The 65,612-nt window shown below is 39.1% G+C and overlaps 2 protein-coding genes across 3 annotated transcripts; one reads left to right on the forward strand and one right to left on the reverse strand.

Moving 5' to 3' along the window:
- The first annotated feature begins 43,170 nt into the window (after positions 1-43,170).
- On the forward strand, positions 43,171-48,672 carry LOC107795571 (uncharacterized). 2 transcript variants are annotated; one of them, XM_016618239.2, is made up of 14 exons: positions 43,195-43,594; positions 43,705-43,823; positions 43,963-44,003; positions 44,444-44,560; positions 44,658-44,888; positions 44,991-45,073; positions 45,157-45,257; positions 46,087-46,210; positions 46,311-46,465; positions 46,843-46,979; positions 47,062-47,232; positions 47,336-47,560; positions 47,777-48,010; positions 48,237-48,672. In XM_016618239.2, exons 3-14 carry the CDS (start codon positions 44,001-44,003, stop codon positions 48,348-48,350), a joined length of 1,695 nt encoding a protein of 564 aa, XP_016473725.1. In that variant the 5' UTR covers positions 43,195-43,594; positions 43,705-43,823; positions 43,963-44,000; the 3' UTR covers positions 48,351-48,672. The 2 variants fall into 2 exon arrangements, with proteins under 2 accessions (XP_016473724.1, XP_016473725.1); XM_016618238.2 differs by having other exon boundaries at positions 43,171-43,594; positions 43,705-44,003.
- A 2,274-nt stretch (positions 48,673-50,946) lies between these two features.
- Positions 50,947-51,552, reverse strand: LOC142182296 (uncharacterized). Its single transcript, XM_075256513.1, has one exon. The coding sequence runs from the start codon at positions 51,550-51,552 to the stop codon at positions 50,947-50,949; it is 606 nt and encodes a 201-aa protein (XP_075112614.1).
- Positions 51,553-65,612: the final 14,060 nt, after the last annotated feature.

The raw sequence follows: 65,612 nt of genomic DNA on the forward strand, positions 1-65,612 counted from the left end.
ATGCCTGGGCCAAATCATCCCATGTATACCATCGGCCGGGGTCTTGCCTCGTGTACCATTCTAGTGCTGACCCGCTCAAGCTTTGCCCGAAATATGCTATCAACAACTCATCTTTTCCCCCGGCCCCTCTCATTTTACTACAGAAACCACACAGATGGGCTACTGGGTCACCGTGCCCCTCATATAAGTCAAACTTCGGCATTTTAAACCCCGCAGGCAACTGTACATCAGGAAAAGGGCACAAATCTTTGTATGCGACACTAACTTGGTTTCCTAAACCATGCATGTTCCTGAAGGATTGCTCCAGGCTTTTGACTTTACGAATCACCTCCTCTTGTTCTGCATTCTTAACCGGTTTCTCAACTTCTCCCGGGATTTCAAAATGGGGAGAGGAGGTATATGGCTCAGGCGCTTTGAAAGTGGGTTCGGGAGGGTAATATTGGGTGTCGTGAGCTTGGAATAGCAGCTCACTGGATGATCTATGTAGTGGAGCTGGGGGAGGTGCCACAAAGACGGGAACCATGGGTGGTGGAGGGTTTTGTTTGGAGGGTGGAGCTGGGGGAGCGTATGATGTGGTACCATAACCTTGGGCCTGATAAGGGAAAGCTGAAGATGTGTGGGAAGTGGTAGGCTCCTGAGCTTGAGCCAAGGGTGGGATGTAAGATGGGTTGGCAGGATATAGTGGTGCTGGGTGTCCCTGCGACCATGCCTGATGCATTTCAGCCATTTGTGCTTTTAATTTCCTCATCTCTTCTTTCATAGCACCCACATCTGTTACCTCAACCTCATTCGAAGGGTTCTACGATGCTGATTTCCGAATCCTGCCCTGTCATTTTTACTTGATCTTTCGACCGGGTGTTGTAGGAATGAGTTGCCAAAATTGCCAATCAATTAACCACCTGCCTGGTATCACACATTTAGACAACCACTTTGTTAGCGATTAGGTCTTAACAGATTTAACAACCACGCGTTGGCATGAATGCACTTATACAGTTATTCCTTTCTATTATGTGTTTGCCCGATTGCATGCGTCATCCCGGCATTTCATTCCTTGTTTCATTTTTCTTCTCCTCGCCTTATCCCTCTCTTGTGCTTTTTCTTTTCTCTCTCTTGTTTTTCCGCTCTTTTCTTTCTTTCTATTTTTCTTGGTTTTCCTTATATTTTCCTTTTCATTCTTTTTGTTTTCTTTTCGGTTATGGTCGAATCTTATGGAGATTGCCTACGTATCGTGACCCCGCACGAATCAAACCAAGCGTAGTTCATGAAGATAAATGTAAAAATAAGGTTGGAAATAAAATGCTCAACTTTCATTATTAAACAGACTCTTACAAACTCGGCATCTTTTGTTTTGGAAAGAAACTAACAAACGCAATCTGAAAGCAAACAAAAACTCTAAGCTTACAAACATACTCAATCCAGAAAGATAACGGACGTACAAAAGACTGACTCAAAATGGTAGACACTCACAGACACGGACTATGCATATTCTAGTGCTTCAAACTTAGGTATCTGCGGGGCGTCGTTCGGCCTCGCCGCGGGTCTGGGATCCAAATCCCTTTCAAGCTGCTCTAACTTATTCATGGTTCGCTTCACATAGATCATCACTGCTGAGATAAAAGTAGTACAGGTCATGTCTTCACAAACCCGGCATCTCCTGACAATAGCATGAGCAATGCCTCTAATCCTGTCTTTTGTTTGCTTCTTTTCTATGAGCAAGCGTCTTATCTGATCGCTGCACGTCTTTAAAGCTCGGGAGTCTTGCAAGTGCTAGTCTTGCAGCTGTTGCACTTCTGCCTTCATTTGGGCTAACAAGTTGTAACAATGTCCGCTTCCAGTTTCGAAGTCTCTAGCCTGCCTAACCGCTCTACCTTCAAGGGCAACTACTTTTCTCTTTAAATTGGCAACAATTTTCTCATGGTCCCTTTTCAACTGATTCAAGTATTGGCGACGCTCTTCGGTTCTTGTCGCCCACTGTGCTTTAAGTTCTGCCATGACATTTTCAGCTTTTCCTAGCTCATCCCGCCATTCTCTGACTTCGCTTTCCAATCTTTTTACCAATTGTTCATCGGATCGGCTCCTCGGTTGCTTATCGATGGTTATCTTCAACTGTCGGACTTGGGCCTTAAGAGCGTCATTTTCTCTGGCTAGTCTATTCTTTTCACCTTAATCCTCGGCAACCTGTACACTGTTCTAGAATTTCAGACTCTCGACTTGTTGCTTTAATTTACCAATCTCAACTCGATAGCTTTCTTCCTTTGCTAACCAATCCCACTGCTCTTGGGACGACTTGGCGAAATCTTCGAGATGAGGTCTTTTAGCCGGTTTCCCATATGCCACGTCACCTCTGAACCATTCGTGATACCCTGGAGCAATTTCCCCTCTGACCCTATCAGACACACAAGTGTTTTCCATCAGATATTGACACTCACTCCAAATTTGACGAACCTCTTCCTCGGGGAATCGACCGTCAGGACTAATTTCGACCACTTGGGTAATTAAATCTTCATCTCTCGGTATTACTTGATATCTACCGAGTTGCCTCAGAACCCGATACGGTGCATAAGGTTGTATTCTTTTGAGTCCCATTAACAAAAAATGCGGTCAGGCCGCTGGCATATATATGACTTCCTCGACAGACAACCATCCAAGCACCCACTGTATCTGGCTAGCCTCGAGGTTCCGAAATAATAATGCCCAAGCCGTGACTCCTTCAGGTAGACCATCCCCTTTGATTCTCGTACAAAATTCCCCTATACAAGTTTTCTCAGCCGAGCCATAGCTCAAAAACTGAGAGCGCGGGCACAAATGTTCAATCATCCACATTTGTAACAATAAGTTACATCCCTCAAAAAATTTGCCCCTAGCTTTGCACGCAGTGAGAGCTCTGAAGATATCAGCCACAATCATAGGTGCTAAAGTGCTTTTCCCCATGGTTTGCAAAGTATTGACGACGCCTGCTACTTTCAAATTAATATTACCATCTTTCCTTGGGAATATTACGAGACCCAAAAAAGCTACCATAAATGCCACTCGCCTGTGTTCCTCCCATTTTTGTCGGCTATTTCTGCTGCAAAGCTTAAAGTCTGGATTATTGAACCCGCCCACATGGCCATATCTATCATACACGAAGCGGAAACTGCAGAAACCCTTTGCAAAATCTGAGTGATGAACTGTCTGGGGGTACTTTCAAGGAATCCAGGAATCGATGTATGGTAATGGCCCTAGGAGCAATCAAGTATTTGAATCTCAATGGAGCTTGGTCACTTCCAATGTACCCCGCTATTTCCTCTATTGTTGGGGTGAATTCAAAGTCTGAAAAATGAAACACATTATGTGCTGAATCCCAATGGGCGACCAATGCCCTGATGATATCCCCCGAGGCTGAATGTCTAATAAATCCGGAAGGTCTTTCAAATATTTTCTCACTTCGTCTTGCCCTTCTTTGCCCAAATCATTCCACCACAATTGCAGCTCAAAAGGGATTTTGGTCATTATTGAAAAAGGCTCATTTATTGTCGTGCTCATCCTGCACATTTATTAAAGCGTTTAAGCAAAAGAAAACTTTTATTTAACTCCAAAAACTACTATCTATATTATCGACTCAAAATTAACCCTATATTTCAAATGAAGAACTCAATTCTTAATTCTAATATTTTTAGATAAAAGACCCGATATTGCGACACGGCCTTCCTGCGCCTCAGGGGCGAAAATTTTAAGGTTGTGAGGGTCAAAAATCAAAATACGACCAAAGGTGGTTGTTTATGCAAAGTCAGCCCTCCGGTGCCCCGTTTGGGAATATTTGGCTATTTATGACATAACAACATCACCTGACTTATTTATGACTCTTTTTTATCGTTTTTCAAATTATGAAACTCAATATTGCAAACACGGCCTTTCAACGTCTCGGGGACGAAGATTTTTAAGGTTGTGTGGGTCAAATGGACCAAATCTTAAATATGACCCAAAAGTGGCTGTTTATGCAAAGTCAGCCTTCCGGCGTCCCCTTCGGGAACATTCGGCTATGTCTTGATAAAATAGCGTCACCCGACTTCTTAGAAATTTGACATATATATTTTGCTATTTTTTTTTAAAAAAAAAGGGGAAGTTGGACATCACCCGACTTATTTATGACAAAATTAAAAATCTTGACATGTTTTTTTTTTGTTTTTTTTTATTTGTTTTTGGCTTTTTTAGCAAAAGGGGGGGTTGGACCCGATGAGGGTTGCCTACGTATCTCACATCCGGTGAGAATCAAACCCGCGTAGTTCGGGCAAATTAACCGAACTATTTTAAAACATGACTCTTTTCCATTTTTATTTTTTCCGGGCAAGACAATCTATTTTCCTTTTCTATTTTTGAAAAAGACAAAATAATGATTTTTTTTCATTTTCAACAAACAATAAAACAATCTATTTTTCCAAAAAAAATAAAAGACTCTTTTTTTCTATATTTTTTAGTAAGACAAAATAAAATATTTTCCTCTTTTTTTTTTCAAAATTTCGGCAGAGTTTCGCCAGTAATTGGTCATTGGTTTTTTCTAAAATAATCAATTAACTCCCTAACTGATATATTCTTTTTCCCTTTTTTTCCTTCAATTTTCCAACATTCCCGAGATTCAAAAACCGGTCAACATGCAAGTTCGAAACAAATATATGTACAGAGCAAGTAGGATGCATCAGAATGGTCTTTTCATTTCAGGTTGCTAGTCCTAGACGGACCCAACCCCTGTGTTGAGTCCCCTAAGTCAAATGCAACGTGATGCAAATAAGCGTTCCTACTAGGGATCCGGCATGAAGTCACGTTATTCTATATTCAAAACCTGGGTCAGTGTACTAGACTGTGTACCCGAGCGGACAACTCGAGTCGAGGAGGGGGCAACTTACCGGGAACCAAAAGGCCATCCGGCTTCGTAACTTGTCCGACCTCTTTCTTATTTAAGGGTATAACACTAACAGAATAGGGAGTCTCAACCAGTAAGCACATCCCCGGAGGTGAAGAGAGAAGGGTTCGGCACAGTTTATATATACAGTCAAATAATATCAAAGCGGTAAAAGCAGGATTTAGCACATTAGGCTCAAACATGTAAAAATAAGATAAAGCCAAATATAACAATTTATCTAAGCTCGAATCTCTAACCCCGAACCAGTGGTTTTGGGTTACCATAAATAGTCTCCAGCAGAGTCGCCAGAGCTGTCACACCTCCTTTTTCCGCCCCGCGAGGGTACAAGGAGTTTTTTCCAATTAAAGGACAGTCGAAACGGGATTTGTTTATTTATTTCAGAGTCGCCACTTGGGAGATTTAGGGTGTCCCAAGTCACCAATTTTAATCCCGAATCGAGGAAAAGAATGACTCTGTATTACAGTCCGCGAACCAGAAATCTGGATAAGGAATTCTGTTAACCCGGGAGAAGGTGTTAGGCATTCCCGAGTTCCGTGGTTCTAGCACGGTCGCTCAACTGTTATATTTGGCTTAACTATCTGATATAATACGTATTATAAACTTATGTGCAAATTTAACTTTTAAAAACCGCTTTTATCATTATTTATTTTATACAAAATTGCAACGTCGTGAAAACGCATCTCGAGCCACGCCACAACCAGTGCACGCGTGATTTGTTGATGCATTTTGACTTCGTCAAGATCGTGATTTGGGTTACATAAATGTACACCCGTATTCAAGAAAATAACCTTATTAAATATGCGCCAAAATACTACGCGTTATGATATTATTAGGTAAGACCGTGAATTTTACTAAATCGCCCATCTTGAAATCTAGGTATTTTCTTATATAAAAAAAATAAATAAATAAGATGGGAGGACTGCAATTTTTTGTATTATTTATATTTATTTATTTGTTAGCGAGATCCTCCCTTATTTTATGAATACCCTTTAATGACTACATCTTTATTATTACTAAGTTTGTCCATAATTATGAAGTCAATCTCTACATACTTAAAAATAACATATTAATTACTAATTCAAAACAAATATTAATGGAAAGTAATATTACTAAAATGATAATTACGAACAACATGGAATTGCCCAAAAAGTAAAAAAAAAACTAATTATCCCATAGTTGGATTAAAACATATTGTTAGTATGACTTAAGCTTATTGAAATTAATTATTTACAAATACTGAAAATTAAAAAAAACTTGATTACTAAACCATATTTCTAAAAGTTAAACAATTTAAACTTAACTAACTTTGTTTTAATTCACATCATGTCCTAATACTTGATTTGCAAACTAATTCATGTTTTAACTGAAATTAACTACATGATTCCGATTAACTTAATGTTGACAAAAACCTTATGAATAAGGAATTAATCAATTTTTGCCAAACTGATTCAATAACGCCATTTTTTACGTTATTTCTTCTATTTTGATTATTAAACAGTTTTAATTAGTAATCCGTCTTGAATATATTTCCTAAAAATCCGGTTAAGGCGTTATTTAATATATCGCTATAACATGTCTAATTATGCCAAATGACAGTGATTGACAGAATAATAATACATGAATAATCAAAATACAATACAAAAAAAAATTAAAACTAAATTAAAAATTTAACATTCCGTACTTCATTTCAGCTTACAAAATGCCAAAATTATAGTTGTGTACCTGGTATTGCCAATATAAGAAGAAGAAAGTCAGCCACGCAGTAATAACAATACAGCACATCAACAAAAGTCCAATAGCAGTAACAACCCAGGAACAGAGTTTGCAAACCGGCGGAGTATTAATCTCAAAACAAAAGCTTCAAGCTTTGATGAAAAACAATTAATTCTGATTTCAAACAATGAAAGAAAGCAAAAGATTTTTTTTTAGTTTTTTTTTTGAAAGTTTAAATATTTTTTCGGAATTTTCTCTCTCTTAAATGTTCAGCCTTTTTTTCTCTCTCTCTTATTTTCTTTCTGTTCAGATTCGTTCTTTCTCTTCTGTATCCTCCCCTATCTGTATTCAAGACTTCTATATATATATCTCATCCCATAAATCTTTTAATCAATTAAAATTAACCCATTTTCTCCTACCAAACCCATTTTCTTCCCACTCATCCCTATTACATTAAATAAATATATCAACCCCACCCCATTATATTTTGTCCCTCATGCTTTCACTAAGCAAATACAAGATTCCTCCCCACTAAATTTTATCTTGTCCCCCCTTTATATTAAACAACTATATCACAACCCACCCCATTTCATTTTGTCCCCCATGCTTCACATAAAAAAATTACAAAATGTACAATTCCTAAACTACCCCTCCGACCTTACTGAAATTACCAAACTACCCCTGAATGTACTGCAAATTACCAAACTACCCATCAGCTATAACACATCAATTAATCACACTCAACCAAAATATAGCCAATATGAACAATTTTTATATAAATTCAAACAACAATATGAACACGGATGAACATCATAACAACAATATCACATGAACACAAATTGAACAACAAATAACAACTAAAATTTGTTTGAACAATATTTTTAGCAACAACAAACCTATTTTCGGATTCAACAACAACAACAATCAAACAAGCATATTTAGATTTCTAAATTCAATAATATTGAACTTAAAATTAACTCTAACAACATTACAACAAACAATTCCTATATTAAACTTTAAACAAGATTATGAGACAATTTCAAGAAATAATCATAAATGGTAAACAAGAAATCAAGCTATACAAATTTCGGATTCAAGATCAAACAAACAAAGTATGAACATGAATGAAATCTATATTAAACAACAAGCATGACGGATTCAAACGATTAAATCAATATATTTCCTTTAACACAACTAAATTTTTTTTAGACAAATAACAAGATCAACGAAGAAACAATTATGAACTTAAGCTTGAACTTAACAATATTAACAATTTCTAACAATACATAAACACATGAAACAAATTGAAGAAACAGTTAATTAAATTTCAATTTGAATCTAACAAACATCAAACTAACAAATTCTTACCTAAACAATAAAACAAACATGAAATAAACATGAAAAGCCACTAATTAACTTTCCATTTGAAATCTGAAAATTAATTAAATCAAAATACATGAACAAAACCAAAAATCAAATATCTATCGATTTTAGATTCGAGAAATATCAAAACGAATTACGGACAAAATAAAATTCAAAAACTACTAACCGGACTGAAACGACGAACGACTAACCAACGACGAACTCGAATTTAAGAAGTTGACTGAAGCAACGTCGAAGCAGTAGCAATGGAGGTTCGACGCAGCATCAATGGAGGAAAAGGAGAAACAGTGGCGACAAAGCCGACGGGGAGGTCGACGGACAGCTGCTCGACATTGAGGCAATGCAATGGTAGCCATGTCTACGCCGAAGCTGGAGCAACGACATCCATTTGGAGCATCCATGGCTGCTCGTCGCAGCTGGACACGGACAGCAGTAGCGACGTGTCAGAGCAGTGGTCGACGAACTGTTCATCGACATGGTGGAGCTGGGTGTTTGGACGGGATTGTGGTCGTTTGGTCGACTGGTTCTGTTGGAATCGTGAAGACGCAGCAACGTGGGGGGGACTGGACGAGGCAGCAGGCGGCGCTGGGACGACGAAAACATGAAACAGAAGGCAGCGCAGAGCAGTTGCGTGAGCAACAATGGCGACTGGCCATGGCGAGGGTGAGCATCTTGGAAATAAGACGACGATGGTCGTTTGGACGAAGAAGATGAAGCAGCAGCACCAATTGAAGAAGCAGTCGACGCAGCGTTGGCAACCATGGATGTCAAGCAAGTTTTGAGCTTGACGAAGGAGATGAAGACGCAGCTGGGTCATCCATGATCGGAGAAGGTAAAGCTTGAACAACTGTTCTATTTGGACGTGCGGTTGAGGGCAGCCATGGGAGGTCTTCATTTTGGTGATGGAGAAGAAGAAGAGAGGGTGGGGGCGGGCAGATAGTTTTAAGGGTTTTTTGTGTTGTTTTTCTCTTTTTTGTTTTGTTTTGTTTTTGTTTTGTAAAAAATAAAAAAAAAATGAAAATGAAGAGGGGGAGTTGGGTTGTTGGTACTGGACTGGGTCGACCCAGTTCGAAATGGACTGGGTCGTTTGGGAAGATTGGGCCATTTTTTGGGCCTGTGGCTTGAAATCGAAAAAGAGACTCAATTCCGACTTTCTTTATATTTTCGCTCTCTTTTCTTCTTTTTATTTCTCTAAAACTAAATTATAAAAATACTTAAATTATTATTAAGAACTAAATTAAGTTATAAAAGTGCAAATTAACTCCCAATAACAATTAACGCACAATTAAGTAATAATTAAGCATAAAATTATATATTTGGACATTAAATGCTAAAAATGCAAACAATGCCTATTTTTGTAAATTTTTATTTTTTTGTAAACAAACTTAATTACTAACAAATTGTAGAATTAAATCCTACATGCAAAATGCGACATATTTTTGTATTTTTTATTAACTTAGCAAATAAACATGCACAGACAAATACAAATAATTATTCAAAATATAACAAAATATCACAAAATTGCACACCAAGGAAAATTATTTTATTTTTGAATTTTTTGGGAGTAATTCTCATATTGGGCAAAAATCACGTGCTTACACAACCCGCCCCCGAGGCGACATGCAGATGTCGTGTCCCGACATACTACACCCCTCCGAAACGAAAGAGGTATGCCTCCACTACTATCTACTCATAATTTTTGTGTTTCCCCTTCAGAGATAGTGTACGCACTGGAAAAACTGGGCACGAAGGTGCAGTGGCTGCAAAGGATGAAATCGGATCCAAGCACCAGGAGGTCAAATGTCCTGTGTGAATTCCACCAAGAAAGAGGACACAAGACCGAAGATTGCATTGGTCTGCAACAAGAAGTAGTGAGGATGTTAAACTAGGGGTACCTGAAAGAACTGCTAAGCGATAAAGGACGGGCCAACTTCGCTCGAGGGCATGACTGACCTCAAGGACCTCCAAAGCCACCATCACCAGCTCGTACCATACAAATCATCATTGGCGGCGGCGGCGACATGGCAATCAACCATGTGAAGTTCACTACCATGCATAAACTCAAACAGATAGTCGCCCACGAACGGTATGACGACCACGAAGACAGTATCATCTTCGATAAGTCAGATACTGACGGTTTGTCTTTCCCTCACTATGATGCTTTGGTTATAACTTTACACATCGCAGATACCGATGTAAAAAGAATAATGGTGGATGACAGAAGCACCGTATGTATTGTTCACCCACGAGTTCTCATGCAAATGAGGCTCGAGGATAAAATAATACTGCGTTGCATAACACTAACAAGTTTTAATAATGCAGTAGAACGGACATCTGGATATATAGTTCTACCCATCCTGGTAGGAGGGGTTACTCTAGAGACGACATTCCACGTCATGAACCAGGAAACGGCCTACAACGCCATCATAGGGCGACCATAGATACACGTCATGCGAGCCGTCCCTTCCAGCTTCTATCAAGTAATTAAGTTTCCATCTCATGGGGGATATTTAGCATCCGAGGCGAGCCGCGTACTGCTAAAGAATGCTACCAGATCACCCAAGATTTCACACACTAAACAACTAAAAGGGGCAAGTGCATAAGCATAGCAATCAGCCATGTCGGGAACCAAACCCGACGTACAAGTAGAGGCCATCAAAGACCCGGACATCATAGAAGCATGCAAGGAAACCATAGAAGATCTCGACCCCATCCAATTGGATAACATCGATAGCACCAAAGAGGCTTATGTTGGACACAACCTCTTGGATCCAGGTGAGTATCGTGAGTTTTTAACCAACAATGCCGATTTGTTTGCTTTTTCCTACTTAGATATGCCAGGGATCCCGAGTGATACACCACACACAAGATGAATGTCGATCCACTTTATCCGCCGGTATGGCAAATGAGGAGAAAGTCCAATGCCGCAATCAATAAGGCGGTCAGCGAGGAGGTTGATAAATTACTCGCCAACGGTTCCATCAGAGAATCAAAATACCCCCCAATGGGTCGCCAATGTAGTCACGGTCAAAAAGAAGAACGGGAAATGGCGAATGTGTGTTGACTTTACCAATTTAAACAAAGCATGCCCGAAGGACTCTTTTCCGTTACCCCACATCGACCAACTTATCGATGCAACAACGGGGCACGAATTGTTGAGCTTCTTGGACACCTACTACGGTTATAACCAAATTCTAATGGCCTAAGAAGATCAAGAAAAGACCACTTTCATCACTCATCGAGGAATGTACTGCTATAAGGTGATGTCGTTCGGGCTTAAGAATGCAGGGGCCACGTATTAAAGGTTAGTCACCAAAATGTTCAAAGAACAACTCGGTAAGACAATGGAGGTTTACATCGACGACATGCTAGTGAAGTTGGCAAAGAAAGAAGATCACATTGGTCATCTGAAGGAAGCTTTCGAGATATTAAGGCAGTACGGGATGAAATTGAATCCCGAAAAGTGCACCTTCGGCGTAACTTCTGGAAAGTTCCTTGGTTTCCTAGTGTAACAAAGGGGGATCGAGGTCAACGCGGATCAAATCAAGGCCATCAATGCAATACCGGAGATGCTGACCAGCAAAAAGCAGGTGTAGAAATTAACAAGGCGAATAGCCGCCCTATCAAGGTTCAATTCACGATCCTCGGATAGATGCCACAAATTCTTCAATGTGTTAAGGAAAGACCACGGGCTGCAATGGAACGATGAATGCGTCGACGCCCTGAGAAAGCTGAAAACGTATCTATCGTCGCCATCACTACTCGTCAAAGCAGATCCGGTTGAATGTTTACTTGATCTAGCAGTTTCCGAAGTTGCAGTAAGCGCAGTCTTGATCCGTGAAAATAAAGGTACGCAATCTCCGATTTACCATATCATCAAAACTTTAATCGATGCCGAAACAAGGTACCCTCACCTTGAAAAACTAGCTCTGGCATTAGTCGTAGCTTCACAGAATCTTAGACCGTACTTTCAGTGTCACCCTATAAAGGTGGTGACAACCTTCCCCCTAAGGGGTATCCTACACAAACCCGAACTATCGGGTAGACTAGCCAAGTGGGCCATAGAACTAACCGAGCATGACATAACGTACCAGCCATGAACTGCCATTAAGTCGTAGGTGCTCGCCGACTTCATCGCTGATTTTAGCACGGAGATATTGCCCGAGGTAGAACAAGAAGCACTCTGCACTTTTACACATACCGACCTCTGGGTCCTCTACACCAATAGTTCCTCTAATGCCTCGGGATCGGGACTGGTACTCGTCCTCGAGGTCCCTACAGGCGAAGTAATTCGCCAGTCTATACGATGCCCCGAGATGACTAACAACGAGGCCGAGTATGAAGCTGTGATTGCAGGTTTGAAGTTAGCCCTCAAATATGGCGCTCGACGACTCGTCCTCCATTGTGACTCCCAACTCGTGGTGAACCAAGTCACTAGGACTTTCCAAATCAAGGAGCAAAGACTACAAAGGTACCAGTCGGAAATCCACAAACTACTGCCAGAATTCGACGAATGTCGCCTCGACCAAATACCCAGGGCACAAAATATCGAAGCAGATGGCCTTGCTAAACTAGTTGCGGTCACCAAGAATATCAACAAGGAAAATGTGGTCACCCTCCTTCATTCCGCAATAGACCACATCAAGGTACATTCTATAAACTTTACTTGGGACTGGCGTAACCGCTTCGCATCCTATTTGCAGGATGGAACGCTCCCACAAGATAAAAAATAAGCCAAAAAACTCTGGGTACAAGCAGCCCTAGTCAAATGTCTTGGGCCACATCAAACAAGGCGAGTACTGGAAGAAGTACACGAAGGGCACTGTGGCGCCCATACGGGAAACTGCGCCCTCGTCCGATGCCTCATCCGCACCGAGTACTACTGGCCTACCATGAAAAACGAAGTCGCGGACTATGTCCGGAGATGTGAACAATATCAAAAGTACGCCCCTATGATACATCAAGCAGGGGAACTCCTTCATTCCGTCACTTCGCCATGGCCATTCATAAAGTAGGCAATGGACATAGTCATCCCCCTCCTAGCAGGACGAGGTAAGGTACGCTTCCTTTTGGTTTTAACTGACTATTTTTCTAAATGGGTGGAAGCAGGTTCATACACTCAGATACGTGACCAGGAGGTCATCACGTTCACATGGAAAAATATTATGTTCCATTTTGGCATTCCCAAAGAAATCAGCTGCGACAACGGACCTCAATTGGTCAAAAAAAGAACAATTGAGTTTTTCAAAAAATGGCACATCAAACGAATACTCTCCATACCATATCACCCTGCCGCCAATGGTCAAGCCGAGTCCTCCAATAAGGTAATACTGAATATATTGAAAAAGAAGCTTGAGGATGCTAAAGGGCTATGGCCTGAACTACTACCAGAAGTATTATGGGCATACCGTACCACGCCAAAAACCAGTACAAGAGAAACGTCATATTCGCTGGTCTACGAGACTAACGCAGTTATACCCGTCAAAGTCGGAGAACCCAGTTTGAGATACTCCAATGAGAGCGCACCAAGCAACGACGAAAGTAGGCTACAAGATCTGGATGAAGTCGAAGAACTGAGAGACATGGCCCACATAAGAATGGTAGTCCAGAAGCAGCAAGTAGAAAGATACTACAACAAGAGAGCCAAGGTGCGACTATTCAAATTCGGAGACTACGTCCTCAAGGCCAAAACACAAGCATCAAAAGACCCTAATGAGGGAAAATTGGGAATGAACTGGGACGGACCATACAAAATCATAGTTGCAGCAAACAAAGGAGCATTCCAGTTAGAAATAATGGAGGGAAAACTACTCCAAAAAAACTGGAATGTCACCCACCTCAAGTACTTCCACTTCTAAAAGAAGGCGTCACCTAAGTCGTACTCTTTTTTCATCACCCGGGTTTTGTCCCAATCGGGTTTTCCTGGGAGAGTTTTTTAATGAGGCAGCAAGGGAGACGCCTTAAGGGTCGAAGTGTTGTCCATTACCTCGATCCGTCGACATGATCTCCGGAGCGAAGTAATGAAGGGACTGGATATAGATAATCGAATCTCCATCGTATGTGCAGAGTCGACATGTGATTCTCACAAGAATTTAATCAAATATTCATTGTATGTGCAGAGTCGACATGTGATCCTTACAAGTATATAATTAAACCGCCATTGCATAAACAAAGTCATGTCTTCCTACGGGAATACGATCAAAATCTCCAAGAAGAAATAGCCAAGGCCATCGACGATAATATGAGTTTGACCTCGTTCGAACTACGACGGGATCCCACTTCGACGATAGCTCGAAGCAATATCCCAATGGCCAAGGCCATCGACGATAATATGAGTTCGACCTCGTTCGAACTACGACGGGATCCCACTTCGACGACAACTCGAAGCAACATCCCAATGGCCAAGGCCATCGACGATAATATGAGTTCGACCTCGTTCGAACTACGACGGGATCCCACTTCGACGACAGCTCGAAGCAACATCCCAATGGCCAAGGACATCGACGATAATATGAGTTTGACCTTGTTCGAACTACGATAGGATACTACTTCGACGACAGCTCAAAGCAACATCCCAATGGCCAAGGCCATCAATGATAATATGAGTTCGACCTCGTTCGAACTACGACGGGATCCTACTTCGACGATAGCTTGAAGAAATATCCCAATGGCCAAGGCCATCGATGATAATATGAGTTCGACCTCGTTCGAACTACGATGTGATCCTACTTTGACGACAGCTCAAAGTAATATCCCAATGGCCAAGGCCATCGACAATAATATGATTTTGACCTCGTTCGAACTACGACGGGATCCTACTTCGACAACAGCTCGAAGTAACATCCCAATGGCCAAGGCCATCGACGATAATATGAGTTCGACCCTGTTCGAACTACGACGGGATCCTACTTCGACGACAACTCGAAGTAACATCCCAATGGCCAAGGCCATCGATGATAATATGAATTTGACCTCATTCGAACTACGACGGGATCCTACTTTGACGACATCTCGAAGCAATATCCCAATGGCCAAGGCCATCGACGATAATATGAGTTCGACCTCGTTTGAACTATGACGGGATCCCACTTCGACGATAGCTCGAAGTAACATCCTAATGGCCAAGTCCATCAACGATAATATGAGTTCGACCTCGTCCGAACTATGACGGGATCCTACTTTGATGACAGCTCGAAGCAACATCGCAATGGCCAAGGCCATCTATGATAATATAAGTTCTACCTCACTTGAACTACGACGGGATACTACTTTGACGATAGTTCGAAGCAACATCCCGATATCCAAGGCCATCAACAATAACATGGGTTTAATAAATGGAAGAAAGGATAAATCGACGAAAAAAAGTTTACATTACATCAAATTATTATTTACACTAGCCCTTACAAGCGGGCTCAAGTATGCCCCCCGCAAATACCCCAAAACAAAAGTAAACATAAATAAAGACTACACATCACCCCGGGGGGGTAAGCATCTTCGTACCACGAATCCGAGGCAAGGGGGTTCGCATCATCAGAATTGATGTCATCCCCGTCAGGTGTGAGGGGATTGTACCTGCCTGCCTCACGAGCTGCACGAGCTTCGGTGTACACGGACTGGAGCTCCGCCTCAGTAGCCCTTCCCTCAGCGTGAAAAGACTTATACACGTCAAGCCGAGCCTCCACGTAGACCCATAACTCGTATAAATTACGGGGCATGACCGGATCGGCTGAGGCACGAGACATAGAAGGCTGAGAACGTCAATTTGCATCATCCACCCTCAACAAGGCCATTTGTCCATTCAGTGCAGCTAGCTCAACCTCCATCTCTTTTACACGCCCTTCGAGCCCGGTAACCTTACGACCAGAGGCTTCCTTCTCTTCGGCCAGCTCCGACCTACAAACGTGGAGGGCATTCTCCATAAATGCAGTTCCAAAAATAGTTGCTGCCAATTTGTCAGTACCGACGCTCAGCTCGCCTTTAAGCCCCTCTACCTTTGTTGCTTTCGCACTTAGCTCAGCGGTCAAACCGACCACCTTTGCCTGCAAGTCGGCATTTTCGGCCATCACCCCCTACTCAACTCCAGTTCGTCGTCCTTCACTTTGAGGGAAGCCTCGAGTTCGCTATTACGAGCGACAGTTTTCATAAGTTCCTCATCCCGCTCCCTCAACTCTTCAATCTTACGCTCTAATTAGTCCTCCTGTTGTTTGAGCCCCTCGCGAAACAACTAGAACTCGGGGTCCTGATGATAAATGTCGGCCATCGCCGGATGCTTAGCACGATACTGCTGGTATTTGGATGACATATTCTCATAAAGGCCCGTCCTTTTCCTTTCTCGACGCTCTCTCTCAACCTCCATGACGAGGGTTTAAAAAGAGAGAAAGGGAGAAGTTAGAAACAAAATACAGAATGACGATCACCGCACAAACCCAACGACGAAAAGGGAAGAAGAGGCACCTACCTGCAGGGCTATACCGACAACCTTCTGAGATAACTATACGTCGTTCATTGCCCTAAGCAACTCGCTTTTAGGAGCAGCACATAAAGGAGCTAGGGCAGACGCCACCTGCTCGTTCTTCAGCAGCAAGTTGTAGTCCCCCTGGACAACTACATGACGGTCAGATCCTTCCATCCTAACCTCCACATGGGTATGGCGACCCACAAACTCATTAACATCATCTGGGTCGACATTCGAACCTGAGCCTTCACCCTCAACACGAGGTCCTCCAACATTGGACAACGCACCACCCTCAACAAAGCGCATTGAACCAGCTCCTGGGTAAACTCCTTCCACTTGGGGATATCTCTCCAATAAAATGGTGTCGTCCATGAATATGGGCATAAGGGCTGTCTGAGACACCCTACTTCTATCAACATCCGTGGCCACAACCTTTCTAAGTTCCAGCCTCCTTCTTTTTCTTGACAATGGCTCATCTCCGTTAGAGGATTCGTCCAAAGGGAGTGAGGCCGGCACCGAAGAAGCCTCTTCCCTCACGACCACGACTCGAGATGGACCTTTAATAGAATAGGTTAAGGACAAACCTCTCGAATAGACTCACTTAGAACAAATTGCGTATCCGCAGTAGCAATGACTTGTCGAAAGGCAGGGACTGGCGTCCGTTGCCTAGAAGTTCCTCGACCTGTCATCACAAAGGGGCATACCATTAAATAAGGTCACACGACCAACAAAGTAGTAAGTAAGACATTTACCTGAGGGAACTTTAGGGTCGTAACGCTTCATGAAGGCAGGCCAACCTCAAGTTTCTGCTGCATGAGGCAACAGATGGGCTACCCAATCCCTGATATCCGCAATAGGGCGAGGTGGATGGCCCATAGCTGCAAACGGGAAGCGAATAAATGTTATAGTGAATATAAAAGAAAGGGGAGTAAAACGATTGGCGACACTTACGAGCCTCATTCCATCGAATAGGGAATCTAGCGGAATCAGAAACGACGTGCTTGGTTTTGACAAAGAAGTACTTGTGCCAAAAATTGCGGCTTGCGGTCATCTGTCCCGACCACCAGCCCTTTCGTGCCACAAAGCCTCAAATGCACCATGGTACCCTTGAGGAGGCCAGGTGTAAACAGGTGCAAAAAGTGGTGGACAGAATCGTTACACTCCGCCAACTCTGCATATTTGGTCAGTACCAGAAGTACCTTTAGCGTATATGGCGAAAGTTGTGCTGGACAAACTTGGTAGAATCTACAGAATTCTTCCATTAAGGGGAAGAAGGGAAGAGTATAACCGATCATAAAAGGGTACTCCTAGAAAGCGCAGTACCCAGGTCTGTGGATGTCCACATGATCTCTTCCCGCTGGAACCATCTCTATATGAGCAGGAATGTCATACTTTACACGAAGAGCATCGATATGAACTTGCTCCATCTCAGAAAATATGGGGTTCGGGGTATGAGGGGGTTCTTTGAGGAAGTAACTCCGGGATAAGGGGTGTTTCGATAGTAACTCCTCCACCGTAGGAGGGCTATCACCCTCTTCTACCATCGTATCTTCACCGCCAGAAGGTGGCGCCGTGGACAATGTGGTGGCTTCAGGAGCCTCTTCACGAGAACAACGAGACCTCGGCATAATATCATTAAAAGGAATATCAACACAGAAGGAAGAAGGAAGAAGAAGCTTCAAATGAAGAACGTAAGAAGAAATAGAAGGACATGAGAGCAAATGAGGAAGAGTGAAAGAAGTTATCAAGAGCGAAATGGCTAAAGTTTTTCGAAAAACAAACCCTTCACCTATTTATAGGGTTGGGTAGTGCCAGAATCGAGGCGGCAGGTCACGAAGCAGCTCAAGAATCGAAGCATCCAACCGTCAATCCCTGCCTCGAAAACATGCGTAATGACGATGCATGTGAAGCTGACATCATTTCCCGGTAAAGTGTATCACTCGGTGTTTTGTTGAAAACGATGACCATCTCTCATTGGCCATGTCGTAACGTTTCGACGGATCAAATTTCTCCATAAGAACGCATGAAGTGCGCTAATCGAGGATGTATCCGGTCGCAACCCCGACAAGTGGAGGGACTAATTGTATGGGTTCAAATTTGACCGATCACGACCAACAACGAGTACGACAAACGACTGGGTTTTTTCGAGTCGATGTCCCAAGGGAGACGACCTCAAGGTAGAAGAAGAGATTGTGCGACCTCCGTAACGGTGTAAGCCCAGTAGGGGATATTAGGAATATTCCGTCGAATATTCCTTGTATTTGGTCTTTTACAATTTAGAAGAGATTCTCTCTTAGTATAAAAGGGGGACAATAACCTTGTAAGAGGGGGGAGATTTTTTGATTTCTGGAATACGAAGAAAATTATCAACCTTCTTTTCATCTATCATAGTTCTAGAGATTATTATATTCAGCTAAGATTTATCCCTTCATCTTTGATTGATTTGTCCAAAAAGGTTTTAGTATTTTTTGAGTCAAATATTTTTGCCTCCACTTTTCTTATTTTCCATTTTCGTAATATGACAGTGGAGGGGAAAAGTTGGGTTTTTTAATTTTATAAGATTTTAGTGAATAACAAATTTGTAGACAATATTGTAATGAGAAAAATTGTATTTAAATACAAAGGTGACGTGTCAAGACACGTAGACTGGTCAAAGATTTACAACTAGCCAAGAGGCACGAGTTGCAACAGATACGAGAAAATGGCAGAGGAAGAGGCATGGGTAGTTATTCAAATAACTCAGCGCCCGTACCTATCTAAGTCATTTATGTCCGAGAATCAAAAGGAATGAATCTGACAATAGAAAAGAGTGCAGATACGGCATTTAATAGGCATTAAATATGGAACATTAGAGAATTTGTATTGAATGTAATGATTATGTAACGTAGCATTCAATGTCTTTAATTACTCATAATATCCTCATTATGATTTGGGCAAAACGTATATCTCCAAGATATCTATAAAAGGGAGATATTTGATCACTTGTAAGGACACGAAACACTATTGAAAAAAACTTTTGGTTACTTGTTTTTCTCTTGATTACTCTCTTGCTACCTAAATTACTTTATTTTATACATTATTTTGATTATCAGTAACCCGTGTTCTTCTAAATTCTAGCTTTGACTAAAATTTTATTTTTTAGTTAAACAAATTGGTTCCGTTACCGGGAAACTGATAATCTATTTTCTTTTCACTTAACTTTCTTTGTTGCATCAATTATATCGAACAACAATGACAACACTCAAGGAAACCAAGAGAACTAACAGAATCAGGGAGATCCACAGAATATTAACACTCAAGTTCCTACTCCACGAGACTCTCCATGGCAATCTCGTGAGGGTACTCCTGATGGGTCTCAAATAAACGAGCATGCTCAATTTGAAAATGTTGAAGCTATTGATGAAGCTTTGCAGAAATTAATTGTTGCTCAGGTCAACAAAGCTGTTGAGGCACTTGTTAACCAGTTACCTATTGCTACACCCACACCTACTCTAAATAATAACACTTTGGAAAACCCTCGTTCCGGGCTTGTTAACTCAGGCGGCGGTGGAACTCCCAGTGAATCACAGGAGAGAGAACCAGGTAATGTAATTAATTCTGATTTACAAAATTTAGTACTAACCTTGCAGAAACAGCTCAAGGAGCAAAATAGCACATAGAGCAGATACCCGGGGTGCCGCCCATAATCAAAGTGGTAGATATGGATAGATATTCGCAACAACCCTGGAAGCCAAGTGCTGCTCCACTCCCAATTCCAAAAAAGTTCAAAATGCGTGATATTCCAAAATATGATGGAACAACAGACCTACGAGATCACGTGACTGCATTCACAACGGGCGTAAAAGGCAACGATTTGACTAAGCAGGAGATTGAATCAGTATTAGTCAAAAAAATTGGTGAAACGCTCACCAAAGGAGCGCTAACATGGTATTCTCTTTTACCCAAAAATTCTATAAATTCTTTTGCTGAGCTTGCAGATTCTTTCATCAAAGCACACTCGGGAGCTCAAAAAGTAGAGAAAAAAATGGAGGATATTTTCAATCAAGCAAGGGGACTCAGAACTACTTAGAGAATTCGTGGATAGATTTCAACGTGAAAGAATGACATTGCCACGTGTACCTGACAACAGGGCAGTTATAGCTTTCACAAGTAATTTGAATGAAAATAGCTCGGAAGCTACGAGGAGACTCAAGGAAAGCCTTCGAGAATTCCCAGCTACAACGTGGAATGATGTTTATAACATGTATAACACGAAGTTGAGGATTGAGGAAGATATTGTTCCCTGATCTCAAAAAGAAGAAAGTATACGTTTAAGATGTGCAGAGAACGAAAAAAGATCCGGTAAAAATAGGTACGAGCCTTACATGGGACCTGCAGGAAATGACTCACGGTCAAAGCAGTATAATCAAAGGTACGATCACAGATCAAGAAACAGAGAATCAGGTTCTTTATCAAGATTCAGGAACGAGCGAAACAACTATGAGTCACGAGATGATGATATAAATATAAAAGCGAGATTCGGTGGTTACAACTTCAATGTTAGAACCTCCGAGATCGTAGCTGTTTTGAGAAGCATGGGAGATAAGGTTCGATGGCCAAAGAAAATGAGATCGAATCCAAACAGGCGCAACCCTGACCATTGGTGCGAGTTTCATAATGACCATGGACATAAAACAGCATATTGTAGATTTTTACAAAGTGAAGTTGATCATTTATTAAAACAAGGATATCTTACTAAGTTGTTTAGTGAGAAAGGCAAGCAAGCTTACATGAAGAACAGGCAGGAGCCTCCAAAACCACCTTCTCCCAAAAGAACTGTCAACGTTATAAGTGGGGGTGAAGACGTCAATGGTATATCATATACTGCAACTAACAAAATTTCCAAAGTAACAATTACCCAAGGGAAACAGATGCAGCATGTTTTAAAGGAAGACAACATTACATTCAATAACGCAGATGCAGATGGCGTATTAACCCCTCATAACGACGCACTGATAATATCTTTAATTGTACATGATACTAATGTGAAACGGGTTTTGATTGATCCAGGTAGTTCCATGAACATTATTTTGCTAAGAGTATTATGTGAGATGCAAGCTGAGGATAAAGTGATACCAAAGGCGCACACTCTATTTGGATTTGATAATTCTAGTGTCCTCACGAAAGGAGAGGTAACACTCACCACATTCGCTGAAGGAGTCATCAAAGATACAAAGTTCCAGGTGGTAGATATGGAGATGGCTTACAACATGATTCTTGGGAGACCATGGATCCACGAAATGGATGTTGTTCCTTCAACCTTGCATCAAGTTATTAAATTTCCATCGCTATGGGGAATCTGTCAAATTTGTGGAGATCAACATACAGCCAGGGCTATCAACTCTGTTGCAGATACAAGCACGAGAAATGAAGGTAAATAGCAATCACAGAAGGCAGTTGAAGACACCACAACACAAACCTCAACTGAACAAGGGCAAACAGATGTAGATTCAAGGCCTGATACCATTCAAGAACCAGAAGAGAATGAAAATATCAAAACAACAATAAAGGAATTAGAGCCTGTCGTGTTATTTGCTCAATGGCATGATAAAAAAGTCTATGTTGGAGCTAATCTTAGCCAAGGTATGAGAGGTAAGTAATTGAATTTTTGAAAACTAACGTGGACTGCTTTGCTTGGTCCCACTCTGACATGACAGGAATACCACCAGAGATGATGACTTATAAACTAAATGAAGATCCATCATACCCTCCTGTCAAGCAAAAGAAAAGAAAGCAAGAAACTTTCAAGAATCAGGTGATTCAAGAAGAAGTCCAAAAATTGCTAAAAATTGGTTCCATTCGTGAGGTAAAGTATCCTAACTGGTTAGCTAACACTGTTGTAGTTCCAAAGAAGAACGGTAAGTGGCGGGTTTGTGTAGATTACACAGATCTTAATAAAGCCTGCCCTAAAGATTCTTTTCCACTACCACACGTAGATCAATTGATTGATGCAACTGCAGGTCACAAACTATTAAGTTTTTTGGATTCATATTTAGGTTATAATCAGATTAAAATGGATCCGGGAGATGAAGAAAAAACTTCATTCATAACAGACATGGGGACTTACTGTTATAAAGTAATGCCCTTTGGTCTAAAGAATGCAGGTAAAACGTATCAGAGGTTAGTTACCAAAATGTTTCAAGAGCATTTAGGAAAGACTATGGAGGTATATATAGATGATATGCTTGTTAAAACTCAGTATTTAAAAGATCACATATCACACTTATCTGACACATTTTCAATTTTGCGCAAATTTAATATGAAGTTAAATCCCGAAAAATGTGCATTTGGCATTGCATCAAGTAAGTTTTTGGGTTTTCTTGTTTCTAACCGTGGTATTGAAGTGAATCATGCACATATTAAGGCCATTGAAGAAATCCCTGATATACTTTCAAACAAGAAAGAAGTTCAAAGATTAACAGGGAGAATTGCAGCCTTGGGAAGATTCATTTCTAAATCATCAGAGAAGTGTTTTAAATTCTTCTTAGCCCTTAAGAAGCAGGATCATTTTGAATGGAATGAGGAATGTCAACAGGCACTCAGTAATTTGAAAATGTACTTATCAAATCCACCTTTGCTGGCAAAACCAAAGGCTGGGGAAAGACTACTCATTTACCTTGCTAGTTTGGAAGTTGCGGTAAGCGTTGTTTTGGTCCGAGAAGAACAAGGTAAACAATCCCATATCTATTATGTTAGTAAATATTTGTTAGATGCGTAGACGTGGTATCCTCAGTTAGAAAAACTTGCACTTACATTAATCTTGGCATCTAGAAAGTTAAGACCTTACTTTCAGTGTCATCCTATCGTTGTAGTAACTGCCTACCCTTTACATAATATATTACATAAGCATGAGTTCTCAGGTAGGTTAGCTAAGTGGGAAATAGAGTTAAGTGAATACGAAATCACATACCAACCTAGAACTGCTATAAAATCACAAGTGTTAGCTGATTTCGTGGCTGATTTAGCCAGGGAATGCAATTAGAAGCAGAAAAAGAATTACAGGTATTCAATGGAGCTAACCCGGGAACTTGGACTTTATTCACTGATGGCTCATCTAATGTAAAAGGTGCAGGTTTAGGGATTGTCTTGGTACCACCTACGGGTGAAACCATTCGACAAGCTATTAAATGTCACTCCATAACTAACAATAAAGCGGAGTATGAGGCTGTGATTGCAGGTCTAGAATTGACACGAGAGCTTGGCATAAATTAGATTATAATCAAGAGTGATTCGCAATTCGTGGTTAATCAAATGTTGGGGACTTATACAGCTAGGGAAGAAAGGATGCAACAATACTTAGAAAAGGTACAGGAATTGATAAAGCAATTTCAAACCTGAAAAGTTATACAAATACCAAGGGATGAAAATGTTGAAGCGGACGCCCTAGCTAATCTCGCATCTGCAGCTGATGTGGCAGGCGATGCAAACGCCTCAGTTATACATTTATTTCATTCAGTTCTCGATCCTGATAAGAATGAGGTAAATTTTAATAATTTAACTTGGGATTGGAGGAATGAGATTGTTGCTTTTTTGCAGTATGGTATCGTCCCTGATGATAAGAAAAAAGCTCATGCGCTTCGAAAGAAGGCTGCTCGGTACTACTTAAAGCAAGACAATTTATATCGTAAAATATTCGGTGGTCCCTTAGCAAGATGCCTCGGACCTTCGCAAACGGAGTGTGTAATAAAAGAAATACACGAGGGATATTGCGGGAATCACGCAGGAGGAAGGTCATTGGTAAGAACCTTAATTAGGGCAGGTTATTACTGGCCTAAAATGGAGGAAGAAGCAGGAAGTTTCGCGGACAAATGTGATAAATGTCAAAGGTACGGTAACAATATGCATAGACCTGCAGAGTTATTACATCCGGTCATTGTGCCATGGCCATTTATGAAATAGGGAATGGATATAGTGGGTCCATTACCACAAACAAAAGGACAGGTAAAGTTTCTTCTCGTACTCACTGATTATTTTACTAAATGGGTGGAGGTAGGAGCATTTAAACAGGTGCGAAAAAAGGAAGTCAAAGATTTTATTTGGCAGAATATCATATGCCGATTTGGTGTACCAAAAGAGTTTGTGTGTGATAATGACCCACAATTTATTGGAGCTCAAATCACGGAATTCTTTCAAAGTTGGCAAATTAAAAGGGTTACGTCTACACCTTATCATCCGGTGGGTAATGGGCAAGCAGAATCAACGAACAAGGTTATTATCAATAATTTAAATAAACGATTAGAGGAATCAAAAGGTAACTGGCCTGAAGTGTTACCTGGAGTTTTATGGGCATATCGTACAACTGCAAAAACAAGTACAGGAGAAACACCGTTTTCATTGGTTTATGGAGCTGAGGTTTTAATTCCAGTTGAGATAGGGGAACGAAGTACACGGTTCACACAGGCGACACAAGAATCTAATGATGAGGAGATGTGGGTTGATCTAGATTTACTCGAGGGGAGGAGAGAAGCTGCATTAATAGGAATGGCAGCACACAAGCAAGTTATAGAACGATATTACAACCGAAAAGCACGCCTCAGATTCTTCAAAGTGGGGGACTTCGTGCTTAAAAAAAATTTCAATCTATAAAGGCAGCTAATGCGGGTAAATTAAGTCCAACATGGGAAGGACCCTATAGAGTTCGTGATATTGCAGGAAAGGGAGCATATGAACTGGAGATAATGGATGGCAAGATACCACCTTCACATTGGAATGTTGTTCATTTGAAGAGATACTATTTCTAAAGAATACCCACGGTCAGGTATCACTATTTTAAATAAATTTTTGTATTGTTAAAATTTTACTAATGATTTTAGATAATAGGCAAAAAGCTAACCCGTACTAAATGATGAGTCACGACCTATAAGACACACGGAATAACCTAAAATTCCAGGCCTAGGGTTACAATTATTCTGATAGAAATTCAAACGGGTTAAGCAGTCTTCATCTATAATCGCACCTCCGAGTCCCGTATGTTTTTCCTTTTCAGGAAAAGGACCAAATGAGAGAAACTATCAAGTGCTCGAGGCTTCATACTTCAACACTCAAACACTTGGGGGACTATATAATATACACAGACATGTGTATAAAGAAGGCAAAGAAGATTGGGAAAAAATCAAGCCTAAAAGAGTCAAGTGCAGAGTAAAAGTCACAAAGTCACGAGATGGAGCCACGAGCTAAGGCCAAAGAAAAACCTCACTATAATTAAGGTAAAGGCTATGTACTAAAATAGGTTATAAGGAAAAACCCTGTGTCTATTATTCTTCTTTTGTAAAAATCTGTTACAAGAAAAACAGTTACGAGAAAGTTATAGATGTAATTCAAATACATGTAAAGTATTATTTAAAACTTGTCAAAGTTATTTCAAAGAAACATGTGTGTTCCCATTTCTATTATCGTATGATAACACCATTATGAAGTTGAGACGTCTTCTTCATTAAGTATCGAAATATAAAAGAGCCCTCTTTTATAAAACTCATGTTTAAATTAGTTAGTCATGAGATTAATAGAAGAATTTTCGAAAAACAAAAATGCAAATTATTCTATAAGTCCTTAAAAATAAAGGCAAGAATAAAGTAGACAGAAGTTTAAGATAATAACATGAAAAACTTCTTAATACTTAAAAACTAAAGACTAAGTACGAACTTAGTCATAAAACTATGAAATTGTTTATACAAATTGCCCCATAAAAGACTTGGGGACTTGTGTTTCCAAAACCAACCCTCAAATGAAGCTAAGGGTTTGATTACAATTTTCCAAAATAAAAACAAAAACAAAATCATTCAAATGATTAGAACTGGTCACTGAGAAGTTTGTGGAACTGAAGTAGGAGCATTAATAGCAGCGGGCTCAATTTGGGCAGGTGCATCAACAGATGCGGTTTCAACTTGGCTTGCAGCAACAGGCTCGATTGGGCTTGAAAGAGTAGGGATACCCGTATCAGCTTCAACCACGGGAGAAGGGAAGTCCTGAGTTTGCTGAGCTTTTTCAATGGTTTCATTGATCTTAGCTAACTCCGACTCCAGGTTGAAGTTTTCTTGGCCAGCTTCAATTAGGGTATCACGACGTGAATTCAAAAATGCCCAACTTACCTCAACATCAGATTTTTCTTTAAGGATCTCATAATCTTTTTCCCAATCAGCAATCTCATTCTTTAGCTCTTCATTTTCAGTCAAGGCGGAGTTATAAGAAGCTTGAAGAGAGGCATGGGAGCTCTCTAAAGCACGCACCTTATCAGCAAAGACTCGAAGGTCTTCTTGTGCTTGAGTTAAGCTTTGCACGAGCTCCCCAGCTTAAACTTCTTTTTGACTCAAAAGAGCCTTCAACTCTCTGTTCTCTTCACTGGCCTTAGATAGTTGCTCTGAGAAGGAGGATTCAAGATTTTCTTTTTCTTTTTCTGCTTGGCTTGAGGAAGCTTTTACAACCGCTAACTCTGAAGTTAAAGCCCGCACCTACTGCTCTAAGGTACTCTTGCTCTCTTGTAAATATTCCATATCAATTTTGTGCACTCTCAAATTGTTCCTTCCAATTGATCTCCTCCAACTGAGAATCACGTGCTATCTTCTCTGAATCACGTGCTACCTTCTCCAAGAGGGGGATTCTGTTCATTATTTCTGTGCCGATAAGATTGGCCTAAAAAAGGAAGGGAAATAAGAATCCCAAAGATAAAAAAAATTTACAAAGTAAAGAAGGGAGAGAAGGAAAATACCTTCAAAATGGCATGCACGATATCATTCATTAGAGTCAGGGAACTATGACTCTCCAGCTTTGCTTTTTCAATTGGGCCAATTAAAGGCTCCAACCATACATCTGCCTGACCTGACTTCCTTAAAAGGCTGCTATCAGCAGAAACTTCAATAGTTACCCTCCTCATAGTGGCACTTCTACTTGAAGAGCCCACTTCCGTATGAAGAACTATAGGAGGGGGAATTGTCAAAGGAGGAGCGATAGAAGAAGTGAAAACAGTAGAAGAAGGAACAAAAACAGTTGGGGCTAGTAAGGAAGGAATCACAGGCACGAGAGTTGAAAAGGAAGATAAGGGTATTTTATCTAAAACAGGCCCTAAACTTCCACTACCAAAACCATTGATGAAAAGTTGATCAATAGACTCACGGGTATCATGAAGAGTGACGTCATCGTCAGGAATTATTACTGGGGTTTCAACAAGTTCAGTAAGAGAAATAGAAAGATGAGGGGAAACTTCAGCTTCGTCATCAGAGACGATGCGTCTCCTAGCTCATGGCCTCGTCACCAGGGAGCCCTCATCTTCCTCTTCTTCAGAGTCTTTCTCTTCAACAGCTTTCCTTTTTGCAGAAGAACCCAAGATTATTTCTTAGGCTCTTTCTAAAGAGATACGGGTCCCTAAAAGAGTACGGGTTCCCGAAGAGACACGAGAGCCTGCAACTGCTTCAGCAGTAACTCCTCGAATAGCAAATCCTGATAAAAAGAAGGATGGGAGTTAGAGCAATAAAGAAAAATATATATATGCGTGAAAGATGAAATAAAAACTCTTATCATGAGTCTTTACTTTCCAACCGTAACAGTTAGAAAGTGTTCTCCAAGACCTACCATCTATTGGTGCGGTCTTTAGCAATTTATCTACCCAACCACGAAAATTGGGAATATCCTCCACAACTCCTATGGTTGCTAAAAAAAAGGGGGTAAAATTAGAGAAGTTGATAAACTTGAAGAAAAAAGGCACGAGAAGGATAAAAGACTTACGTGCAAAATTCCACTTCTCAGGGAAGGGAACGTTATCCGCACCCACTAAGCCAACAGTGGGGGCAGCAACAAACTGGGCATACCAGCCACGGTCTCGTCATTTTCAGGTCTCACCAAAACCCTCTTACTCCTGGCCACTAGGGTAAAAACGCCATTACGAAAAAGCCTAGGGGAGTAAAGATGAATCAGGTGAGGGAAAGTAAAGGAAACGTCAGCCATATTGGTTAAATGCCTCAAACATGCAACAACCCTCCATATGATTGGGCTAATTTGACCCAAACGGACATTAAAGAAACGGCAAAATTCAAGAATGACTGGGTCAATAGCTGGTTTGAACCCTAAAGTGAATGGGTATGTATAAACAAAAGAGAACCCAGTCAAGTAAGAAGTAATTCTCTGATTTGGATTAGGTATAATAATGGGAAAATCATTACTCCAATGGCAGTCTTTGCGAACTACAGGAGTCAAAACTTCTGTAATTTGAGTGGGGTAAGCATCTGCACGATCTAAAGCGGAAACCTGGTTTCTAAGAGATTCTCTATCATAGTAAAAAGATAGTTCTGTAGTGACTATCTCCTCTACTAAAGGCTCACGTAATGGTTCAGAAGGTTCTTTACCCCTAGAAGAAGATTTGTGAGAAAGGGAACCTCTGGTTCTAGAAGAAGGACCAGAACTAGGAGAAGGTATAGACGAACCACCACCACGAGTAGACCCTAAGCTACGAAGTCTACCTCCACTTCTATGCCTAATGGGGGCATTGGGGAAGGTATCAATAATGGGAACTCTCCTAGGGTTAGGGTTTGGTGAAGACATAGCGAAGAAGAATAATGTGAGGAAGAAGTGAACTGAGATTTGAGGAATTAAGTGTTCAATAAGCTTTATGTGGTAAAAGACAAGGAAAGAAGTTATATTTATATTAATAAGCAACCGCCAAAGGTAAAAATGCAGTGATGAAAGGACCATAATAGTGATAACTAGCACTTCGTGAATAGTGGAGCCGTATAAACGCCTTGAAAAGGGCTGCAAAATTGCAGAACCAATGGAAAAATGACACGTATATGGAGCATTAAATGGAAGCGACAATTGAAGCGTCAATTTTGTCATAGCATTAATGGTGACAAAAATTCTCTTTTAATGAAATCCACTTCCCAAATATTCAACTGATGAATAAATGAAAAGTGGGTGGACTATCTGTATTGGAAAAAAATTGTATTTAAATATAAAGGTGACGTGTCGAGACACGTAGACTGGTCAAATAGTCAAAGAATTACAACTAGCCATGAGACACGAGTTGCAACAGATACGAGTAAATGGCAGAGGAAGAGGCACGGGCAGTAATTCAAATAACTCACCAGCATCCGTACCTATTTAAGTCATTTATGTCTGAGAATCAAAAGGAATGAATCTGACAATAGAAAAGAGTGCAGATACAGCATTTAATAGGCATTAAATGTGGAATACGTTAGAGAATTTGTATTGAATGTAATGATTATGTAACGTAGCATTCAATGTCTTTAATTACTCATAATAGCCTCATTATGATGCGCGCTAAACGTATATCTCCAAGATATCTATAAAAGGGAGATATCTGATCACTTGTAAGGACACGAAACACTATTGAAAAAAAACTTGGTTTACTTGTTTTTCTCTTAGATTACTCTCTTGCTATCTAAATTACTTTCTTTTATACATTCTTTTGATTATCAGTAACCTGTGTTCTTCTAAATTCTAGCTTTGACTAAAATTTTATTTTTTGGTTAAACAAATATCTTGCCTCAAAATTAGATTGACAGATAGATTCGTCTTATAGGTGTTGCTGAAGAGATGTTATTGTCACAAAGATATGTTGCTAGAAAGATTTTAGGCCATAAAAGTTGGAACTTCTTTTTCAGATTGTTAATTAACTGCATGAACGATGAAACGAATACTTGATACAACGAAGGTTTCACCTTTCCATGACACTGAAGAGGTCAATCCAGTATCTTTAGAATAAGAAATCAATTCCCTAGCTAATTAATCCCTATGTTTGACATACATAAGCTAGGGCATTCAATTTAATGGAATATGTATGTGAATTTATTGAATTTGACTCGAACCCGAATCCTTCCGTTATATACTTCTCGTAATTGGCTCTTTGCGGCATTGTCTAAAGTTCTCCTTGTTTTGTAAAACAAGCAGCGATTGAAACCAGATTTGAAGAAATAAGGTTATTGGTTGCATAGGGATAGATGACAGTTGCGGGGATGGCTAAGGACTATATTGTGACAAATTAAAGATATATTCTGTAATTGCTTGAGGAGTTCAGTTTAGAAAGTTGATTTTGAGTGATAATTTCTTGGCTGTTTTATATAGGACTGCTAGCGGATATTGTTCCATCACACTTTCTATTTTTTGTTTATTATTATTATTAATCTTTTTTCATTTTTATTTTATATTTTTTTAATTTTTATTATTACCATAATTATTGTCCTTCCCACTTATTTGTTGTCATCACTTAAGGTGCTGATCTTATTTGTATGGTTTTTGTTGTTGTTACAGATCTTTCGTTTTTTAGCCGAGGGTCTCCCAGAAACAGTCTCTCTACCCTCATGGGTAGGGGTAAGGTCTGCGTACACTCTACCCTCCTCAAACCCCACTAATGAGATTATTATCAGGTTGTTGCTATTGTTTTTCTTGGCAGTTTACAAAGTTGACGACTTTTATCCAAAGGAATCGAGGCCATCAAATTGTCAAGTTCAAGAGGGTAGCTGAACGTAACGTTCAGCTATACACTGAATAAAAGTCATCAAGTTCAGGGAGTTTTGATCTATTTTGCCTAATTTCTTTTTTTAGGACAAAATGTCAACAATATGGGACTTTAACACTAGCCCAAAAAAAATGTAAATCCTCTTTTTCTCTTTTTAATTTTTGCCAAAAAAAGAATTAAAAAAATCAAATTTACTCCAAAAGTATTGATTTGTTTACATATGTCCTTCATTTACCTTTCAATCCATGAAAGTCTCGCACTAATATCGTTCTATATTTTCCCCTTCTCCTAATGGTGCGTCCGCCTTTGCTTAGCTTAGACATTTGCTACAATATAATCGCATAAACAAACAAAAAAATCCAAATTTACTTCTAAACGAGAATATGACTAGGGGTATAAAAAATCAGAAGTGGTCCAGAATCGAGAATATGATGAGAAGTGGCGTAGTAACAAATATGCGCTCTTAGATGGTGGCAAATACATATGCAAATATAAATTAGTGGATTTCAGGCCCATAGATATTGACTTGTACATATGGCCAACTTCTTTAATCTAGTATGTGTATAATTCACTTGCAGAGAAGAAAAAGATAATTAAGACAGTACTATTTTGACTGGAAAAGTTATTGTTGACTCCTCAGTCGATGAATGAGCACCTTCTGGATTTACTTCACGTTCTCCCCCTATAATAAGTTGGGCACAGGAATAATTAAGCTTTATATAGAACTAACAAATATAATTGGAGACCACCAAGGGTTGTGGTAGAGTGATAAATACATACTTCTTTATCCTTAATCAAATGTATTAGGTTCGAGCTCAGGGTGTAGAGCCGCCTTTGTTAGAAAATATTTTATCCTCAATGTTAGACTTTCCGGTACGAACCCGAATTTAGTACATTGGGCTCCAATGCAGATACCAAATGGAAAAAAACAAAAAATAAATATAATGGGGACACGTAGGGGTGGCTTGTTTTAGGTGGTCATTAAATTAAAGTAGTGATTAGGTAAAGTAATCTAGTGTGATGTCACGTAAATTAGATCACCCAATATTATATTAGACAAATTGAAGCCAATTATTGCTATAGGCCTAGCTATATAAATCAAGCTAGTTCTTGGCTGGTTCTTCCCAGAGCCAAGCAGTGATGAGAACGAAAAAAATGGTTTAATTTTTTTTTTTAAATTTGGAGAAGTTTTCAATAGCCCTCAAAGGCTTCCAATATTTCAGCTTCCAGCTTGATCCTAATAGTAACATTAATTACTGTTACTATTAATATATACTGCTTTTGTTGTGGTGTTGAAATGTTGGAAGCTTGCGAACATTTGCTCCTAATTTCTCTTAACAGTTAACAGCACTGAAAAGGATGATAGATCAATGAGCTTTTGATCGATAATTTTACAGTGTAACTAAAAAGAAGTAGAAAAACCATGCATGCATGGGATGAAGGAACGAATTCGCACCCACACGCAATCGGGAATTATGGTATATGCATTGACCGTGCAAAAACTCTTTTATATGATCAATATATAGGCAAAATACCTTAAACCCCTTAAATTTGGCACAGATTATTAGTTACATCTTTAAACTATTTGTGGTCTTAATTATCCCCCTTAACTTGGCCTTTTGAGAGTCATTACCCCCTGGACGCTAATGTGGCAAAGAGTGTGGGTGCACTTGCCTGCCACGTGGATTTTTCTGTATGCGACATTTTTTTGAAAAATAAAATATATTTGTACCTTTTTAAGTATGTTATTTTTTGGATAGTTTTTTCGAATATAATTTATAATAAAACTTGAATAGAAATACATTATTTAGGTTAAAATTTTTTTATTTGGCTAAAAATAATAAAGTTTTAGTTAATCTTTTTTTGAATTTGACCTGAAAATAAAGATTTATACAATTAAAATCTGTAAAATTGACTATTTATTTCAACTGTGTATTTTTACTTTTTCAGGTAAAATCTGTAAAAAAAAAAAATATAGTATATTTTTAGAGCACCGTAATTTAGAGCTATATAAAAAATTATAGCCAAAATAATTAATTTCAAACTATGTATTTTTTTATAACTTTTTAGATGCCTTGACTATTTATTTCAATTGTATAAATCTTTATTTTCAGATCAATTCAAAAAAAGATTAACTAATTTTTTTTTATTTTTAGCCAAATAAAAAAATGTAGCCTAAATAATGTAGTTCTATCCAAGTTTTATTATAATTGTATGGAAAAAAATTATCTAAAAAGTACTGTAATATTCTTAAAAAGGTAAAAATATATTTTATTTTTCAAAAAAATGCCACATATACAGAAAAATCCAAGTGGCAAGCGAGTGCACCCATACTTTTTGCCACATTAGCGTCTAGGAGGGTAATGGCTTTCAAAAGACCAAGTTGAGGGGGGTAATTAAGACCACGAATAGTTTAAGATGTGTCAAGTTTAGGGGGGTTTTAAGGTATTTTGCCCAATATATACGTACATTGCAACCAAAAAAAATAAATGCTAAACTGTGGCGGATTATTTACATATGGGATTCATAAGAAACATTAATATATCATTGGATACGGTTTATTTAGTTAAAATGATAGTGTTTCGAACTTCTCCTCTTATATATATCATTGTCTTGTTGAAGTTTGGCAAAATGCCAAAGTCCCACATTGGTTGGGAGTTAAGTTTGGAGGGGATTTTTCCCCTATAAAAGAAGGCCTAATGTTTAGGATTGAAACACACCTCTCATTTGCCTTCTCATCTGTTTAAGGCATTTGTATCTTCTCTCTTTAGTATTATTTCACTTGTATTTTTGGAGTGGAATAAAATATTTGGTTGTGTCCGAGGAGTAGGCAAAATTAGCCGAACCTCGTAAATTCTGGTGTTCCCTTTATTGTTGTTTTATTGTCTTATTTATTATTTGGTGGCTGTCATAATTTTTGGTATAGTAGTTGTGAAGCAACCAAGCTATGGCACATGCGCTTGGGACATGCTGGAGGAAAATCCTTGAAAACTCTATCAGATCAAGGATTGTTAAAAGGAGTAAAGGCTTGTAACTTGGAGTTTTGTGAGCATTGTGTTAAAGGGAAACAGACAAGGGTTAAATTTGGTACAGCGATCCATAATACTAAAGGCATTTTGGATTATGTACACTCTGATGTTTGGGGTCCTTCCAAAACACCTTCATTGGGTGGGAAGCACTATTTTGTAACCTTTGTTGATGATTTTTCCCGAAGAGTATGGGTGTATACAATGAAGAGCAAAGATGAAGTGTTGGGAATTTTTCTCAAATGGAAGACGATGGTGGAAAATCAGACAGGCAGGAGAATCAAGTGTATTCGCACAGACAATGGAGGTGAATACAAAAATGATCATTTCAATAAGGTCTGTGAAAATGATGGCATCATCCGACACTTCACTGTTAGACATACACCACAACAGAATGGAGTGGCAGAACGTATGAACCGGACCTTGCTGGAGAAGGTACGGTGTATGTTGTCCAATGCTGGCTTGGGCAAAGAATTTTGGGCTGAGGCAATTACATATGCATGCCACCTCATTAATCGTCTACCATCTGCTGCTATTGATGGCAAAACACCATTTGAAAAATGGTACGGAAAACCTGCTGTAGATTATAACTCTTTGCACGTGTTTGGCTCAACTGCATATTATCATGTGACGGAGTCAAAATTGGATCCAAGGGCAAAGAAGGCTATTTTTATGGGAATTACTTCTGGAGTCAAAGGATATCGCTTATGGTGTCCTATGACAAAGAAAGTAATATTCAGCAGAGATGTTACCTTTGATGAATTTGCTATGGTAAATAAGGTAACAGAAGATACCAAACAAAATGAAGGTGCTTCTAAGCAGGTGGAGTTTGAGGGAAAATTTATTTTTCCTACACAAGAAGCAGAGGAGGAAACAAATGAAGATTACCCTCTGGAAGGAGAGCCAGTAGAGGAGATTCCAACTCAGGAATCTCAACAACAACTTGAATCAATAGCAACCAGCAGGCCAAAAAGAACAATAACGAAACCTGTTCGTCTCATAGAGACGGTTGCTTGTGCAACCTCAATTGTAGCTGATGATGTTCCTACTACTTATAAAGACGCTGTCCAAAGTTCAGAAGAAGATAAGTGGAGGATTTCCATGAATGATGAAATACAGTCCCTTCATCAGAATCATACATGGAGATTGGCCAATCTCCCGAAGGGAAAGAAAGCAATTGGGTGCAAATGGGTATTTGCAAAGAAAGAAGGATTTCCTAACCAATTAGATGTTCGTTACAAAGCAAGATTGGTGGCCAAAGGATATGCTCAAAAAGAGGGAATTGATTACAATGAAGTGTTTTCTCCAGTTGTAAAACATTCCTCCATTAGAATTATGTTGGCTTTGGTAGCACAATTGGATTTGGAACTAGTTCAGATGGATGTAAAAACTGCGTTTTTACATGGAAACTTGGAGGAGGAAATCTACATGACTCAGCCAGAAGGATTCAAAGTTGCTGGAAAAGAAAATATGGTGTGCAAACTTGAAAAATCGTTGTACGGATTGAAACAATCTTCTAGACAATGGTACAAGCGATTTGACGAGTTTATATTGCGGCAAGGGTACAAGAGAAGCAAATACGATCATTGTGTGTATTTGCACAAGCTTAAAGATGGTTCCTTTGTATATCTTCTCCTATATGTTGATGATATGTTGATAGCTTCCAAGAATTTGGAAGAAATTGATAAGTTGAAGATTCAACAGAAGAAGGAGTTCGAGATGAAGGATTTGGGTGAGGCAAAGAAAATTCTTGGCATGGAGATAATTAGAGATAGACGTTCAAAGAAACTCTGTTTATCTCAAAAGGAATATTTGAAGAGAGTACTTCAACGTTTTGGCATAGATGACAAGACTAAGCCAGTTAGTACTCCACTTGCTTCCCATTTTAAGCTAAGTACTACTATGTCGCCAATGGATGAAGCTGAACGAGAGTATATGTCAAAGGTACCATACGCAAATGTTGTTGGTAGCTTGATGTATGCAATGGTTTGCACAAGGCCTGACATTTCACAAGCTGTTGGAGTTATTAGCAGATATATGCACAATCCAGGGAAGGAGCATTGGCAAGCTGTGAAGTGGATTCTACGGTATATTCATAATACTGTAGATGTCGGGTTAGTTTTTGAGCAGGAAGACAATCAGTCTGTAGTTGGATATTGTGACTCAGATTTTGCGGGTGATATGGACAAACGAAGATCAACTACTGGTTATGTGTTTACTTTTGCAAAGGCATCAGTTAGTTGGAAGTCTACTTTGCAGTCAACAGTTGCTTTGTCTACAACAGAGGCAGAGTACATAGCTATTACAGATGCTGTGAAAGAGGCAATTTGGCTTCAAGGATTGCTAAAGGAGCTTGGTGTTGAACAAAAAGGTATCACAATTTTTTGTGATAGTCAAAGTGCTATTCAATTAGCGAAGAACCAAGTTTATCATGCAAGGACGAAGCACATTGATGTTCGGTATCATTTCGTACGAGAAATCATAGAAGAAGGTGGAGTCACGGTGAAGAAAATTCATACTACAGAGAATCCTGCTGATATGCTGACAAAGGTGGTGACTGCGGTCAAGTTTCAACATTGTTTGGATTTGATCAACATTGTTGAATACTGAAGATTGAAGATGAAGACACAACCAAAAATTTTTATTGAGAGAGAATTGAAAATGTGGAATTTTGCCAAGGTGGAGATTTGTTGAAGTTTGGCAAAATGCCAAAGTCCCACATTGGTTGGGAGTTAAGTTTGGAGGGGATTTTTCCCCTATAAAAGAAGGCCTAATGTTTAGGATTGAAACACACCTCTCATTTGCCTTCTCATCTGTTTAAGGCATTTGTATCTTCTCTCTTTAGTATTATTTCACTTGTATTTTTGGAGTGGAATAAAATATTTGGTTGTGTCCGAGGAGTAGGCAAAATTAGCCGAACCTCGTAAATTCTGGTGTTCCCTTTATTGTTGTTTTATTGTCTTATTTATTATTTGGTGGCTGTCATAATTTTTGGTATAGTAGTTGTGACTTATTCACACTATATACATTTGGCTTCCGCAACATGTCTAACTATTTGATAGTCTCACAAAATCCTTTCAGCGTGTGGCAATCTGTAACCACCTATGTGACTGTCTGTGATGCTTATAATCGTTAGGCGCCCCTTTGGATAGTATATGAGTTACTATGTAATTAAATTGCCAATTTATTAAATGGACAAATAAAATTATAAGAAAAACAATGAACCATGCATAAATTTAGATATGCCTATATTTCAAATAACAAGACAAGTGCTTGCGCAACCATAACAACAATAGTAATTCATTATTATTAAAATAATTTATGATTGGCCTAGCAATATCAAATTCATAAAAAAGGGCTAGTGTGATTTAAAAAGAAACGTGTTTTTATATTAGGATTCTGAAAAACAATTATTTTAAGTGGGATTTAAGCAGGGAACTTGGACCACTTATGTAGTTCCAAGTGTAAGTACGGAGTATTATTTATTTCTCAATGTTCAGTCTTCTACAGAACTAGACCTAAAACTTCATTGTTAAAGACAAGACCAGGCGATGAAGGCTAAGCATCCCCGTTAAGTATCCTAGTACTCAAGAACTGAGGACAAGTAACAAATATTGTAAGCATTTTCCTATTTTTCCTTTTTCAAAAAAGGTTTAACCTCTATATACGGATTTTATAACAGAATTTTTACCTTATAAGTATAATTATAAAAAATTTCACAATAAATGTAACTAGCTAATTACCTCAGACACCTTGCTACAACATATTATATAGCTAGATGTAAATAGTTTCTGGCACGAGCTAAAAATTAATAATACCCAAAAACGAAGACGCTAGCACTGACCTTAATTAATTAAAGTCATGTTATCTTTTAACTTAATTCTAGAAGAATTAACCCAAATATATATATAGACCTCTTTTTGGATAAACTAAATTAGATCATTATCAGTACTGTGGAAATTCAATTCTTATTAAGAAGTACTACTTCATACAAAGAAAAAGGGGGTGTATGGGAAATCTCGTCTATTAAGCTTCGATGTTAGTTATGTCAGCGTATAACTAGGGCATATGTGAATTTTGTCACAAATCTTAACAAGACTTTTCACAACAAAACTACTGAGAATAAATAAATTGAAGAGCTGTGTTTTTGTTTATTAATCAGAGAGAGGAAGTCATCAGGCCAAAATTGGACATCCTTGTCAACACTCAAAGACACAGATGAGACGATTCTTTCTATGATGGTATCTCTTAGCTAGGTTTGTCTGTTTACTTTAATGTCCTGGATCTTTGAACATGGAAGACTCAACCCCATTTTAGTACCTTCACTCTGTTGAAGACGCATTTTGTACATATATACCACATAACTTTCAAATATTGAAATAGAGAACGTCGTTAATCTAGGGTTCGAAACCCACTCAAGTATTATTAGAGAACGTAGTTGATCTAGGATGCGAAACCCATTTCAGGGTGGCAGATCGAGGGTTCGAAACCCATTTGCATACCTCTTTAGTCGGACCGTTGCATAGGATTTGCCTAGTGCAATTTACCCTTCTGTGTGGTTTGCGGGCTACTATTAGGAGTGGCAAACGGGCAGGTCGGATCGAAAACGGGTAATGAAAAATAGATAAATTATCCGAGCCGACCCATATTTAATACGGATAAAAAATATGTTAACCGACGGATAATATGGATAACCATATTATCTATGACTTCTTGAGAATTCTTAGTCTCCCAAACTTGAGGAACCCCCAATTTGAGACTTTATAAATGTAAAAGTTAAACTTATTGGTTATCCATTAGTTACCCATTGGTTATCCATTTTCTAAATGGACAATATGGTTCTTATCTATATTTGACCCGTTTTTAAAAAGCTCATTATCTAACTCATTTTTAATGGATAATATGAGTGGTTAATTGTTTTCTTTTAACCATTTTGTCACCACCAGCTACTACACAAAAAGGGTTTCCACTCTGCGCATTTGAAGGATAGTGAAGGCGGGTTCCCTTGTTAACAAAAAAGCAAATACATCATAGTATCAATAGATGGAAGGAGCAATTTTATGAAAAAGAGACATAATGCAAAAATAATTGTTGATCAACACATAGAAACTCGTAACCGAAAATGTTACTCTGCAGTTAGGTTCGGATACCAGACGTAGTTAACATATACCATAGATTTGTATAACTCGTTCTGAACTAAAAAAAGATCTTGAATATTTTCATGACTTCATAATGACTTTTCTCTTTAGTTTGTTTTGTTTGGAAAAGAATGTTATATTATTATATTTAGTAATAAAATTAATATTTTTATTTTACTCTTAGTGATACTCTCTTATAGAAATGCAATGTATGTTTAAAATCACAATTTAAAGGTTATTTTGGAATTTAAAATTTTCCTTACATTGTTAAATTAAGAGAGATAAAATAAAACGAATAGAGCATTAAATACCCTTTTACTCTGTTATGTAAAACAGAAAACAATAACAAGACAAATAAGAAAGGGAAGAGAAAGAGTGGTCCATTATTATCCATATCAGTGACACGTAATGTTTGGCTGGAATTACCTTTTCTTTAGGTGCAAGTTTGGCAGAAATTCCCCAACCCCTTCATTCATTTGAAATTTCTTAGTAATTAGCATCAGACTTCTCTTTGGAAGTTCACCGGCAATAACACTGACTTTAAAAAGGAACAAAAAATAAAAAAGGAGAGATGGAAAGAGCAAGGCTTAGGTTACAGCTATACGTTTTAATATTAATATATATATATATATATATATATATATATATATATATATATATATATATATATATATATATATATATAACGTACCCTGAAACAATTAAAATACTTGAGTAACAATTAGTCCTTCTTGATTGAGAAACAATTAAAATACTTGAGTAACGTAGCCTGAAATTACCCTATAAATAGTTAGCTATCTCCATATAATTCTCAAGTCAAGCTCCTCTCTTTCGTTGTACTCCCTTATATATATTCACACACAATTCAATACACATATACAGCAAGACGCACCCACGCAAATTAGCTTATATGCATAAACGTCTTTTGACACACTTTGTGCGAATTCAGAGCGGAAAACCAGTGTTTTCTGAACTCTCTCCCTCAATGGCTGCTCATAACCATGCTTCTATTTCTTGCAGCTTAATCAAAGAACAGCCATGAGAGATTGAGTTCAGAAAACTCTTGCTTTCCTAGTTTTAAGTAGCAATTGCGTTGCATACCTTGATTGGGTGGATATAACTGATCGGAAGATAACTTCGACTAACCCGATTAGTAGGCGGGCGGCATACTTATCTTTGCGTGACAATTCTAGAAAGAGATTTGCTACCCTTTTAGGCAGGGGCGGAGGAAGAGTATAAGTTACGGGTAGTTGTATGTAACAACACTAGAAAGAAAGCAGCACTTTCATATAACATGTTCGAGACACTGAATTGCTGATAAAAATAGTAACAAACGTCAGGCTAGAACTAAGCTACAGTTGCAAACTATTTCTTTTCTTTTTCGTCTTGGATTTCCCATTTCTGTTGATATTCTCCTAATTCTCATGCAGGCATATATAAAAGAATCAGAGGATGCTGTGGTACGGAAGGCGAAGAGGACTATATATGATGATAAGAACTCTCTCAAAAGACCTCGACAAATTCTCAGTTATAACCCTTCGGTTGGTTTGGAGGGCGGACTCCCAGGATGATCCTGATTCGATCCCCCTCAATGCCTTCTGGGTTGAGCCTGTCGAGCCTTAGTGGGGTTTACATCCCCAGTGGTTTGCAGGCTATTACATAGGAGGAGGTTTATCCAGTGCGCACAAAGTGCTCACCCGAAGGACAGAGATTGTGTAGCGAGATTGTGTAACGACTGCGAATTTCCCCTAAAAAACACTCAACTATACTACTGTAAGCTCCAAAGAGTGGCGTCTTACTTTGGATTTGTACTTCTACCCTTTTTCCACACAAGGATCAGATCGTCGCTCTGTTTCATTACCGGTAATCGCAAAAGGAAAAAAGAAAAACGAAAACTAAATTAAAGAGCAAGGGGGCCAGTACTGATTTTCATGAATAAAAGTTTGACAGTTTCGGTTGTTTTTATTCTCCTAACTAATTAAGTAGTTAACCAATCAACTAAACTTTTCCCCCTTCAAAAATCCTATTTAATTTCCTCGTGGTGTACTCTTGTATTTGATCTCATTATAAACACGTGACTTACCCTATAAACAGTTTAAATATAACGAACGAGTCCTGTATTTTATTTTACGAAAAGGACAGCATTTGATTTTATTTTATTTTTCATTTAAGAACCAATTGCTTTCATATTTCTTCAAAATCTAAAGATAGTGACGGCCGACAGCAATTCTCATTTAAGATTTGACTGATAGACTGCAACATGAAATGGGCTGGCCTTGACTTCCAAGAGGTAATGAAAGCCCATCTAAGATCAAGACCCCTGCCTTGCCCAGAAGGGGCAAGTGCACTCATAGCCGGTCTCGAGGATATTATTCAGAGATTAGCTCGTACTTATTTTGTCCTGAAATTTTAAACTAAAAATCTTAACTTCAAAATAATTCAGGATATTTTTATTTTAAAAAATTAAACTGAAAAACTGAAATTCAGGAAAGACTTTTTGAAGGTAGTGAACCCCTTATGCAAGCTATTGGAAAAGGATGCCAAGTTTGTGTTCGATGAGAGATGTATGCAAGCCTTTGAACTTCTCAAGCACAAGTTGACCACCACTCCTATCATTACCGCACCTAATTGGAGCTTGCCATTTGAGCTCATGTGTGATGCGAGCGATGTTGCGGTTGGGGCGGTTTTGGGTCAAAGAGTGAACAAAATGTTTCAACCGGTGTACTATGCGAGCAAAACAATGAATGATGCTCAAGTGAACTACACGGTGACCGAGAAAGAACTTCTGACTATTGTGTTCGCAATGGAGAAATTTTGGTCGTATCTTATGGGTGCCAAGGTCATAGTCCATACCGATCATGCCTCACTCCGGTACTTGATGACGAAGAAGGGTTCCAAAGCTAGACTGATACGATGGGTCTTGTTATTTCAAGAGTTTGATTTGGAGATTGTGGACCGGAAGGGTAGTGAAAACCAGGTGGCAGACCACTTGTCCCCCTTGGAGGAGGAGGGGAGGCCTCGTGACGACCTGGAGATCAATGATTCATTTCCCGACGAACAACTCCTTTCGGTGTCGGTGAATGGTATGCCATGGTTTGCGGACGTTTTTCCTTCTTTTTATTTTTCAAATAAAATAAAAAATTTCTTTAGAATTTGGGGGAATAGTTTGCGTAGTGCAGAAAAAGAAAGTACATACCCTTAATGCTCATAGAAAAATACTTTTGAGTCTATGATAAAATTGTTTTCCACTAAATTACTTTATTAAAGTATTGCCTTTTTCTTAGGTATTTGCATGATGTTTAAGAATACTTATTATTTGTATATTACATTTTATTTTGTTTGAATGTAGTAACATTATAAATCTTGCTGGGTTATCATATTATATTTCTAAATTACACATAATTAAAGGAAAAAACGAGATAACCTATCCTTACATATCGTTAACATCCAAAAGATAGAATAAGGAAAAGAAGTAACCTCAATGTCCGCAAAGTAAACATGCAGTTATGATAGAATTTGACCTATAATTTTCACCAGTAGATTAAGTTAATTAATATACAACAAACATGTAACTTTAATTTCTTAGCAATTCATCTCCAAATGGACTTTGAAAAGAAAAGAGTTTCACTTTTACAGTAGGATAATGTGATTTTTTTTTTAAACAAAAAAAAAATCACATTACACTACTGTAAGAGTGAATTGCGGAATGCTTATCTACAAATGTTTGAATTTTAAGGACATGATTTTTTCTTTATTTGTCACTTTCTTGAATTATTGTACTGATCTTTCTGACATAACTCATCTTTTCATCCATTTCTTTTTTAAATCTACACCTTTAAATCTTCTCGTTGCTATTATTCTCTACCTTATATCTTTTCGCTTATACTATATTTCAGCTTTATGTCACAAAAAATTAATTGCATGAGTTAAATTGTTTTATTGCATGAGGTAAATAGTTTTGAAGTGAATTTTCTTTTGAAATAATTTTGTGTCCCCTTAACATGTTGTAAAGAATAAAAGAATAAAGGAAGCGAGCATGGAATAAAATGAAAAGAAAACAGAAAGCGGAATAAAATTAAAAAATAAATAAATCAAAAGATGCTTCGTGTGGTACCCTCTTTTCAATTTTGTCTGTTCAAATAAGAATGTCACTTCTCAAATTATCAGAATAGAAAGGAGGAGAATGAAGCATAGAAGAAGAGGAGAGAGATAGCTGATTCTATTCATGTTCTGCAATTGAGAATTTTATACAAAAATTAAGATTATGAGATCTGTAATTGCTCCTAACAAGTGGAACTAGCTAACGGATGAACTTAAGTTAGCTGAAATTGACGCCAAATGAAATACAAGCCAAATTTTTGTGCCTCAGTAATTTTATATAAAGTATGATTTGCAGTACTTATTTTACAGTAAAGGTGCTGACTGCTGATCGTGCTGGCTGCGCCTTTCTGGTCAAGGAATCGGAAATATTTAAAGGTAATTCTGAATCTGTCCAATTATTTTTTGTCATAACCAAGTCAATGACTCAATTAGTCAATGTTTTTAATTTTTAATTATTAAATGAATTTGGGAATTTCTTTTCATAGGGATAGAAAGTGAAGATCCTCTAATTGGTGCCGTCAAGCCAAAGAAATGAATTGATACAGAGGAGTATATACTACGGAGTTCTGCCGATAAATCGAGTCCCATGGCCTATAATAACGTGGTGAGTGAAATGGGCGACGTGGGTTACCCACTTCCGGCACGTTCAGTTCGTCGGTTGTTGCCGTTGCCCATGTTTTTGGGGTTGTTTCTTGTATTTACTTTGTTGCTAAATAGCAACTCAGTTTCTTCATATTCATCAGGAGGATACTGGGATTTTACCTGCAACAATTCCACAGATATGGTATGTTTTCCCTTATCCTATTTTGACTTTCTATGTCACTACTAATACATGTGTTATTAGATGCTACTACTACGAATGCACCAAATTTTTTGTTTCTCTTGTTTAATTTCCATGTCTTGCCTGCGATTAATGTGTTCTCGATGCAATATAATACAGTAGCTCTTATATGACAGAAATTACGAAATCTTACTTGTCTAATACTAATCACTATCTTAATGGGGATAACAAACTTAAGGTAAGATAAATGAAGAATTTCATCTCCAGCCTGTTATTGCAAAAGTTTCAATGCCAAAAGACGTTATCACTAGCAAAGTGGTCGACCCGGCTTGTATGCCTCCTTTCATCATCAAATTACATCGGTTTTTGGAACTATTGTTTTTAGAGCAGTTCGAGTTTATCAACTGTGCTGCTTTCTGTCTAATTGTCTGTCCATTAATCAGGAAAGAGGGAAGTTGGGTCCTAAAAACCCCGGTGAATGCTCGGAAGAGGCCAAACATCTTCCAGTTTGTGAATGTGGATTCAAAATATTGGACTCCTGCTTCTTGAGTAAGTCTAAGGTACTGTTCTGACAGTGTAATTGTTCTGGTTGTCCTCCTTACTCTGAATAAAATACGAAGTAAGACTATAATTGGCTCGGCTTTTCATTCCTTTCAGATGCTTGAAATTGAAAAGGGAGCAAATGACTTTAACATACCTATAATCAGATCCAACCGAAAGTTAGTTGCCTCTACTGATGGAGGTCTGCATAACCCTTCTTGTTTAGTCTTCAATTCTGCATGGAAGGTCCAACAACTAGAAAATGAACCAAACAAAAAGCTCAATTATCCGTCACCTGCTGCTGGTATAGAAAGACCAAAAAGTGATGAGGATATTGCATTCATGAGTGTAAGTGCTCCCTATTATTCCCTTTAAATCTATATATCAGGACTTACGCGCTCGAATTTATGGTATTTTCCTTCTATTCACACATCTATGCTGTTATATCAGATTCTTGAACTTGGGCAACTTCTCAAGGCAAATCTAATCACATCAGTGGAGCTGACTGGAATTTTCTTGAAGAGACTGAAGAGGTGTTACAAATACTTTTCCTTCCAATTGTTTCATGTTACTGATATCTGGTCCTCATAATGATGCATTAACTGGGGTGTCGCAGGTATGGTCCTGTCCTTGAATCCGTCATTACAATTACTGAAGAATTAGCATACAAACAAGCAAAAGAGGCTGATCAACTGCTTGCTGAAGGCAAATATTTGGGTAACAGTCTGCCAATTTCTCTCCACTAACCTCTTTCACGCATTTCCTATTTACCTTCATGATTCCTAATTTTCCATCAATCAATCTATGAACAACGCGTCAATTCCATTATGCCTCCATAACCATTCTGCTCTATTCAAAAGTTTGGATTTTCTATATGAATTTTTATTTATAGTTATGCGGTAAGGGGATTTTGTGGGGAAGAGTCGAAATTGGAACTTCATTTTAAATTGCCGTAGATGACAGGGACCTGTACACCTGAAAAGAAAACATAGCATATATCCAACTTCGCCATAAAGAAAAAAAAATCACAGCATATTAAGTACCATGGAAGAAAATGAATATATGTTTCTCAGCCACATCAAAATTAGACTCATAATCAGGGAAATTCTAAATCTTCAGGCCACAATGTTCTCCAGTTTCTTCGGACTGATCTTTTCTTGATGCTGTTAAGGTTTATCTTACCCTTCAAGCGCTTAAGGTTGTTCATTTCCTAAGTTACCTTTTCCGGCCAGAGTAATCTTCCCATGCTTCCTTCACTTATCACTTATCACCTCATGCTCTTAATTGATTTTCCTTATTTCTTTTTTATTTAGAGAAACTTATTTAGGGTATGGCATAGGTAGCTTCTTGAAACAATATTCTTGGTACTTCTTTCTAATATTTGGAGAGTAATAGGAAAAATGTTTATTCCGATTTTGTTTGGTCTCTTTCCCTTGTGTCACTGGTAGCCTCTGGATTCATAACCTCTTCTTCCAATATTTTACTATCTAGCTTTTTTGTAGTTGCTAAAGGGGATTACAAGTAAAACATCTTCTTTTCTATATAGGTCCTCTTCATGGTATTCCCTATGGTCTGAAGGACATCATAGCAGTACCCAACTATAAGACAACATGGGGTTCAACATCTTTTAAAGACCAAGTTCTTGATATTGAAGCTTGGGTCTATAAGAGGTATTAGCAAATCATGAAATCAATAACATATAAGTCCAGATCTAGAAGCCCACTCTATATTGTGCATGTATTTGTAATAATCTAGATATGGTTGATGCAGGCTGAAATCTGCCGGAGCAGTTCTTGTTGCAAAGTTAGTAACTGGTTCTTTAGCATATGATGATGTCTGGTTTGGTGGTAGAACAAGAAACCCGTGGAATATAAAGGAATATTCTACGGGTTCATCAGCAGGGCCTGCTTCTTGCACCTCAGCAGGTATCTTTGAGCTATTGAGCTTTCCCTGATTAGATTCTGATTGAGCCGTCCTGTCTTCTATATTTTGCAAATATGACCATTGTGCTCATATCCAATGAGTCATTGCCCCTTCCTTTTACCTTTCCTGCACTGAGGGTCTATTGGAAACAACCTAACCTCTCTACCTTCTTAAAGGTAGGGTAAGGTCTGCGTACATACTACCCTCCCAAACCCCACTTATGGGACTACACTGGGTTTGTTGTTGTTGATGTTGTTGTGCTCATATCTAATGACATTTGGTACCGCCTGGTTGGAAGAAAGAATTAAATAGTTTCTTGCTGATCTACTGATTAGTAGGCAAAACATATTGTTTTGAGAGAAAGATTGTGGTATTGCAGGTTTGGTTCCATTTGCAATCGGTTCAGAAACTACCGGCTCTATTACCTATCCAGCTTCTCGCTGTGGCGTGACAGCGCTGCGGCCCACTTTTGGAGCTGTTGGTCGAACGGGTGTTATGAGCGTAGCTGAAAGCTTGGTACTCATATTTCTTCCACAGGCAATTCCTTTTCCTGATATTAGTTTTGAGTAGAATACACTAAAATCTAACTTTTTGTCAGGATAAATTAGGCCCTTTTTGTAGAAATGCTGTGGATTGTGTGATTGTTCTGGATACCATTCGGGGAAAGGACCCAGATGATGTTTCATCCAGAGATATACCCTTTAGTGATCCATTCTCAGTTGATATCACAAAACTCACTGTTGGATATCTTGAGGATGCTGAGATGGAAGTAAGGGACTATTTTCCAGTATCGGAATGTGGCTGAGTTAATTACGTTCTTTATCCTATTTGATGAATCTCTTAACTGGATTGAATTGTGTCGGGGATGACAGGTTGTTCATGTACTTCAATCAAAGGGAGTGAATATGGTCCCGTTTAACCTAAGTTACACTGTTGATTCTGCCCAAGGTATCGTCAATTTCACAATGGATGTTGAGATGCTGGCTCACTTCGACAAATGGCAGCGCTCAAATCTGGATGATGAATATGAAGCCCAAGATCAGTGGCCTATTGAACTTCGCCGAGCACGTGCCGTATCTGCGGTTGACTATCTTCAGGTAATTGTCTTGATCTACAAAGTTTCTCTCGGTTTAGATGTTTAAAATTGTACTTTGTTTAATTATCATTGATATAGGAAAAAACTGAATAATTAAATTCTTTCAGACATCTCAAAATCTGATTGGTTTAGTTATAGAACAGATATCTTAATCCACTTTTAAAGAGTTGTCCATAATTTGTAACACTAAGATCATACTTGTATGATACTCCACCAGGCACAAAGAGCTAGAGGTAAATTGATTCAGCAAGTGAGAGAAAGTTTCATAGTTGACGCGTTTATTGGAAATGCAACTGATTGGGAGAAAGTTTGTGTTGGCAATCTTGTGGGTATCCCAGTAGTAGTTGTTCCAACAGGATTTAAAAAAATATCCGATGCACCATCAAATGATACTCGCAGGAGAACAACAATCACTACAGGCATATATGCTCCTCCAGGCCGTGATCATATTGTAAGTGTTCTTTAGTTATGATGCTCTTTTTAGTGTAGTAGTTATTTGTAACGGACGTATGTGCTATATATTTTTTGCTCTTGGATAAATGTATCATCTCTGCTTTGCTGTTGACTGGTGGGATTTCTTGGACTTAACAAGAGTTGGATGGCTTTGAACTTCTGATTGTGCTGCTTATTTATTATTTCATGCACTCGTTAATTTTGTTTGTTTCGTTTATGTCCAGGCATTAGCTTTAGCAATGGCTTATCAATCAGTCACCAATCATCATAAGCAGCGGCCACCAATTGATGACCTTGGGCCGAATGATTCTATACCAGACACACAAGAATCCCTGTAGCTGCAAGAAAACTAGGGGGTCGTAGGTTCTTGATTCTAACGAGTGCTTGATATCAATCTGCATGTGTGCTCTGAACCTGTTGACTCAGACCAATTGTTGTAGTAGTTATAACTATGGAAAAAACGAATCACAACTCTTCTTTGGGCCATGAGGAAGAGAGAGGTTCTGTCTAATGCTCCCTCTCATTGTGGCTATATTGTGTCTTTGTCTGTTTTATAGTTCTAATTATGTGAAACTTCTGATTACATCTGACCTATAAATTATTATAACATTGTACTTTCATTTGATTTTTATCCAAGCAGGAGAGTATCTTATCACAAAAGCTGAGGATTTGAAATCTATCTATGTTATGGTGTTTTTTGTCTTCCTCACTGATATGTTTTTTTAAATGATATTTCAATCACCAAAATGTTGTTGTCCCCATCCCCCTCCCCCTCCCCCCCCCCGCCCTGTGCTAGCCCCCAAGTATCACTAATAATTGTATAAGGGGTCCATCTCCTATAAGGGGATTAAATGGTTGCTTTAGATCTGTGCTCTCTTTCTTTTTTTTTATAGATAAATTTAGAAATAACGTGATTCTTGTGCTAGTATCATTTGTTTTCTTCCATTAAACAAAATGTGGCTGTTGCTGCTTTGATGATCGCGATAGAGACAGTTTTGCACATGTGCTGAAGCACTCCCTGTACAAATCTACTTGAAGTTAATTTGTTTTAAGTATTGGAAGCTAGATGAAATTTCAGAATGTATAAGGTTTGAAAACTAACTGGATTTATCATTTTACGTTTAGAAACTTTGGGTGTGTTTTGTAGGGAAAAAAAATATTTTTCGAAAAATATTTTCTAATTTTTCCATGTTTGGTTGGTTTTAATGTTTTAGAAAACATTTTCTTCGTGAACTCATTTTCCTCCAATTGAAGAAAAATGTTTTCCCTATCAAGTGAAGGAAACGTACCCACACCTACACAAAACCGACAATTAAAAATATTAAATTACTATCACGGTAGTGAGAGAAAGCACTAAAATTGACAAGTAATTTGTTTCTAGTATTAAGTTTGCTTTATAATTTATGTAATAAAAAGTATATTTTCTTTTATTTCAACAAAATGAGTATTTTCTTTTCATGATGTAGAAAAAGTATTTTTGTTCCATTTCAACAAAATGAGTACTTTATTTTTATGTTGTAGAAAAAATATTTTCTTTTTCAACAAAAAAAGAGTATTTTCCTTTTAGTTATGGAGCACAAATTTCAACGTTATTTCTGTATAAAAAGTAAAACAGCACATTAGTTCCTTTGGATTTATGTGAATTGTTAAAAGAATAATTAAATTCTTTGAAAAAAATAGAGTTATGAAAACTTTGGATATTTTTTTTTTGGGTGGGGGGGGGGGGTAGGTGGGTGGAGGGGAGAGTACATGAAATATGGGGACTTGGGGGAAAGAGGGGTGATGAGAGTAGAATAAAAAATATTTTCTACTCTCTAACCGAACACTACAAAATATTTTCCGAAAAAAGTTCCACTCACCAACCAAACAAGAGAAAATAAGTAATAAAACCACTCATTTTCCATGAAAATATTTTCCGTGAAAAACATTTTCTTTCGTACCAAACACAACCTCATCCTACAGCAGCACATATCGTTATTCGTCACTCCGACGATAGCCTGTTTGGCAAAGATTTATAAGGATATTTTAGTTACCAAAAGCGTGCAAAGGAACTGATATTTTCTATATTTAGCATGCTGTTGCGGCTTTCATTTTGCTGCTTAGTTTAGCATACTGCTTAACATGATAATGATCTGTCAATCAATAATGTCAAATGCCGTAGAAGCATTAGTTTTCGGATTTACTGACGTTTATTTTGGTTGGATAGGCGTGAACGTGATAAAAAAAAGGATTGCGGTAATTTAATGACAGCATAGAATCAAACTTTGTAGTATTTAAGTTATATACATTGAGAATGTTAATTTTTTACATAATCAATATAATCTAACATATCATAGCAGGTTATTTATCATTTAATCAACTTTACCAACAACTACTAGCTTATTTGTTAAAAAATAAACAGATACGTTTATAAAGAATTGATTAATCAGCTGGACCTTTCTTAAGCTTAATAAATTATGATGCATTTATACTTGCAGGACAATTATGAGAACTGAAAATCTCTGGTTTACTTTAAGAGGTATTAATTAGTATTGGATGGTCTGTTACAAATTCAAAAGAGCAGAAGGGTGCAACTCAAATAAACAGAAAGTAGTACCACAACTGTTGATTGATTAAACTGAAACTCGTTTACAAAGACAAAGCCGGATGAAATCTCTAAAGCAAAAATTACAATGAAATACTGGAACTAGCAACAACTAACGATAAAGGGAGTAGAAGGAGGTGAGGAATACAGAAGAACAAGGAAGAGAAATAGAATCATTCATAACAACTCAATTGACTCCTTGCAATGCCGATTTCGTGGTGCCATATACTGCTGTCCAATTAATTTTACCCCTTGTCACGTGCATTTCCCCCTTTCCAGATGTAGTCCTCAAGTCGTTTAGGCGGAATGATCATTCTAAAAATCTTGCGTGGCATTCCCATGTGCTCTGCTTACGTGGCTTCCACGTCATCTCTATTTTCATTCACAACAATACTCCCCTCCTGAAAAGCAACCTTGTCCTCAAGGTTGAGATCAACTGGATTCACCGTGTCAGTGACATCTCCAAAAAGCAAAGGAGTGACCTGATGATTAGGAGTTCCAACACATCGTTTCAACATGGAAACATGAAAGACCGAGTGGATCTTAGCAGACTCGGGCAGCGCTAGGCGGTAGGCAACATTGCCAACGTGTTTCAACACCTGGTAAGGACCAAAATATCGTCTACCAATCTTGTGATCTCGCTGCAAGCGCAGAGAAGTCTGCCTAAATAGTTTTAATTTGACGTACACCCAATCACCAATAGCAAAGGTCGTATCAGTGTGGGACTTATCTACCAATTGCTTCATATGGTTCTGAGCCTTTAACAAATTGTGCTTGAGAATCTGTAGAACTTCATCACGTTGCAGCAGGTAGGACTCAACTAATTCGCTCGCAGTGCTGCCCAAAATATAGCGAGCGATGGTTGGAGATTCACGGCCATAGAGTGCTTGAAAAGGAGTCATGCCAGCTGCAGTTTGATAAGAGGTGTTATACCAATATTTTGCCCATGGTATCATGGCAACCAGTGGGAAAGAACCTCAGCGACGAAACTACTGTTCCACACACTTGTTAAGTGCCTCAGATTGCCCATCCGTCTGAGGATGATAAGCAGTACTCATGGCAAGAGTCGGCCCTTGTAAATGATGAATTTCTTGCCAAAACAAGTGTAGAAACCTGGGGTCACGATCAGTCACAATAGTTCGGGGAGGACCATGGAACCTGATTATATCTACCACGAAAGCCTCTGCCACAGTTTGAGTCGAAAAAGTAGAAGGCAGTGGTATGAAGTGCCCATATTTCGTGAGTTGATCTACTACAGTCATGATGGTAGTCTTCCCTTTCGAACTTGGAAGACATGTGATAAAGTCCATCGCAATGTCCTCAAAAACTTGATCAGGGATGGGCAATGGCTGTAATAAGCCCGCATGATGAAGGTGAGAGTCCTTCATCTGTTGGAATATCTGACAGGCTGCCACAAAAATTTATACATCACGACGCATATGCCTCCAAAAGAAATTAGATGCCAAACGATGGAAGGTACGAGCAACCCCAGCATGTCCTCCAGTAGGAGTGGCATGGAACTCAAAAATTAGTTTCAGGCATAAGGAAGAATCTAAAGGAATAACTATCTTTCCTTTATAAAAGAGTAACCCATCTTTGAATAGATAGTCTTCATAGCCAACATCCCCACGACTCAAAGCCTGTTGAATGTCGACCAACTCCGGATTGTAATGGTTCAATTGCTTCAACTCAACCTCAATAGCAAAAGAATTGACCGATAGAGTCATGAAGGTCGCTTCTGAAGTTCGAGAAAGAGCATCTGCGGCAGAGTTTTGTTTACCAGGCCGATACAAAATGTGAAAGTCATATCCTACAAGTTTAGTGAGCCACTTCTATTGCTCAGGTGTTTGTATGGTCTGCGTAGTCAAGTTCCTCAACGATTGCTGATCAGTAAAGATTGTGAACTGACATCCTAAAAGGTATTGCCGCCATTTACTCATAGCCTAAGTAATGGCAAACATCTCTCGGTGATGGGTGAAGGCCTTCTGCATACGAGAGTTTAACTTCTGGCTGAAGTAAGCAATGAGGTGGCCTCGTTGTGATAGAATAGCCTCGATACCTTGCCCGGATGCGTCAGTTTCCACTTGAAATTCCTGACTAAAATCTGGTAGAGCCAAAACAGGGGTGGAGCCCAACTTGGCCTTCAAAGCATCAAAGTCACTTTGTTATGCATCTGCCTACTTGAAAGAGTCCTTGCGCAAAAAATCAGTCAAAAGACCAGCTATAGCAGCACAATGATGGATAAATCTACGGTAATAACCTGCAAGGTCAAGGAAACTGCGAACCTCCTTTACAGAACGAGGGGGTGGCCATTGCTGGATAGCCATGATCTTTTCAAGGTCTACGGACAATCCTTGGGCAGAGATGATATGGCCCAAATAATCCATGGATAGTTGGCCAAATAAACATTTGGATCGCTTGGCGACTAGCTGATGGTCACGTAACAACTGCAGGACCACATGTAAATGTTCCATGTGTGCATTCTAGGATGAACTATAGACCAATATATCATCAAAGAATACCAAGACGAAACGACGTAAATGGGGCCGAAAAACTTCATTCATAGTTTCCTGAAAGTTAGAAGGGGCATTCGTCAAGCCAAACGGCATTACCAAGAATTCGTAGTGCCCATCGTGGGTACGAAAAGCAGTCTTGGCCACATCTTCAGGACTGACCTTGATCTGATGATATCCGGATAACAAGTCCAACTTGGAAAAATAACAAGCTCCATGCAATTCATCAAACAATTCATCAATGGTGGGAATTGGAAATCGATCACGAATTGTGATAGCATTTAGTACTCTATAGTTAATGCAAAACCTCCATGTACCACCCTTCTTGCGTACTAGCAATACCGGGGAGAAAACAGGCTGGTGGTGGGTCGTATCACTCCCTCCTTGAGCATATCTGTCACAAGTTGCTCCATAGCTTGTTTCTGGAAATAGGGGTACCTATATGTTTTTACATTTACAGGTGGTGCCCCCGGGGTGAGGTGTATCGAGTGATCCTGGGCACGGGAAGGAGGCAAACCGGCTGGCTTCTGAAAGATATTAGCACAAGACTCCAATAGGCTGCACAAGTCAGGGGTCATCTCGTCTGCCATTCCTCTCTCGTCAACAATCATCTCTAGGCAAAAGAAAGAGGAAATAGCATTAGTTGTTGCCATGCGCCTTAAACTATGCAACTGAATTTGGTGAGCGTCGGTGGGAGAATCTCCATGCCATAGCACTTTGGACCCCTTCAAAGTAAATTCAAACTCCCGTGTTGCATAATCAGTGATAGTGCGCCCCAAAGTTGCCAACCATGCTACCCCAAGTACTACATCAGCCCCGTAGAAAGGTAGGACATACAGGTCCTCAAGTAGTGTAGTTCCTTGAATCAACAAGGTGACTTGACGCACTATTCCTTCACAATGAAGTCTCTGGCCACTGCCCACCATTACAACAAAACTGGGAATGACCTCAATTTGGATTTAAAGGTGTTTAGTTGCTCGTGGTTGAACAAAGTTGTGAGTACTTCCACCGTCTACCAATACTTGGACGGGCGATCCACTCACTTGCCCAGTGAATCGCAAAGTTGATGGGGAGATTCCACCAGTTAAAGCATGGTAAGAAATAGTTGACTGCTCATGTAATTCCAAACATTGCAACTCCTCGGCTATGAAATCATCAGTAACAAAGGATTCCGGCAAGCCAAGGTCTACATCGGATCCATCTATAAGCAATAAAAGCTGAGGAGGCGTCTTACATTTATGACCAACAGTATATTTCTCTTCATAATAGTAGCACAATCCACGTTCACGACAACTCTGTAATTCGGCATGAGATAGGCATTTGAGGGGTGGACGATTTGGTGGGTAAGAGCTAGATGCGGCTAGAATGAGAGGACTCGAGGATTTTACGGTGTGGGATGACGGTGCAAAATTCGGTGTGGGTAACAGTGGTAGAGTTTTGGTGAAGGCTGGTCGGATGGGCCCTTTTTCAGCCTGGATCCTTTTTTCGTGAATATGGGCCAAATCTAACGTCTCCTCATAAGTTTTTGGCCTGTGGACAAGCACTAAATTCTTAATATCCTCTCTGAGCCCAAAAATAAAGAGATGTACCATACGACTATCGGTCATGTCATCTGTTTTGTTGGCAATATTCTCAAACTGACTCTGAAAATCTGATACGGTGGTGGTCTGTCTGAGTTTCGCCAAGCGTCCCTCAGATGATTCTAACCCTTTCTGACGGAAACGGATCTGCACCTTTGCTGCAAAATGATCCCAATCCACCAGTTGTTTATCCCGAAAAAGCCAACAATACCATTCGAGAGCTTCTCCGTCCAAGTGGAAGGAGGCAATTGAGAGCCTTTGATCCTCTGCTATGTGGTAAAAATCGAAGTAGCAATCTGCTTGAAAAATCCAGGCCTCCGGATTTTCACCACGAAATCGCCCTATCTCCACCGGACCTCTATGGCGAAGAATCGATGTCGCCGTAGGTTGGTCATCATGTAGGTCTCCCCATGGAGATGGCGAGTGACTTCCATCGTTGGGTCTCGATGTTGATTTCCCACCACTTCCAGTAACAATGAATGGATATCAGCAAGGATTGAATCCTTCACTCCTTGAACTGATTCTTCTACGAGAGACTTGAGTTTTTGGTCATCCACTTTATACCTCTGGATGAAAGCACCAATGTTACAAATTCAAAAGAGCAGAAGGGTGCAACTCAAATAAACAGAAAATAGTACCACAACTGTTGATTGATTAAACTGAAACTCGTTTAGAAAAACAAAGCCGGATGAAATCTCTAAAGCAAAAATTACAATGAAATACTGGAACTAGCAACAACTAAGGATAAAGGGAGTAGAAGGAGGTGAGGAATATAGAAGAACTGGGAAGAGAAATAGAATCATTCATAACAACTCAATTGACTCCTTGCAATGCCGATTTCGTGGTGCCTTATACTGTCGCCCAATTAATTTTACCCCTTGTCACGTGCATTTCCCCCTTTCCATACATAGTCCTCAAGTCGTTTAGGCGGAATGATCATTCTAAAAGTCTTGCGTGGCATCCCTATGTGCTCTGCTTGCGTGGCTTCCACATCATCTCTATTTTTATTCACAACATGGTCATTAAAAAGCTAAACAAAATTCAGATCGAGACAAAGTTAGTGGGTATAAGGAAAATGAGTAGATAATATTGACTAAGAACAAGAAGGAAACAAGAACAACTTATCAAAAATACTGTGTCGTAGCAAGCCGCTGACTTGAAAGTGATTTCGGCCCGATTGGATGCAAATCGCTAAGACCGGTCGCTCCTCAAGGTTCTACAGCACTTCCAAACACGTGCACTCGTGGCTAGAAGTTTAGAATTTGCACAAAACAGTTGCCTAGAAAGAAGAGAAGATAAAGGTATTTTCTGTATTAGATAATTCACATAGAGACTGCCTTTTATAGGCAAAGTTGTTGGACAATTACAAATGAAAAAATTAATCTGTAGCTGTTACAGAAAATAAAGATGGAGCTGTTACAAGAATTAACTACATCTGTTACAAAAATTAAATACAGCTGTTATAGAAATTAAAGCATGGCAGTTACAAAGAAATAAATGAAACGTTACAAAATTTAATTCAAATAGAGTGAATTTGGACATATTCTGGCAAGCTCAAAAAAATGAAGAAGTAAGTTTAGCAAAAATAGATTTGGAATAGGCCTCGCGTATATCTCGTACACAAGCAAATCGATCCGTTTTGCCTTCAGGACCAATTTCTCATGTGCGCGAGACCACTCCTTTTTACTAGCTCTTTACATGTCCAACAAAGAGCAATTCAATATAAAGAGAAGGAAATAACTTTCCACAACCAATGTGTCACGACCCCAATTCGCTCTCCGTGAACTGTCATGACGGCACCTAGTCTCTACAACTAGGTAAGCCTAACAAATGCGGAACATAATAAATCTTGCGGAAGAAATAATCAAAAACCAAAATAACTGAATGGAACAATAGTTATAATGCCACTCGGCATATACAACACAACTTTCTCAAAACCAAGTACACTATCCCAAAACCCGAAAACTCATGGAAACACAAACCTTTGGAATATCTAACTCCAGAATATCTAACAAGAAAGAAAAATACATAAGGGCAATGTTTAACAGCTAGATTAGAAAGGGACTCCTCGGTGTGCAGACACGGCAGATGTACCTCGAAGTCTCTAGAGCAGTCACCTCCCTCAAGGATGGTAGGTCTGAGTAGCGGTACCTGGATCTGCACATGAAAAACATGCATAGAAGGGGCATGAGTACACCACATCGGTACTCAGTAAGTGCCAAGCCTAACCTCGGTTGGGTAGTGACGAGGAAGGTCACGACCCTATTGAGGTTAAATAAAATATAAAGATCAACAGTATAGAACAGAATGGTATAAATAAGTACAATAGTAAATAATACAGGATGAACAGGACAACAACAATTATGCAGAAGCAAGGTAAACACGGAAAGGAAATGCAGCTCAGCACCAATAGAAACAATCGGGGATCTCCTAGGATAATGTCCTGTAGTCCCATATGTACATATCCAATGGATCTCCCGGGATTTCGTCCCGTAGTCCAACTCATAATGCACGGGGATCTACCGGAATCCCGTTCTGTAGTCCCAAATGTAAATACCCAGTACTGGGGAAATCTACCAGGTGCATTCTTGTAGTTCCATATAACTGTGCAGGGGGATCTATCGAAATCCCACATCCGTAGTCTCAAAATAAATACACAGCAGCAATAGGAAGATATACAGATATGGCAACATTTCATATTAAGGCAACAAGTGATTCTATCCGAGCATGTTGCACAGAATTCAGGTAAGGCAGGTTGAGCAAATAAGGCAATTAAGTCACTTATACATGCTTTCCTAAGCTAACAACAGGCTTAATAGTGCAAGTAATTGGAACAGGAAAGGAAATATACTAGTAATTACTTAAAGAAAATCGGATTTCCAACAATTAGCACAAGTACGCACTCGTCACCTCACGTACAAGGCATTTCAATTACAAAATATACCAATCCTAAGGGGAAGGTCCCCCACACAAGGTTAGACAAGCCACTTACCTCGAACTGACTCAAAATCAACTCGAGACCACGTTCTTGCCACGAGTATTCGACTCCAAATAGCCCAAATCTATTCAATTCAATTGCATAATGTAAATAATACTTCAAGTAACTAATTCTACAATTAAATTCTAAGCTAATACGCGAAATTATGTTAAATGACCAAAATGCCTCTCAAGTCCACATCTCGGAATCTGGTAAAATTTATATTTCTAGAAACCTCACACTCTCACGAGTTCAGTCATATCAAAAGTACTAAAATCGGACCTCGATTTGTCCTTCAAATCATCACTCAAAGATCTCCAATTATACAAGCCCTAACCCCTCAATTACCATTGATTTTCCTTAATTTTTCATGCTTAAATTAATAAAATAACACTCAAATAACGAGTTTAGGGACCAAAGACCTTACCCCAATGAACTCCTTTGAAAATCCCTCTTGAAAAGTGCTCCCCAAGCTTCTTCCTGTTTTGAAAAGATGAAAAATGGCTAAATTTCGCGAAGGCAAGAATTTATATGTTCTGCCCAGCGATTTTCGCATTTGACCCTGATGCGGTCCCGCTTCCACGAGGACATCGTCGCATCTACAACTTTCACTTAAAGACCAATTTCCGCACCTGCGGTCTCCAACTGCAAGATGCGGTACCGCTTCTGCGAAAATGCTCTCGCATCTGCGGAAACTGCTGACCTCCCTCAATTTCGCTTTTGCGGCCTCTGAGCTGCTTCTACGGTGCCGCACCTACGAAACCCAAACCGCAGGTGTGGTTATGACAGAACCAGCATCTGAAGCTGCAACTCTAACTCCCAAAATCCTTCCGTCAACCATCCAAATTCATCCCGAGGCCCTCGGGACCTCAACCAAAGGTACCAACAAGTCACAAACCACTCCCCAAACTTGTACCAATCCTTAAAACACCTAAAACAACATCGAAACCTCGAATTAATCATGGATTTAAGCCTAAGAACTCCAAATTTCTCAAAATATGCTTTCGATCAAAAAGTCTATCAAAACTCGTTCGAATGACTTGAAATTTTGCACACAGGTCACATTCAACACTACGGAGCTACTCCAACTTCCGCAATTCCGTTCCGACCCTCGGATCAAAATCTCACTATCGAACCGAAAACTTTAAAATTCGACCTTTCGGCATTTCAAGCCTAAATTAGCTACGGATCTCCAAAATACAATCCGAACACGCCCCTAAGCCCGAAATCACCTAACGGAGCTAACAGAACCATCGGATTTCCATTCTAAGGCTGTCTTCATATTGATCTGACTACGGTCAACTTTCCAACACTTAAGCTCTCATTTTGGGACTAAGTGTCCCAAACTCCCCCGACACTAAAAACCGAACGTCCCAGCAAATCAAAATAGCAGAAATAAACTAGGGGAAAGCAGTTAATATAGGATCGAGGCGTTAATTCTTAAGACGACCGACCGGGTCGTCACGTCCTCCTACACTTAAACATTCGTTCGTCCTCGAACGAGCATAAAGACATACCTGAAGTAGTGAAAAGATGAGGGTAACGGCTGCGCATATCCTGCTCGGTCTCCCAGGTCGCCTCCTAGACCGGCTGGCCCCGCCACTGAACCTTTACTGATGCAATGTTCTTTGACCTCAGCTTTCTAACCTGCCTGTCCAATATTGCCACTTACACCTTAATATAACATAGATCCTTGTCCAACTGGACTGAACTAAAATCCAACATGTGCGACGGATCACCGTAATACCTTCGGAGCATCGAAACATGGAATACCGGATGAACTCCAGCCAAGCTGGGAGGTAAGGAAAGCTCATAAGCAACCTCCCCAACACACCTCAATATCTCAAAAGGGCCAATAAACCTCGGACTCAACTTCCCTTTCTTCCCAAATCTCATAACGCCCTTCATAGGCGAAACTCGAAGCAGAACCCGCTCTCCAACCTTATAGGAAACATCACGAACCTTCCGGTCTGTGTAACTCTTCTGTCTGGACTGGGCTGTACGGAGTCTATCCTGAATCACATTAACCTTCTCCAAAGCATCCTGAACTAAGTTTGTGCCTAATAATCTAGCCTCACCCGGCTCAAACAAACCCACCGGAGATCTACACCGTCTCCCATATAAAGCCCCATACGGTGCCATCTGAATGCTAGACTGATAGCTGTTGTTATAAGCAAATTCTGCCAGTGGCAAGAACTGATCCCAAGACCCTCCAAACTCAATCACACACGCATGGAGCATATCCTTAAAAATCTGAATAGTGCGCTCGGATTGTCCGTCCGTCTGAGGATGAAATGTTGTACTCAACTCCACCCTAGTACCTAACTCATGCTGAATGGTCCTCCAGAACCATGATGTGAACTGAGTACCTCTATTCGAAATGATGGACACTGGAATACCATGCAGACGAACAATCTCTCGGATATAAATCTCCGCCAACCACTTCAAGGAATAAGTAGTACATATAGGAATAAAGTGAGCGGACTTGGTCAGCCAATCCACAATCACCCAAATAGCATCGAACTTTCTCGAAGTCCATGGGAGCCCAACTACAAAGTCCATGGTGATCCGCTCCCACTTCCATTCCGGAATCTCTATCTACTGAAGCAACCCACCTGATATCCGGTGCTCATACTTCACTTGCTGACAGTTAAGGCACCGAGCTACAAATCCCATTATATCTCTCTCTATCCCCTCTACCAATAGTGCTGCCTCAAATCCTGATACATCTTCGCAGCACCAGGATGAATGGAATACCGCGAGCTATGGGCCTCCTCTAGAATCAACTCTCGAAGCCTATCAACATTGGGTACACAAATCCGACCTTGTATCCTCAATACCCCATCATCACCAATAATCACATCCCTGGCATCACCGTGATAAACCTTGTCCTTGAGGACAAGTAAATGAGGGTCATCATATTGTCGCTCCCTGATACGATCAAATAAGGAAGACCGAGAAACCACGCAAGCTAGAACCCGACTGGGCTCCAAAAGATCCAGTCTCACAAACTGGCTGGCTAAGGCCTGAATATCCATCGCCATAGGCCTCTTCGATGTTGGTAAATAAATCAAACTCTCCGCCCGGCGACTCAAAGCATAGGCCACCATATTGGCCTTGCCCGGGTGATACAGAATAGTGATATCATAGTCCTTCAGCAACTCTAACCACCTCTTTTGGCGCAAATTTAGATCCTTTTGCTTGAACAGATGCTGCAAGCTCCGATGATCAGTATAAATCTCATAGGGAACCCCGTATAAATAATGGCACCAAATCTTTAGGACGTGAACAATGGCAACTAACTCAAGGTCGTGAACATGGTAGTTCTTCTCATGTATCTTCAATTGTCTGGACGTGTAGGCAATCACCCTACCGTCCTGCATCAACACCGCTCCGCCAACCCTCGAGGCATCACAATAGACCGTATAAGACCTCGAACCTGTAGGCAGTATCAAAATTGGGGCTGTAGTCAAAGCTGTCTTGAGCTTCTGAAAGTTCGCCTCACACTCCTCCGTCTACTGAAATGGAGCACCCTTCTAGGTCAATGTAGTCATAGGGGTTGCAATCGATGAAAACCCCTCCATAAAATGACGGTAGTAGCCCGCCAAGCCAAGGAAACTGCAGATCTCGGTAGTTGAGGATGGTCTGGGCCAACTCTACACGACCTCTATCTTCTTCGGGTCCACCTGAATACCCTCACTCGATACCACGTGGCCTAAGAATGCCACTGAATCCAACCAAAACTCACATTGCGAAAACTTAGCATATAACTTCTTCTCCCTCAGAGTCTGAAGCACAGTCCTCAATTGCTGCTCATGATCTTCCCGACTCCAAGAATACACCAGAATATCATCAATAAAGACAATAACGAACAAGTCAAGATACGGCCGAAACACACTGTGCATCAAATGCATAAAGGCTGCTGGGGCATTGGTCAGCCCAAAAGACATAACAAGGAACTCGTAATGACTATAACGAGTCCTGAAAGCAGTCTTCAGGATATCTGGCTCCCGAATCTTTAACTGATGGTAACCTGAGCGCAAGTCAATCTTAGAAAACATATGTGCGCCCTGAAGCTAGTCAAACAGATCATCAGTACGAGGTAAAGGATAACGGTTCTTCATTGTAACCTTGTTCAATTGGCAATAATCAATACACATACACATAGAACCATCATTTTTCTTCACAAACAAGACAGGAGCACCCCAAGGTGATACACTAGGCCGAATAAAACCCCTATCAAGCAATTCCTGTAACTGATCCTTCAACTCCTTCAATTCAGGAGGAGCCATATGATACGGAGGAATAGAAATGGGCTGAGTGCCCAGCAACAGATCAATGCCAAAATCAATATCTCTATCAGGCGGCATGCCTGGAAGATCAACTGGAAACACATCAAGAAAATTCCGTACTATTGGGACTGAATCAACTAAAGGGGTATCAATACTGGCATCTCTCACATTAGCTAAATATGCGTCGCACCCCTTCTCAACATGAAAAACATGCGCAGAAAGGGCATGAGTACACCACATCGGTACTCAGTAAGTGCCAAGCCTAACCTTGGTCGGGTAGTGACGAGGAAGGTCAGGGCCTTGCTGAGGTTAAATAAAATATAAGGTTCAATAGTGTAGAATAAAACAATATAAATACGTACAACAGTAAAAGTAACACAGGATATAAAGGACAACAACTACTACTACAGAGGCAAAGTATACACAGAAAGAAATATAGCCCAACACAAAGATAACAACCGGGGATCTCCCAGGATACCGTCCTGTAGTCCCAAATGTAAATATCCAGTGGATCTCCCAGGATACCATCTCGTAGTCCAACTCATAATGCGAGGGGATCTCCCGGAATACCGATCCGTAGTCCCAAATGTAAATACTCAATGCAGGGGGAATCTACCGGGTGCAGTCCCGTAGTTCCATGTAAATGTGCAGGGGGATCTCCCAGAATACCGTTTTGTAGTCCCAAAGAAAACATACAGGGGGGTCTCCCGGGATACTGTCCCAAAGTAAACACACAGCAACAACATGAAGAGTACACAGTTCAATTCAAGTTCCATACCAAGGTAAAACAGGTGTTTCTAACCTAGCATGTTGCACGTAATCCAAATAAGGCAGTTTGAACAAGTAAGTCAATTAAGTCAATTAGACATGCTTTCCTAAGCTAACAACAGACTTAAATTGCAAGTAATATAAAAAGGAAAGGAAACATACTAGTAATTACTTAATGAAAATCGGATTTTTTTCAACAATTAGCACAAGTACGCACTCATCACCTCACGTACAAGGTATTTCAATTATCAATAATATCAAATCCTAATGGGAAGGTCTCCCACACAAGGTTAGGCAAGCCACTTACCTCGTACCGGCTCAAAGTCAACTCGAAACCACGTTCTTGCCACGAGTACTTGACTCCAAATGGCCCAAATCTATTCAATTCAATTGCATAATATAAATAACACTTCAAGTAACTGATTCTACAAAGAAACTCTAAGCTAATACGCAAAATTAGGTAAAATGACCAAAACGCCCCTAGGGCCCACGTCTCGGAATCGGGTAAAATTTACATTTCCAGAATTCTCACACTCTCACGAGTTCAGTCATATAAAAAGTACCAAAATCGGACCTCAAATAATCCCTCAAATCATCACTCAAAAATCTCTAATTAATCAAGCCCTAACCCCAAATTTACCACTGATTTTCCTTAAATTTTCATGTTTATAATGATAAAAATTACATCAATAATGAGATTAGGGACCAATGACCTTACCCCAATGAATTCCTCTGAAAATCTCCCTTGAAAATGCTCCCCAAGACTTCTTCCCGTTTGAAAAGAGGTGAAAATAACTAAAATTCGCGAAGGCAAGTATTTATATGTTCTGCCCAACTAATCCGCTTCTGCGGTCATGGGACCGCACCTGCAGTCCTATGTTTGTGGAAAAAAGGTCGCATCTACGACAAGACATTAACTCAGCTTTTTTCGCACCTGCAACTCCCTATGCGCAGATGCGGTACCGATTCTGCGGTAAATCTCCCGCTTCTGCGGCTCCTGCTGGTTCTCCCCATTTCCATTTCTGCGAAGATATTGCCACTTCTGCGGCTACGCACCTGCGTGACCCAACCATAGGTGCAGTTATTGTCGCACCTCCTTTTTACCGCGCCCGCGGGGCGCGTAGGGAGTTTTCTCCAATTGAAGGACAGTCGAAACGGGATTTATTTAATTATTTCAGAGTCGCCACCTGGGAATTTTAAGGCGTCCCAAGTCACCAATTTTAATCCCTGAATCGAGGAGAATATGACTCTGTTTATTATTCTGCGAACCAGAAATCCTGAGTAAGGAATTCTGTTAACCCGGAAGAAGGTGTTAGGCATTTCCGAATTCCGTGGTTCTAGCACGGTCGCTTAACTGTTTTTATTATTGGCTTAATTATCTTGATTTTTACTAAATACGTTTTTATTGCATGATTTTACTACTGTTTTTTACTTATTGTTTACAATTATATGGACGAATTACGCGTACGTATATTCGTATTATATATTTTTTATAATTACCGGGGATTGTGCCACGCGTACGTGTACACAATAAAATTGTCCATGTTATAGTTTTTATAAAAATATATATTCGAAAATAAAAAATAAAATCAGGAACATCATCACCCTTTTTATTTAGATAATGAACTGCACACCTCGGGTTATATGAAATTATTTTAACATCCTTGGAAAAATCCTTTTCTTAAATATTCACTCGAAATTGCGCGTACGCATAATCCGAATTTGCTTTTTAAAAAATATAATCAGGGTACGCGAACGCATCCCTAATTGCGTAAAAAAATTTCTTTTTTTTTTGTAATAATATTATGGATTTTACACAAAATTGTTTATTATATCTACACATTTTTTATATGAAATTCCTGTAAAATTCATATTTTAGGGGATGCCTTTAAATTCTTAAAAGAATTCACAATTTATTAAGTATTGCCCGTTGACTATAATTTCCGAGTATTAATTATGTTCATCCCAAGACTATTCAAATTCAAAGTAAAGAATATGATATGATTAATACTATTTTTAACAAGTACAACATATATATATATGCCAAAGAATGAATTGTATATGAAACTAAAAATGATTTATAAAGGGAAGAATATTTTTCAAGAACTTTTATTATTTTTATTTAGTGCAAGTTCTATTTCTAATTACCATTGATATAAAGTTTTGCAATTTGTGTTTGTACATCTCATCTTATTCTCATATACTTGTTTTAATCTTAATAGACGAAATTAATTTAATTAATTATGCCTATGATTGAGTTAGGATAGATATATATATATAATCAAACCAATTTGATTCTCAATCTATGTGAATTATTACTAACTATTAACTTTCACATTGTATAAGTTCCTAAGCCCTTTATTATTAAGAAAGAGAACAAGTCTAGTTGACTTAATAAAATGATATTGCATACAATATTACTTACCATATTTGACATCGTGAACATAGCGGATTATACTAACGCGTCTTTCAACTATAGATTATAAACACAACCAATGTTGTGCCAAAAGATAGCAAATTGCAACCAACATCATTTAGCTTTAAACTACAACTAATTAACTAACAAAATAAACTAATAGTATATTTTCCTTGATATTTCCATATTATGCTATACCTAGCTAACAATACCATAAAGTGTAAATAAAAGCCAACTTTCTGTCATGTTTCCTATTTACACAACTCAAAGATAACTAAACTAATAAAATTTCGACATGGATAACATTATTACAAAGTTTTATATGAATTTCAAAATAAGACAATTAACTTGTAGCCATCAATGTCGAACTCACTACTGGTTATCCAACATGAAACCAAAGCTGAAATTTAAATGTTTAAACTTAAACAAATAGAAGGCAGTATTACAATTCAAAATTCATTTATTTGTCA

The sequence above is a fragment of the Nicotiana tabacum genome, chromosome 6, assembly GCF_000715075.1.
Source record: "Nicotiana tabacum cultivar K326 chromosome 6, ASM71507v2, whole genome shotgun sequence".
Lineage (NCBI taxonomy): Eukaryota > Viridiplantae > Streptophyta > Magnoliopsida > Solanales > Solanaceae > Nicotiana > Nicotiana tabacum.

Coding starts and splice junctions, on each gene's coding strand:
- LOC107795571 (XM_016618238.2), top strand. CDS start 43,806: ATGGCCTATAATAACGTGGTGAGTGAAATGGGCGACGTGGGTTACCCA. Junction 44,004..44,443: donor GCAACAATTCCACAGATATG/GTATGTTTTCCC, acceptor TCCATTAATCAG/GAAAGAGGGAAGTTGGGTCC. Junction 44,889..44,990: donor AGGATATTGCATTCATGAGT/GTAAGTGCTCCC, acceptor CTGTTATATCAG/ATTCTTGAACTTGGGCAACT.
- LOC142182296 (XM_075256513.1), bottom strand. CDS start 51,552: ATGATACCATGGGCAAAATATTGGTATAACACCTCTTATCAAACTGCA.